This window comes from Manihot esculenta, chromosome 8 (genome assembly GCF_001659605.2).
Source record: "Manihot esculenta cultivar AM560-2 chromosome 8, M.esculenta_v8, whole genome shotgun sequence".
NCBI lineage: Eukaryota > Viridiplantae > Streptophyta > Magnoliopsida > Malpighiales > Euphorbiaceae > Manihot > Manihot esculenta.
The window spans coordinates 31,565,965-31,634,981 of NC_035168.2; the positions used below are offsets into that span (position 1 = coordinate 31,565,965).

At 33.0% G+C, this 69,017-nt stretch overlaps 4 protein-coding genes across 7 annotated transcripts in view; 1 reads left to right on the forward strand and 3 right to left on the reverse strand.

Moving 5' to 3' along the window:
• LOC110620027 (omega-3 fatty acid desaturase, chloroplastic) overlaps positions 1-2,147 on the reverse strand; it is a 2,543-nt gene extending 396 nt beyond the window's left edge. Inside the window, exons 1-8 of the mRNA XM_021763580.2 lie at positions 1,540-2,147; positions 1,342-1,431; positions 1,188-1,254; positions 989-1,081; positions 727-912; positions 522-602; positions 202-339; positions 1-117 (exon numbers count right to left, since the gene is read on the reverse strand). The exon at positions 1-117 is cut by the window's left edge and continues 396 nt beyond it. Coding sequence (XP_021619272.1) covers positions 1-117; positions 202-339; positions 522-602; positions 727-912; positions 989-1,081; positions 1,188-1,254; positions 1,342-1,431; positions 1,540-2,066 — 1,299 coding nt within the window. The 5' untranslated portion in view covers positions 2,067-2,147. The remainder of the gene's footprint in view (positions 118-201; positions 340-521; positions 603-726; positions 913-988; positions 1,082-1,187; positions 1,255-1,341; positions 1,432-1,539) is intronic.
• A 7,301-nt stretch (positions 2,148-9,448) lies between these two features.
• LOC110621044 lies at positions 9,449-25,189 on the reverse strand. 4 transcript variants are annotated; one of them, XM_021765069.2, is made up of 24 exons: positions 24,959-25,186; positions 24,663-24,793; positions 24,475-24,559; positions 24,323-24,376; positions 23,934-24,025; positions 23,717-23,820; positions 21,470-21,545; positions 19,830-20,289; positions 13,606-13,944; positions 13,323-13,529; positions 13,130-13,228; positions 12,971-13,043; positions 12,447-12,574; positions 12,031-12,319; positions 11,685-11,929; positions 11,481-11,605; positions 11,216-11,330; positions 11,087-11,142; positions 10,913-11,006; positions 10,640-10,829; positions 10,494-10,565; positions 10,317-10,417; positions 10,063-10,125; positions 9,449-9,842 (listed from the first exon to the last, which is right to left on the reverse strand). In XM_021765069.2, the coding sequence occupies exons 1-24, from the start codon at positions 25,010-25,012 to the stop codon at positions 9,735-9,737; spliced, it is 3,360 nt and encodes a 1,119-aa protein (XP_021620761.1). In that variant the 5' UTR covers positions 25,013-25,186; the 3' UTR covers positions 9,449-9,734. The 4 variants fall into 4 exon arrangements, 3 of the variants coding, with proteins under 3 accessions (XP_021620761.1, XP_043814993.1, XP_021620762.1); XM_043959058.1 differs by having other exon boundaries at positions 21,470-21,539; positions 23,957-24,025; positions 24,663-24,809; XM_021765070.2 differs by having other exon boundaries at positions 23,957-24,025; positions 24,663-24,809.
• A 22,913-nt stretch (positions 25,190-48,102) lies between these two features.
• Positions 48,103-54,259, forward strand: LOC110621130 (acyl-coenzyme A oxidase 4, peroxisomal). The gene is made up of 13 exons (XM_021765219.2): positions 48,103-48,337; positions 49,217-49,321; positions 49,548-49,654; positions 49,825-49,902; positions 49,986-50,109; positions 50,233-50,306; positions 50,402-50,461; positions 50,582-50,691; positions 51,762-51,921; positions 53,032-53,108; positions 53,198-53,369; positions 53,452-53,544; positions 53,907-54,259. Exons 1-13 carry the CDS (start codon positions 48,310-48,312, stop codon positions 54,036-54,038), a joined length of 1,320 nt encoding a protein of 439 aa, XP_021620911.1. The 5' UTR covers positions 48,103-48,309; the 3' UTR covers positions 54,039-54,259.
• An 891-nt stretch (positions 54,260-55,150) lies between these two features.
• On the reverse strand, positions 55,151-57,751 carry LOC110620585 (protein RESPONSE TO ABA AND SALT 1). The gene is made up of 2 exons (XM_021764382.2): positions 56,844-57,751; positions 55,151-55,307 (listed from the first exon to the last, which is right to left on the reverse strand). Exon 1 carries the CDS (start codon positions 57,598-57,600, stop codon positions 56,872-56,874), a length of 729 nt encoding a protein of 242 aa, XP_021620074.1. The 5' UTR covers positions 57,601-57,751; the 3' UTR covers positions 55,151-55,307; positions 56,844-56,871.
• Positions 57,752-69,017: the final 11,266 nt, after the last annotated feature.

The following is a 69,017-nucleotide window of genomic DNA, read 5'->3' on the forward strand; positions in this document are numbered from 1 at the left end:
AACATAGTGATCTTTCTTCAAGCTTCTTATCAAACTTCCGATTAGGTGAAAAGGTATCGGCCCTGATTTCTCTGGCTCCCGGTAGTATTTGCCGAGCACCGGCTTAGCTGCCTCAGTCTAGATTCAAGGTTAAAGATATAGTGATTAGGAATGAAACACCACAAACAGAAACAAGAATTGGAAATAGAGAATAATCCTCACGGCTTCAATTAAGTGATAATGAGGGATTTGAGGAAAGAGGTGGTGAATGACATGGGTTCCAATATCATGATGGATGTTGTTGATCCATCCATAGTCGCGATCGAGTGTCGTAAGCCCTCCCCTCAGGTAGCTCCATTCCTGTCCAGTTTGAAGGAAAATCACTAAACAAGACAAAGTCTCCATTGATAACTCTTTTTTCTGTGTGTTGACGTATATGTATTCTTTTACAAAATATCCAACACGACTACACATTTCATTAGTAACGTAAACTTTCTTTTCAAATCTTTGAATTGAAAGGTAAACAATTAAGATGTGCTTACGTTTCCTCGATACCAAGGAAGTTTCTCTTCATGACCATGGTGATGCAAGTAAGTTACAAAATCCAGCCACATAACAAATATCTGATATCAGAGCAAGATCAAGTTAAAAACTTTCTTTGATTAGACAAACAGAGCAAGTTCATATTCAACTTCCATGATATAGTATATAGAAATATACATTCCAAGAGAAAAAATGGAAATTTACCCAATAAGGGATGCCGTAGAGCTTAAGCAGTTGAATAGGGCCCATTATGAAAGATAAACCCACAAGCAAAGAAGCCATGGCCGACCAACATATAGTGGAAGTGATCACATCCTTTCTCTCATTTGGCACAAACAAATCGCTGTCTGGATGAAAGTGAGAACCAGTTTTTCCAGGGCTTCTACTCCACTAAGAAATTGAAGAATTTATCAGCATATTCTTTCAGCTCTAAATAAATGTGCTTAACCAGATTTCAAATACTTACAAGATAGAAAGGGTAAGCGAGCATTGGGAAAGGTACAGTGAAACGCAGTATTTTTGTAAGGTTATCCAAACTCCTATAGATTTTCTCAGGAAGCTGCAAGACAAAATGGAACTAATAAGCTCAAGGGCCTCTAAAAACAATCAATACGCAAGAGAAAAGATCAGAGAATCCGTAAATGGATTAAATATAAAACACCAACCGGGTGCCATGATTCATCATTTTCAACATGCCCATGGTTTTGATGGTGAGTCCTATGGCTAATTCTCCTGTATATGAACAATCATATGAATTAAAACTTATTGAATATGATTATGATATAAAATATATTGAAACAGAAATGTAACATATTTTACCATCCATGATAAGGTACAAGAATTGAAGAATGAAGAAGATGCCCAACCACACTGTTTAGCTTGGGATTGTTTGAAAAGCTCCCATGCCCACTGCAGAATCAAATCCAAACACCAAAGAACAACTTCTTATTTCCAAGGAAAAAAAAGAACTAGCCAAACAGATAGACAAATGTGCAAAGAAAGGAAAAGTGTGATTACCAATCATGGCCAAGAACAAACAGAGCCCAAAACATGGTTCCCTGAGCAGCCCAGTATAAAGGCCAAACAATCCAATTGTTAAGGTAAGCTGCGGCTGCAGCCAAACCAAACACCACAGCAACATCTCTCACTACATAGCTCATTGACTTCACTGGATCCTTAACCCAACAATGCTTTGGTATTGAAGCCCTAACATCAGCCAATTTGAACGATGGAGGCGCTCCAGGATCAAATTCAACTTCTTCTTCTCCTTCAATCCCAAAAACGCCATCTGTTCTCCCTTCTTCTCCTTCTATCGATTGAAATCTACATGGAACACTGACTTTAATCCCCCAACTTCTCTCTCTAAAACATCCACCAGAAAATTTGACGACGGGTAGTCTCAGATCTGCAGAAGAAGAAATCTTGCCGGTGTGCAAAAATCTGAGCTTTAACGAGCTGGTGCGAGAAACAGCACCAGCTGTGGGTCTAGGAAATAATAAAGGGAGAGGCTTTAAGCCACATTCTGATAGGAACCAGGTCGCCATTGAAGACACAGATGAAGCAGAGGACCAATCTCTGCGGCTCTCTTTCTCAGCTGTGCCTGCAGCTATAAAGAGGGAAAAGTAACAGACGGAGTAGGTCAATGTATCGTGTTAATCTCAACGTCAATGGTGGGACCACGTGTTCGTGGATTATAAAAGTAACAGTCATGTGTAATAAACGTGATGCTGTTTTAGTGTAACTAATTATTTCCAAATTTGTATTTATGTCAGAAAACAATATAGTTTGTATTAAAATTTATTAAAAATAATGATTGTGATTGTGATATTGTCCTAAGAAAAATAATAATATTGTGATTATAGGTAGACTTTTTTTTTTGTTTCTTCTTTTTGTCGGATTCTAGGTAAGCTAAAATGAATGCATATTGTGTTTTCTTGGCATGCAATTTTTTATTTGCCTCCGGCTGCGGTGGAGAATGGTGGCGGCGAGAGATTGTCGGTTTGTATTCAGGCAGCACCCGCAAAATAGTGGCATGGGCGGCTTGCTGTGGGCTTTGCTTCTGGATTGGATCCTCGGCTGCGTTATTAGATTGTGAAGTTTGAGATTTTTTACTAGGCTTTAGTCAATTTTTCCTACGTGTATCTTTGTTCCATTGAATTTTTAAATATAGAATAGCATGATTAGAAAAAAGAATGCACATTATACTTATGTATATTGTTTAATAATGTTTTAATTAAAATTTTTTTATGTGCAAAAATGTAAAAATACATTAAAAAACTATAATAATTAATAAAATTAAATAGAAAACAATTAGATAAAATCATGAAAAATATTATAAAAAATAATTAATATTAAAAATTTTATTCACTATCATAATTGAAATAGTAAAATATTGAACGATAAAATTAATAAAAAAATTAATTAATAAATTTTTTTAAATGTAATAATTTGTTAAAATTTATTGATTAACTGATAAATTTTTTAATATTATAAACTAAATAATAATTTTTTTCAAAATTTAATATAAATTAATATAATTATCACAAAATATCATTTATTAGTATTTCCTTTTTATAAAGAGAAAACTTCAAAAAATACATATTTTTTTCGGTCGTTTCTTTTAAAAACTATATTTATATTTGTAAGATTTTTTATTTATAAATTTAATCTTGTTATTTATTTATGAAATTTTATACAAAGGTACTAGCATAGCATATAATTTTCCATAAAAGAGATTTTTAAGCTCCATGCCAAATGTTAATGCTAATACCAGGGCCGGTAGAAATAACTTTCGTTTCCTTTAGCATTAAGATATAGGAAGCACAAATGAGTTTGAATTTTCTATTTATTTATTTTAAAATAAAAGTATTATTTTTTTTTATTACGTAGAAATATAAACAGATAAATACTAAAAAAATCACATTATTTTAGACTTAAATTGAACTTATTAATATTATAAATATTGAATTAAAATTTATTTAAAACTATATAAAGTTGTCATAAATCATATTATTATTATCTAAATAATATTTAAATTTTTTATATTATTTTAATTAATAATGTATGTAAAAATATACTTTTCTTTATAATTTTATTTTTAAAATATTTAAATTCTAATTGTTAAACAAATATTTAGAAAAATATAAATATTATTATAAAATATATTTTTATATCAAATTAATTATTTATTAACATTTCAAATAATCCATTTCAAAAAAAAAACATTTCAAATAATGAATGCACAATTTATAAAATTTAATTCAATTTAAACTTATTACCGATATTTAGGGGTGAGCATTCGGTCAGTTCAGTTCAAAATCAAAGCGAACTGAATAAACCGAAAATTAAAATTTTGGTATTTATATAAATTAAACCGAATCGATTTTGGTCTGAAACTGAATCAAACAGAACTGATCTGATTCAATTTGATTCAGTTCAGTTTGATCGATTTGAAATTTTAATAAATTTTTTATTTTTTACCCTTTATTTTTAGTATTTTAAAATTTAATTGAAATATTTTAATTTTAGTATGATCTAATCTCTCTATATTATTGAAAATAATATATTATTATCACTAATCGGTTCGGTTTGATTTTTTTTATCAAAATTGAACCGAACCGAAATAACTAAAATTTTTGAAATTAAAAATCAAACCGAACCAAAATATATAAAAAAACAAACTAAATTTTCAAATTAATTCAGTTCGATTGATTTTTTCGATTTGAACCGAATAATGTTCACTCCTGCGAACATCAATTATCAATGGTTCTAGTAGAGAGAGAAGAGAGAAGAGAGAAGAGAGAAAGGAAAGAAGAGAAATCTAGACAGTCCAAGTGATCATTCACTGATATTAGGGTTTGGGATTTTTGAATCTTCATTTTTTTGCTTCTGTTGGTACAAGTTTCCCGTCCAGTTGGCTTCAGCTTTCCCCTGCTTAAAGGTTGCTTGACAAAACCGCTCTCACTTGTGTTTTTCCTCTTGTTAGTGTGGAGAGTTTTTTTTCTCTTTGTGTTATTTTGTTGTTTTATAGGTTTTGGTGGTTTTTAATAAAGAGTTCTAGTTGGCCCTGCTCTAGGAATTTGCTCGGCTCGACTGCTTAAAGGAGCTCTTCGACTATTTAATATAGACATCTCGGGACAGCACCGCTACGTCTAGTGACTATCTCTCCCGTATGAGTTTTGCCACATCTTCTTCCAGACCACATCCTCTTCCAGACTGTTGTTCCGTACATTTGCTTCTCTTGTCACTAAAGGTTTTTAGTTGCATGTTTGTTTTCTATTTTCTGTTTAGCATTGGCCATAGGTGCTATTGGGTTAATTTTGTTATTGGTGGTTGTTTTTGTTACAGCTCTGATTATGGCGCTTTTTTTCAACGGTGCTCATCTTGTTTTTTGTTTATATTTTTTTATACTTTTTTTATTATATGCTTGTGTTTGAATTCTGTTAGGATCGCTATCGGTTGTTTTTGAAATTGTTCTTATCGATCGTTTGTTACATTGTATGGCAATTTTGATAGTAGTTGCTGTTGAGATTATTCTTATCGATATTTTGATGTACTGTGTAGTAATTTTAATGGTGATTATTCAGTGATGACCGTTTGTTCTCATCGTTTGGGTGTCTGTTTAATTGATTTGATCTATTTAAAAAAAAATCTCAAACATGATTTAAATTTAAATTTAATTATATACTACTAAATTTGTGCTAATAAAATGAAATATTCAAAAATACCCGAACGAGGGAGGATCCTCAATTAGAAGTTATCGTGATGCTTATCTTGTCTGCTTGAATTAGCAGTTAATCTGACTGCTTTAGCAAAATTTATCTGTCTCTTGCTATATAAAACAATCACGTGTGGCAGCTTTTATTGACAGTATTCAAATATATATATATATATATATATATATATATATATATATATATATTTATAAGTGGGTAATTGCCAATTTTAAAAAATTTCTTATTTTTTAAATTTTATAATTTAACATCAAAGTTTGTCCATTTTCTTTAAAAAATTATTAATCGAATTAATTTTTTTAAATATGGGTAGAATCAATGATATTATTAGGAGTTAATAAAAATACAATATACTTTTTAATTTATAAACTTATAATTTGGAATTTAATATATCTTATACAATTATATCTATTAAAAAATATTTCTAATATAAAAATGTGAATAATTTAGTTATATAATATAATTGAATATTAATAATTTATTAAATATATTAAAAATTATATTTTTTATAAGATTAATAATTAAAATATTATATTAATTTCTCTAAAAAAATTTATAAGAGATATATATTTACACTTACATATTTAATTTATTTGTAAGTACATTTTAAGTAAATATGAGAGGTTTTAGATTTCACTCTTTTAATCTCCGATTCTCATTTTAAAAAAAATATATTTTTTTTTAATTTTATTAATTTTATATTATAAATTTTTTATAAAAATTATTTTATCCACAGAAATAAATTTACCTCTAGTTTTATATTTATTAAAAAAATATAATTAATATACTTAAAAGTTATAAATATTGTTTGATTTTTTATAATATATTATTATCTTATATTAATATACTAAAATTAAACTATTAAAATTATTGAATTATTTTCAAAATAATGAATTTTATTTTTAATACATATTAAAAATCAGTATATTGCCATTTCAAAAAAAAAAATCAGTGTATTAATAAATTAATAAATAAATTATATTTTCAGAAAAAAAACTTTATATTTATAAAATATAGGAGCATCAAAATTTGCCCCTTCAAGTGAAATTTTGGCTTCCCCATTGTTTATAATGAATTATTAATGTAATTATTATATTAATTTTATTTTTAACAATTTTTTTTACTATTTTCTACTCAGTAATTCCTTTTTAAGCAAATAATAATATTTTTCAAACTCTGAATTTTGGTTTTTTAAAAGAATTTTAAAATTTAGTTAACAAGCCCTTTAATTTTTTTTATTTATGTAAGTTTCATCGATTCATGTTTTTTATATTATAATAACATGTAAATTAAGTATTATAACTCTATTTTATTTTACTGAAATTTATTTTATTTTCTTAATATATGATGGATTATTTCTTGCATTTTTTTTATATATTATTGCTTTAAATTAGATAAAGAAGATAAGATATTTAAAAAATACATACTATTTATTTGAAATTTGAAAATTTAATTCATTAAAATTTTATATAAACACCATTAATAAAGAATATTACATGATATTTTTTAAAAAACATTATTATTAAATCAAAATAAATCCAGCTAAACATATTTTATTAATAGTAAATACTTATATAAATCCTATCCACCATGATTTAAAATATTTTTAAATATAAAAATTCACTTTAATATTTTTTTTAATTTTCGTCAATAAGTCTCAGTTTTATTATTTATTTTTTAAAGTAAAATCGAAGGATGAGTTAGTTAGCTTCCTTATCAAAGGGAATCTTCTCCTCAAGCTGTGCCAAAATGTTTCAAATCACAACTACTACGTGGCCCTTTGTAAATCCAATTGGGTACACTGATTATTAATTTATAATTTATATTCTTTTTAAAATTAATAAAACTGACAATTTAATATCTACTTTTAAAAAAATAATTTAATTTTTAATATTTCATTCCCATAACAAAATAATCACTTTATTAAATTTATCATTAAATCATAATAATTTAATTTTTTACACTTCACTTTTTTATAATAATTTAATTTTTTTAATTTTAATAATTTAATAAGTATATTGATGAATTGAATCAATACAATAAATTAATCAGTTCAAACAAATTCAATTTAAACTAATAAATTTAGTTAAATGATAATATTAAATTAATTTAGATATTTTATTTAATTTTTAAATTTTTTTATGACTAACTAACGAATACCATTATAATTTATAAGTAATTATATATTATAATTCTAATTTTTGTATTTTTATTTTTTAATTTTTGTATGGATTTGAATATAATATCAATTAAATTTTTTAATTTTTATTATTATTAAAAATACAATATTTTATAGTTTTAATATTGAAAATAAATTTAATTAAGACCATATATTTTTTTTAAGGTCAAATAAGTTCAATTTAAAATTTTGGATAAAGATAAATAAGTCTTAATATAGTATAATTTTTTTTTAATTTAAAAAATCAGAAATTTAATATTTTAGTTATTATAAAAATTTTTAAAAATATATAGGTATAATAAATAATTTTAAAATTATAAAATAAATTTTATTATATAAAAATATTTTAATTATTAAAAAATAATATTTTATTAGTAAAAAATAATATTATATTAAATAAAAACTTATTTGACCATTAAATAACGGAACTAAATTTTAAATTTAACATATTTAACCCTTAGAAAAATATAAGAGTTTAATTGAATTTATATCTTTCATCATTTTAATTCATTAAATTGAAATATTAAGTTTTACTATTTTCATCTCATAATTTTTATCAATATTTTTTTATTTAGTTATTCCAAAATTATTGTCCACTTTTTATTTTTAAACTATACTAATATATAAATTAATTATTATAACCCATTTAATTTTATATTATTTTCAAAAAACTTCTCAAAATATTTTTTAATATTTAATAAAATTTAATATATTTAAAATGATATAATTAAAAAATTAATAAAAAAATTATATTTTTAATATATATAAAAATATAAAATAAATAAAAATTATAAAACAAAAAGAATAATACTTTAATTTTCATTTTCTTACTTATTTTGTGAAACATTTGTTCGCTCTATTATTTTATAAAATATTCTTTCACTCCATTCAAACACAATGTTAATGTGAATGAATGAATATTAAATAAAAATTCTAACAAAAAATATATAAAAATAATTTAGTTATTTTTAAGGTAAATGAGCTATGAGAACTTTAATTCCTCTAACTTAAAAGGGGTATGTAGTTTTCTTCTAATGTGTATAAAAAATAGTTGTAATTTTACCATTAAATTTATTTTTTTTTATCGCAATGTATATTTTATTTATGTTAATGTAATTACAAATTTGAATGAATAAAATTCACTATCATTTTTTTTAAATTTCGCTTGTAGAATTTTTTTTTCCCATTTTTTTAAGCACTGTAATTTGTAATCAATGTAATTCAGAAATGCTTAATTTTTAAGAATGAAAATATTTATTGATAAAAGATTGGTTTTGCAATTTTTATTTACCCATTCTAAGAGTTAAAATTTATTTCATTCTCTTTTTTTTTTTTTTTTTTTTTTGTCAAAGTAAATGTTCCAACTGGTATCAAAATTTTACTCAACAAAATTACTGCTTGATTTACATGGAATTTTGAAATAATTTTTTGCACCATTAGCCATTACCCCCTTTTTAATTTTTGTCTGTACAAAAGTCAATGTTTAATTAAAAATGAGAAACAATATACATATACACACACAAACACATATAATATAAAATTATTTATTTCCCTTGCAAACTATAGATATGTCTTAACTTTGACAAAAAGTCAAATTTACTCCAAAAGTATAACTGAGTTAAAAATAATAAATTTTATCTTTCTATCTAAATTTATCTAAAAATAATTTTAATAAAATCAAAAAAACTGAAAAGAGTGCAATTCTAAAACAAACAAGGGTCGATGTTATTTGACATTTTAATAAATTTAAACTAAAAAATAAAAATTTAATATTTTTAATCTTGTTGGTAAATTTGAAATTTTTCTCACAAGGTTGATATAAATTAAAGTTCCAGTGCTCATAATGAAATTCAGTAATAAGTTAAAGCTGATTTACGGTATCCTGAATACTATTTTTCCGTTTCTTCCAGCTGTTAATCTCTGTTGTCTTCTGCTAGACTGACTGCTCTCAAAATGCTTATAAAAACATATTAACAATAAACAGCACTTTTAGTAACAAACTACCCAATATTCAGAAAATGGAAACAGTCCTCAATTTTATGACTACTTTTGGGATATTTGGTTTGTGACACATAGGCTGGGTTACCACCTTCAGTAATCATTCCATTGAACCCAAAAGAAAAAAAAAAGGTGAGGTGGCATGATTTGCTTTACATAATAGATGATGAAACTCACTCTTAAAGCACGAGCTCTTGATTGTCAGCTACGTGGTCAACTGCTGATGTGTGCACAAGACATCCCGTGTTCTAATACCTGGGATCAACTCTCACATCCCTGAACAAATCTTGTAATAAAGGTTCTCATACTTGCCACCATTTTCGATTTTCCATTGCCTTAACAAGCTCATTTGCCAATGATGCGAAGTCTTCAGCTCCATTTTGCAGCTCTGCAGTGCGCCTGCTGATTCTCTGGTAAGGCAATATAATAGTTTTGGTTAGTTTTTTTTGGATACAGATGATAAAATTCAAGTGAAAAATCACAGTTATGCCACTACTATAATTATCATCTTTCCTCTCATCATTTTCGCTCAACAAAAAGTTATGCAGTAGGTTAGTTTCCAAGACACAGCGATATACACCATACAAAAAGCTAAAATAAGAAGCTCCACTCTGATTCTTAACATCATACCTCCAGTTTTTCTTGTCTTTCAACAAGCTTGTTTCTTGCATGTGCAGCAACTGATGACGCATCCTAAAAGCAATTACCACATTAGATAAAGTACTCCATTGAAATAAATGTCACCTTGAGGAAAAGAAGTCGACTATTAAATAAATGTTGTCTACAGGATTAGAGTTATGAGATCCCATGGGCAGAAGTGAATTAATGAGGCCAAATAAACACCACCACCCCTCCCCCCCCTCCAAAAAAAAAAAAAAAATTACCCCAGCTTTTCTATATTGAGCCATAATTTCTTCAGGCGTCCTAAGTCTGGGTTTTATGTCATCGGCCTTGCCCAATAATTGTTCCCTTTCAGTACCCTTCTCTGGAGTGGAAAAATCATGTTGTTAGATAATTAATGAGTAAAAAAACACGTTAAAATACTGGAAAATAAAAATTACCTTTCTTTATATTTTTCACTTCCTGCGATGAAGTTCCTATGGGCAGAGGTGATTCATCTATCTCAATATCATCTGCACTTTAGAAAAGCAATCAGAGAAAGAGTATGCAACACAAGAGAATACAGTGAATATAGATGCGGAGAAACCTATATTAAGCTCTACAGCTTCCTGACTATCAGTAACAGCTGGAGATGAATCTGAGAAGGGTGGCTTTGAGAAAATGTTCTCTAGGTGACTAAAATTGGATTGAGGAGTTGGAGTAGCATCCGTGGTCTGCTCTGCTTTTCCTGATTTAAAGCCTTTGACAATACCAGCTAGAATCCCAGGCTTAATACCCTGTAGCAGCATGTATAAGCTATATATATAAAAAAAAAAGAATAACAATATATAAATATGCTCAAAATTTTGTTCATTTGCACCTGCTTCTTCTTCTGATTTGAAGAGAAACTGATGGCAGCATCTGCAGCAGCAGCAAGGACCTTATCATGAAGACAAGGAAGAGAGTCTGGAATCCTAGAAAAAGGATCGTTCTTTTAAACTTTTGAACGTGTGCTAGTTTTGTCATATTATTGGCTCTAGATAGATTAAGGTACCTAAAACCATTTTCACCAGACAATAGCGAGACGAAGGCCAACTCACACCCATTTGCCTACAGAAACCTCAACATTAGAAATGAACCAGTTAATGAATCATCAAGAGTACCTAACAAGTAACAAGGATACCAATGTAATCTGCCCATTGTCAGAACCCATCTTCTTCTCCATGCTTGCTTTGTAGTTCCACCTAAGGATTGACATTAAGGAGCTTTCTTTCACCAATTCAAGATCTGGAAAAGATCTGCCCAGGTACAAGGATCACCAATATCAATGAACTGACCTTAGTATGTTAGTTGGGAGCGCTATCAAAAATATAGGTTATTGAGAAGGTAAGTTATGCTCTATATTCAAGATTCTTGTATTAATTATTTTAGCATTGCAAGCGCGTCACCTGATTTCAATTGCTCCAGTCTGAAACAGCAAGATCAGTCCACAAACCTTCTCATCTTTCCTCAAAGTTGAAGTCCAACAGCAAGGCTTTGAATGTTTCACTTTAAAAATGGACTTATTGCTTCCCTAAAAATAATTTAGCTATCATTTAACAGGGAACAGATTGCGAAGATGTTGGAAGTATAAACAAGGGCATAAGAACTACCTGAATTACACTCTTTGTATTGTACAAGCGCATTGAATCCTCATAACAAACCAATATATGTGAATCCATTAATCTTTCCCCAGAGACTGCAATACCTGAAAGGGAATCACGTTTGCTGCAGTGTAAATTAGCTCCCAATGGAGCAGTTTCATCCACAGGCTGATCCTTGTTAATAGCCACATCCTGGTTAGCCTCCTCTAGGTCCTTTCCGTTGGTTGAGGTAGAGACTGAAGTATTATTTTCCTCTGTGATATAAGTAAAATAAAGTTCTCAATTGTCTAACAAGTGAAACAAAAGTTTAGGAAAGGAAATATCTTACTGCTTCCTATTTGAAAGCTACACTTGCCTATAACATACATGGAAATTGCAATTGATCTCTTTTTTGGGCGCCATGGATGAGAATTCATCATGCTACCACTACCACCATCAATGATATTAAGCAATGCATCCTTGGTTAAGACAAACATGACTTCCTCCGCATGATTTGCTACAATATTAGTTTCCTTGGGACTTTTTACAAGGCTCTCGATACTACCACAATTTTTCCAGGTCACTGAAATGACAGGAGAACTGGAGCTCGATACACAGTCTGTGAAGAAGAGAACTGATAATGAACTCATGTCAAGGACTGCCACCTGAGATAGAAACATCAAATTTAAGATCCTCGGAGCAATGAAAGCCAAAATCACATGAAAATAAACCAAATTAGCAGAAAAGGTAATTTGAAAGAAAGCACAAAAAGAAGAAGATGATGATACTCACCTTACCACATTCAAAACCTACAGCAAGTTTGGCTCCAGAATTTGCATATTGTAGCGCACAAATTGGGGAATTAAGAAGAGAAAAAACAGCCTTACAATGAGGCCCTTCCTTATGAGGCAAATCAAGAACTGAGACAATAAATATGCTAGGGTGAGAAAGTAAAGGATTTAAATGAAACTTTTTAAAGAGTGGAAGCAATAAAGTAAACCTCTCATATTCTCAACAGTCTAAACTCTCTTGAGTTGAATTATAAATTTTCACATCAAGTTTGATAATTAACACTTGCAGCTTTTTAGGTTCCAAGGTCCAGCCAATGCCAAGCTTTTGTGTAAAAAGAAATTACCATTCGTCTTGAAAAGAACAGGCACCCTATTCAATCGTCCAGCATGGAAAGCACATAACTTACACCAAAACCACAACTTAAACCCCTCGAATTTGTGCCCTCATGATATAAAAGATAATAAATAGCAAGAAAACCAGATGGTTTGCTCATAGACTGGAGAGAGAGCTCATTTTCAACTTACCTTCATGTTTAGCCTCTGTCACTAAGTGAAAACCTCTCTCATTTGAGCTGCCATTGAGGTTATAAATTTGGACCTAATCAATAATTTAGCACGAGGTTGGATGGGAAAGAAAAGGGAAGAAAGAGAAAGAATAAGGATCACTGGATAAACATTTCTGACCAGTCCATGTTCATTGCCAACTGCCAAATTTGAGGTGAGGGAACAGAAGTCCACGTTTGATATTGGGGCATTAAAGCTAGCAACTTGTAGACCATCCACCTGCCAATCACACAAGGTCACAACTCGCATAAAATAAGCACTACAAATAGCATAGCTTTTGTAGACTTCTGTAAAGGAACTCCAACTGCCTAACCTTTCCTTCTAGAATGCAAATAAGTGACAGAAAAGGATAAGAGGCATTCCAAATCCGAACAGATCCATCTTGATAACCTGCTATGTAAACTCTCTCAACGCCTCTTTGTTCTGTTGAAGACAAATGCACAGGTACCCCTCCAGTCAAGGGCCACTTTGTATCACTGGCCTGGGCAGGTGTGGTGCCTCGTGTTTTAACTGAGGCCATCTGAGCAATTGTATAAGAAACAATTTAACAATTTAAAACAATAGATTAAGATTGAAATTTTAGGTGTTAGCTAGACCTCAGATAGGACTTTTGAAGAGTTTCCACCAATGGGCAATGCAGTGAGTTTTGCCATAGTCATGGGTGGATCAACCATAGGTACCACTGCAGGAAACTCCAAAGCACAGGCAGATTTTTCCTTCTCTTGCTGGGATAGCAAGACAGACAAGCTAGCATCATCATAAAGATATAGTTGTCCAGGATTTGTCAAAACAAAAACTGCAGCTTTGTGATTTCCCCTAGTTGACCCAGCACTTGGTAACAAAATCATGTCAGCAAAGGAGCCTGCAAGTGTGAGGTCCATGCGACCTTTACATTTTACTGTCCCCATCCCAGATGACCATTCTAGATTCAAAACCTGTGGCACCAAGATCACATATTAGAGCAACTTGTATAGTTGACAATCCAAATAAATAAATGAACACAAATTCAATAACAAAGAACCTACCACAGCAAAGCAAACATCACTATGACTTTCTTAACAAAATATGATAGCACCAACAAAAAATTCAAAATAAAAGATGTCCCAGTTATAGTTGTGGAACAAACCATCGATATAAATATACTCCAACTCTATTTCTGTCCATGCTCAGTTTTATCATCTATACAAATTCTCTGTAATTCTCTGTAAAACTAACACTAAGATAAGACAACTACTATAACATAACCTACTACCACTAGAACACAAATACAATGCCAAAAATTAGGCAACAAATACTATGAGACTCATGATGTTACAAAGGCAGCAATAGAAAAGGGCCCAAAACCATTTATGGTTTATTCTAGAAGGCTCAAAGGGAATAACAGAATTGATGATTTAGCAGGGGGCATGTGAGAAAGGCTAGTAGCAGGGAGAGGTATTAATTATAAATAAGAGAGTATAGAATAAGAAAGGCATGTTTTGATTTCCTTGTATGTGGTAACTCCTCGTGAGTGGCTAGTTATACTTTGCAGATTCGTTCCTTGGCTATTTAGCCATTTATATCAGTAAAGAAACACCCATTCATCTCTCTCGGGTTATATTTGTCTATATATTGATCCTTACTCTACCAAAGTAGTCCGACCTACCTGCGTTAGTCCATGCCCAAGACCAGAATGGAGTCGCGTGTCGATCAGGTGGAGAGGAACACGACAGCGCTGGAAGATGCCTTTGAATCATTTCGGCTAGAACAAGTTGCTTGGCGTTCCAAACAAGACCTGTTTCACCAAACTGGGATCTCTCTTGACTTCCTTCATCCAAGGTAAGTCTGTCGCTCTGGATGATTCCACCGCTATCCAAACACCCACTATTGATACATCTCCTTCCCCTTTTCTTCCCCAACCATCAACATCACCTTCTACTACTTCCCTTACTGAGAAAATTGGGATGCTGTTGTTCGACGGGATAGACCCGGTGGGTTGAATTGTTCGTGCTGAGTAATATTTTTAAATAAATAACACAGTTGCTCACCTCAAAGTGTCATTTGCAATGGTTGCCATGGATGGAGCTCCGCTCCATTGGCTTCCTCGGCTGCGGCAACGCAAATCTGATTTCTCATGGCCACAACTCACCTCTGAATTGCTTCTTTGTTATCGGGGGATGCTATGGATAATCCTTTTGAATATTTGGCTGCAGTGCGCCAAACAGGATCTGTTGCTGTGTACATCAACGAATTTGTGATGAAAGTTGCTCAAGTACCCTTCACTCTGATGCTCACTCTTTGGGTTATTTTTTGAATGGATTACAGGCTGAAATTTGTGCTAGACTGCATTCCCATGAAACGCAATTGAAGTCTTATCCTTCATTGTTGATTATTATGTTTTTCCACTTAGTAGAGTTGATTTGATATTGGGCATATCATGGCTTCAGAAATTGGGAGATGTTCAGGTTAATTGGCAGCATATGACGATATCGTTTCTTTTCTGCTCAAGCAATACACAAGACAACTGCAGTATCTTATGCTGCCCTGCTTTAGCATATTACTTCTCTCTAGTTCCAAAAATTACACTACCACATGCTCCTGCTGATACTCACATTGATATCACCACTCTCCTGTCTGGTTTCAACAAGTTTTTTCAAAGCCTACTACTCTGCCTCTCCAACGCCATTCAGACCATTCCTCTAAAAGCAGGAACGGATTTCATTATCGTTAAACCTTATTAGTATGGGCACACCAAAAAAGATGAAATTGAGAAGTTGGTTGTTGACATGCTTTCTGCAGGGGCCATCCAGCCCAATTGCAGTCCATTTTCTAGTCCTATATTATTGATCAGAAAAAAGGACAGCAGTTGGCGATTTTGTGTCGACTACTGCCAATTGAACAAGGCCACTATACCGAATAAGTATCTCATTCTGGTGATACAGGAGATGCTTGATGAGCTATATGGAGCTCAATATTTTTCAAAATTGGATTTGAAGTCAGGATATCACCAGATTCGGGTAGCTTTGGAGGATGTTCATAAGACAACTTTCCAAATCCATTCGAGTCATTATGAATTCCTTGTAATGCCCTTCGGTCTTACGAATGCTCCAGCCACTTTTCAATCAGTTATGAATGATCTGTTTCGCCCATATCTTTGCCGCTTTGTGCTGGGTTTTTTTTTATGATATTCTGGTTTATAGTCCCAGTAGGAATTTTCATTTGGAGCACCTTCAGATAGTTTTACAGCTTCTTGCCTCTCATCAATTTTTTGCCAATTAGAAGAAATGTAGTTTGGATAAGACTTCAATTAAGTATCTGGGTCATATAATTTCTGCCCACGGCATTGCCATGGATCCCTCCAAAATTTTGAGTGTCTTGCGGTGGGCACAGCCAAAAACTACCACTAGCGTAGTTGGTTTTTCAGGCTTAATAGGTTATTACCATCATTTTATTCGCAATTATGGGCAGACTGCTCGACCCTTTATAGCCTTGTTACATAAAAACTCTATCTTCCTCTGAAATTCTGATGCTCAGCATGCTTTTGATTGGTTGAAGTCAGCCATTACCTCTTCACCAGTATTGCAGGTGCCTAATTACACAAAGCAATTTGTCTTGGAATGTGATGCCTTCGGATCCGGTATTGGCGCCGTACTAATGCAAAAGGCACGTCCAATTGCATTTTTCAGCAAAGCCCTTTCTTCCCACACATTGGCCACTTCAACCTATGAACAAAAGCTTATGGCGTTAGTACTGGCAGTGAATCATTGGCGTCCTTACTTAATGGGATAAGTTTTTGTGGTCAGAACAGATCAACGGAGCCTTTTTTACTTATTGGAACAACCTATTACAACTCCGGCTCAACAACAATGGCTCCCTAAGTTTTTTGGGTACCATTTCACTATTGAATACAAGCTTGGAAATTGTAATCACGCAGCTGATGCCCTTTCTCGAAAGGACTTGGTTGGATTGGGACTCACTGGCAGATGTGAGATATCCAAGCATTCCTCCAACAGATCATCTCTGACTTGGGTAGAGACCCTTCCCTTCGTCCTCGTTAGAGACCCTTCCCTTCATCCTCATTATACTTTCATAAATCAACGCCTATATTTCAAAGGTCGTTTGGTACTTCCTACTACCTCATTGTGGATTCCCAAATTTTAAAATTTCATTCTACATTATTGGAAGGTAATTCGGATGCCTATCACACCTATAGGCAAATAGCTGCCTCTTTTTATTGGCGAGGGATGATGAAAATGGTAACTCAATTTGTGACCGCTCGTTTGCTTTGTCAACGAGTTAAGTATGACACTCAATCTCCTACTGGTCTTCTATAGCCGCTGCGTATTCCACAAAATATCTAGAAGCATATTGCTCTTGACTTCATCACTGGCTTGCCTCATTCCACTGGTACTGATTGCATCCTGGTTATTATTGATAGACTGTCAAAATATGGCCATTTCATTCCTCTGAAACACCCGTTCACAGCCAAAAGCATAGCTGAAATTTTTACAAAGGAGATTATCCGCTAGCATGGTATTCCTTGAATCATGGTAAGTGATAGAGATCCCATCTTTCTTAGCTCCTTTTGGACTGAAATTTTTCGCTTACGGAAAACTCAGCTTTGTTTTAGTTCTACATACCATCCACAAATGGATGGACAAACAAAGGTTCTTAACAGGACCATTGAAACATATTTGCTTGTCCAGTGAACAACTGAAGAGTGTTGTGGGCAAGACACCTTTTGAGATTGTGTATGGTCGTTCCCCTCTCTCACTCACTCAGTTTCTCCCTGGTGAAACACAATTTTGATTTAGTTGCTCATTCCTTAGCTGATCGAGATGAAATATTGGGGCAATTGAAGTTTAACTTACATAAGGCCCAACAACGAATGAAAAACACAACAGACAAGAAACGTCGAGATCTGGAATTTCATGTGGGTGACCGTGTTTTCCTCAAGCTTCATCCTCATCAACAATAATCTGTTTCTGCAAGAGTTAATCAGAAATTAGTCGTCCGGTTCTATGGTCCTTTTCAAATATTAGCCAAGGTAGGAGCTATTGCATACAAGTTAGCATTGTCGGCCTCTTCTCGAATTCACCCGATTTTCCATGTGTCCCAACTGAAACGTCTCATTGAAAATCATACTCCTATTTCCACCTTACCTGCAGACTTGGTTACTGATGAGTTACCAATGATTGAATCGGCGGCTATTTTGAATATATGTATCATTAATAAACAAGGACTTCCAGTCCAACAACTCTTAGTTCATTGGAGGGGCCAATTGGTTGAGAATGCTATTTGGATTGACGCAGCTGATTTCAAGGGCCAATTTCCTTTATTTAGGCTTGTGGATAAGGCTTTTTCTTCAGGGGATGTGATGTTACAAAGGCAGCAACAGAAAAGGGCCCAAAACCATTTATAGTTTATTCTAGAAGGCTCAAAGGGAATAACAAAATTAATGACTCAGCAGGGGGCACGTGAGAGAAGCTAGTAGTCGGGAGAGGTATCGATTATAAATAAGAAAGTATAGAATGAGAAAGGCATGTTTTGATTTCCTTGTATATGGTGACTCAAGTGGCTGGTTATACTTTGCCGTAACCAGATTCATTCCTTGGCTATTTGGCCATTGATATCAGTAAAAAAACACCCATTCATTTCTCTCGAGTTATGTTTGTCGATAAATTGTTCCTTACTCTACCACATGATTTGTTCCACAACACGTCACCATGACCCCACGTGTAAGACTATAACACCAACTTCATGAACACATTATAACTTGCAAGAATGGCACTTCATGCATCTTCAACAAGCTATAGACTAGCCAATTCTACAGCCACATGTGCAAACGTGATCTTTCACTCATTCAAGTTATTTCCACTATATAAGCTATTGAACGAATGAAACTCCAATTTTAGGAATGGAATTCTATATAAATCTTATTGTGAACATAGTACCAAAATCATTTGTAAAAATAAAGTATTTTTGCCTCTTTTTTTTGTCTACAAATTTTGCTGGTTCATAGGGTTTCTACTCCAACACACATCCTATCATTACTATAATAAAATTTGTAAAAGAAAAGTAGCTACTAGGTTTTGTTGGCTTCTTGTGGGCAAAGAAAAACAATTGGATTATCTAGTTGGAGTACTATGGAAGTTTGAGGAGCCATAGACCAACCTCCAGGGGTTATGGGTTATTTGCTTAGCTACCAGATATTACAGTTTCCATAATCCAATTGGACAGCCCTTAAATTTGAAAATTAAGGTTGTTACATGATCAGTAAAGCTAGACTTTTCAGAAGCTACTGGAGGGGGGGGGGGGGCGAGACTTTTCTCAACTGTATTTTCTTACTTTTAATTCATTTATTTGTCCATATTTTACTGATTTTGTTGAAAGCATATTCGATGGCCTAGCACATGTATATTTGTTTCCATGATGCCAAGATAGATGAATATAGACATAACTTGCTAACTTGGAAAAAGTAAACCCCACTTGAGACCTAAGAACCATGAAAAATGGTGGTGTATTGCAAAATTTTACTTTTCCATGAAGATGCTTAAAATGCTTTTACACCATGTGTGGAAAATTGAGGGGAAAGAAAGCAAGTTGAGGAAAACAAAAATTGATTGACATTTTCTCTTGTTTGGAAAGGGGGAGAAAATAAAACGAAAAAGAAAAATTTTACCTTTACTAAGTCATGCATCTTGCTCTTTTAAGAATATCAAAATCTTATTCATATGAGAAAAAGGAGAGGAGAAGGCAAGAGGGAGATCCAATATATAGATATAGCTATGTGCCAACAGAAACAGTTAAATTGCCAGAAAGCTGTGAAATAATAACTCACAGTAAGAACTTCTTCAGATCCTATTTCATCACCACCATAGATAAAGAGTTGCCCATCACAATCATTGCTGGACCTATTGCTAGCAGACCAGTGTAAGACTATAACAGGTAGTCTCCTCTCAGAAGATGATAACTGCAGCTTAACAACACTGCTGCCTGATGGTTCATTTTGTTGACCTCCAACAGAAGAACCAGTTGATGTTTTCCAAAACAATATATCTCCATCCACATATCCAACTGCAAGAATGGACCCATTTGAAGATGCCCAGCAAAGGGCACTTATTTCTTTCCCTTGTAAGTGATTATAAGATGCATTCTCTTGAAGGTTAGTATCTGCTCCCCTTTGAGAATCAACACTTCCATCCTTCAACTGGAGATCCTTACCACCTCCAACAAAAAGGATCCGAGCTTCATAAAAATCCCATAGAATTATCAATCCATTCACATATGCAATCAGCACTCTGCAAAAGAATTATGGTTTAAAATTACAAGTAGTGAGCAAAACAGAATCCCAATGATTATACTATGATAGCATAATCTGATGAAGATATAATCTCGTTGTTTAGTAATTAACCAATTAACAACCGTGCAATAGAACATACTGAACAAAATTAAAGGATAGATCTATTTTGGAACAGGGAAAGGGATATCTAGTGATCTGTATGCATAAGATCATTGCCATACTGCTCCGTAGAGGTGTTCAGCTTTGGTACTTTGATATGCCAGCAAGACCAGAACAGCCTTTAATGGGGTAGATTTCAGATTGTTGAAATGTCACTTAATTCATCACGACAGGATTTTAATTTTTGTCACTCATATGACAGCAAGGTTCTTCATGAAAGAGACACAAGAGCTGCTACTATAAATACAGGAGAAAGATGACAAGATAAAAAAGGAGATGTACAATAATTATGTTGTGTTTCATTCATTTGAAGCACTGCAATACCATTATGTTGTGTTTGATTCATGGATATGAATCCATGATTTGGAATTATTGGATGAAATAACTTGTCTGGGAAGTTTAAAGAAGTAGGAATTTTTGGATCCCAATCAAATCCAAGAAAAATATAAAGAACTAAAAAAAAATAAGAATTTGAAATAACAATAGCAAGTTAATTATTTGAAATCCATATTCAACCTAACAAAAAAAAATGGATATTCAACTCTGTTTTAAAATTAAAACATGAAATTATTTTTATTAGCCAACAAAGTACTTTAATTTCACATATTAAATTTCAATTGACGTTTGAAATTCAAATTTCAAATCCACATCAATGAATCCAAACACAAACTTAGATTTTTTTTTTCCACAAAAACTAAATTCCCAACAGTATTCATTGGTTATCACTTTTCCAGAATGTTTTCATTTTTGTTTTCTATTATGGAATGAGTTACTTTGTGCATCATATTTGGATCATGAAGAAATAATAAAACAAAAAATTACAGAATCACAATAAGCAGTATGCAAATTGAAAATGAATTTCATTACTATTAGTAATAAAGTCCTTCACAACTAATGCACCAACAGACCAAAAAAAATCCTCAAAAGTAGTTAAGTGAATTGATGATTAAGTCACAATTGTAATCCAACTTCTGAAAGCAAAATTATAAACATGAGATTAATAAGATATAAAGTCTTACCTATTCCCAGAAGAGCAAGGTTGAGGAAGAACTCCAACAATTGGTTGGTGATCAACTGATGGAAAACCAGCTGCTTCTGGGAAATAGCATAATATAGTAGCATCAATGTAAGGTTGTAGCAAATTAAATTGGACAACATGAAGCTCAATTGATCTCATCACAATGTGAAAAAAGAAAATTCTGAGAACTAGTTTTCTTAAAACAACTTCCTTCAAATTGGCTCCAAAAGAACCATAAAGAAAGTTGTACAAATTGTCTAGACGTATCATCTTCCAAGTTCTAACATGCAGTGATGTAATACAAGCAGATAGGCTGGAATATTTCACATGTTTTAATGATAAAATCACTAGTGATGCCAATCTTTAGCATATAACTAACAAATGTAGATCATGGACATTTGTTAAATGTGTTAAATTTGAACCAGACCTACGAGGGGAGGAGTGTCTAAGGCATGGTTTCAAATCGCGATCGCGGCTGCATTCGCGGTCCCAGTCACGAGTAATGAAACCAGACATGTATAACAGTCATAATGTATGGGCACACAAATTTTTTTGAAAAATTTGCAAAGTTTGTGAAATTAGCAAATATTTAAAGATATAATCAAAAGTAGGTTATACAACTTAATAATAAGTACAAATATATCTAATAAACACAAATTCTATAAGTTTTAAACATCATACATTACATAATAACTAACCTCAATTACTATTAGAATGAGTTTTTAGTATTTACATTATGCAAAATAATTTAAAATATTTGAAAAAATTACATTTTAATTTAAAGCCCTATTCTTTTTTATACTTACTACCTATTTTTTATAGATTTTTAATCTTGTAAATTTTATATTTATATATTATACTTAATACTTAGTTATCATTTATTATAACTTGTAAGAGCATAAAACTCACTTAATAATTAATATTAATAATATTAGGTTATAATTCTGAACTTCTAAAGTTCTACATTTCTAATATAGTATTCTAACTTCTAATTATTTTTAATTATGTATTTACTAAAAAATTATTCAAAAATATCTAAAAACTTGTGAAAAATATAATAAAAACTTATGTTCTGAATTTCTAATATAAGTTATCAAACATTCTAACTTCTAATTATTTTTATTTATGCATTCACTAAAAAATGATTAAAAATATCTAAAATTTATTATTTTCTAATTATTTTTATTTATGCATTCACTAAAAAATGATTAAAAATATCTAAAATTTATTGAAAAATAATAAAAACTAACTTTTTGCTCAATAGCACTTCAAAACCACTTAGCATCTTGGATGATTTGAGCTCTTCAATACAAGAATTTCTAGAAAAATTGATTAATAGCACTTGAGGAGTCCTAAAGTTGATAGAAACTTGAGAGAAATAAAAAAAAAAGTGTAAATTTTAGCTTGGGAGGAAAATGGAAGGCTTCATATGTGAAGAAAAAAGTGTTTTCTACTTTCAATAATTCATACACTACACTGCAAGTGGTCTCTTGCAACAATTCTAAAGATTTCTACCCATCAAATGAAGGTAACGGCCTTTACAGCCGTTAAGTCACGGCCAATAACGGCCTTGACCATTACGTAATGGCTGTTACCAACACAAATTTTAATCGCCATAAAATAACGCCCTTAATGGTAACGGTTTTTCGGAAAACCTTGAAATAATGGCCGTTACGTTAAAACTATAGTCTAAAACCCTTATAAGAGGCACATTACCTTTATCCCAACTCTATCTCAAACCGATGTGGAATTCAACACAATCTCTTACATTCAGACTACACTGGAGCATGAAATATTTACGGGAGACACAACATCGGAGGAGGCTCTGATACCATGTTATATTTGATCCAAACCTAACCCATCTCAAAAGCTAGCTCAAAGGGAGGAGTGCCTAAGACCCTTATAAGGCGCACGTGCACGTTACCCCCTAATCGATATGGGATTCATTTTTGTATCAAATAGAAATAATAAGCCTTGTGCATGATAAATTAGTGCACCCAGCAAAACAGAAGAAGGTTGGGAAGGCAACTAGAAAAGACATGATAACATAATTTATGGATCCATTATAATCCTTCTAACAAATTAATGGAGGTTTCATTTGATTTAATATTCTGAAGATAAAAATGAATTATATGAGAAAAGCCATATAGATTTGGGAAAACGTAGACTAATAGCATAAAGTGAAGAAGAACATCAAGAGAAATGGGAAGAATCAGCAACCTAAAGCAAGAAGAAAGTAGTCAATTACCCTTTAAATGGTCTGAAACTATGTGATATGGCAACCGCAAAAGTTTAGAATCTTCAACAACATACTTCACCACGGACATCAAACCATATTCATCTCCAATAAGCCTGTGTCCAATAAAAATGCAGGACAGTATTTATCAAGCAATTACTTCCATTTCCAGGCAATCAGTAGCAAATTAAAAGCATGTGTGATGCTTTATATTTAGTCAATGCTATACATGAGGTAGGAGCCGTTGATTACAGAGAATGCAGTTATATTGGAATCCCATCGTAAACAGCATGCTAGGCATCTGCTCTCCAGATTCCAGACCTACAAAAACGAATTTGCAGTTAACCATACATATCAACTTTGACACAAATTATTTCACACTTGAAGTGAACACCCCATTTGTCCCAACATCAATAAGTCAATAAACAACGAAGAGCAAAAAAGTTAAGAGCTCAAGAAAGAATCAACTAGTAAGTGCATAGAATAGGTGATTAATTAGAAACCTAATAAGAAAACAAAATGCAGAAGCGAATTTCTCACAAAATAAGCAATACCCCCCCAAAAAAAAGAGAAGTTTAAGAGGAAACAGAAACTGCAGAGCTTGTGAATTAGAAATACCTCAATATCATTCTCATTTGTAATGCCGATAAGAAAACCCCGGTTTTCCAGAAACTGCAACAAGATACTAAGCATGAATATAAAATTTGACGTTGAAAAAACAAACAGAAATATTTCCCAATAGGAGACAAAATAAGGAGGAGAAGGACAACCTCTATGCTCTTATAAGGCAATTGCTTAGCGGAAATGAGAAGACCTTCGATTCCATCTCCACCAATAACTTTAATTCTACCATCCCTGCAATAAGACGCCGAAGAGGATGAGAATTAAATGAATGAAAGAATCCCAAGCGTATTCTAAAAGTTTGATCAGTAAAGAAAGAGACGACAATTTAACTCACAGTGTGGCAACGGCCAACAAGCGCTGAATGGAGTCAAAAGCAAGAAGCGAAGCCGTAGATGGGATACCATAGTGGACAGCGATTTGCAAATCCAAGTCCGTCGATTTCAAGTTGCCACGTTGCAAATCAAGCTAATCAAAGCAAGTACTACAAGATTTAAAAACAAAACAAAAGAGAAGTCTTTCCTTTGGACTTTACCAAATAATGATGAGAAATATTGCGCAAATTTCTTGAATTCGGAGAACTGAACCCTAATCCAAGCAAAAATCAAATGAAAGAGATGATTATACGCATACCTGATGATGGTGGTGGTGCACCGCCTTCTGTATCAGTCGCTTTGCGACAATCATGGCCAATCGGAGACGACAAGCGAAATGCGAAGTTAATATATATAAATAGAGAGGGTTTGATTGTTTCTTGGGGGTAGTGATTATACCGATGCTACCTTGCTTGACCCGCTCTGCTTCACCAGTCAATGGAACATCAAGCAAGCATTTTAAGCTGCTGTTGGGAGGGCTCAAATCCTCTGCGTTGTTGTGTTGCTGAATCTCTGGTTAAATTTGAAAATTAAAAAGGGAAAATTACTTTGTAGTCCCTGAGGTTTAACGTAATTAACACTTCTGTTCCTCTAATTTTGCGATCCAACACTTAAGTCCCTCACTTTCTTTTCTGTCCAACTTCGTAGTCCTTCCGTCCAAAATTGCCGTTTGGTTTGGGACACGTGAATTGACAAAATTAACCCTCTTCTTCTTCTTCTTCTTCTTCTTCTTCTTCTTCTTCTTCTTCTTCTTCTTCTTCTTCTTCTTCTTCTTCTTCTTCTTCTTCTTCTTCTTTCTTCTTCTTCTTCTTCTTTCTTCTTCTTTTTTCTTCTTCTTCTTCTTTTTCTTCCCCTTTCTGCAACTTCTTCTTCTTCTTCTTCTTCTTTCTTCTTCTTCTTCTTCTTCTTCTTCTTCTTCTTCTTCATCTTCTTCTTCTTCCTACTCTTTTTGCAGCAGCTTCTTCTTCTTCTTCTTCTTCTTCTTCTTACCCTTTCTGCAATGTCTTCTTCTTCTTCTTTCTTCTTCTCCTTCTTCTTCTTTCTTCTTCTCTTTCTTCTTCTTCTTCTTCTTCTTCTGGAATTTCACATTGAAAGAAGGGTATTTTTGGAAAAAATTATCACATCTCACCTTTGACTCTTTGACCAAACGGTTTAAATGGACGGAAGGACTACGAATTTGGACGGAAGAGAAAGTGAGGGACTTAAGTGTTGGGTCGCCAAAATAGAGGGACAGAAGTGTTAATTACGTTAAACCTCAGGGACTAAAAAGTAAATTTCCCAATTAAAAACTATCCAATAAAGTTTGATAGGGTGTGTGACTTTTCCACTAATTTTTAACTGACTTAAAATATATTTTTAATTTTTAAATCAATTTAGAAAAAGAAAAAAAGAAAAGTAAATAATTATTTGATTAAATTACTTAAATAATAACTTTTAACTAATTTAATAATTATTTTTGACCGAGCAAGCCATGCAAAAAAATTTTTGAGAGTAAGTCATCTATTCTAAAGTTTTTAGAGGCTACCTTATCTTTTGAATAAGGAAAAACGTTGCTTGAATGTATAATTTTTCTCTTTTGATTCCTACAGAGGGTAGTCCTCTCTTTCATCGGTACGATTATTTTGTGAGAATCATTGTATTCGTATTTATATTGTTTATAGATTTTAATATTATAATAAAAGGTTTTTTTATTTTGTACATTATTTTTAAGTCGTTTAAAGATTTTGATTCTTTTCAATATGAAGGTTTTTTACGTGTTTAATAAATATGGTTGTAAGCGAATCCTTGATTTGATTTCTAAATGAGCTGAAATCGAATTTAATTTTTGGGTTTATTTACTAAACAAGTCAAATTTAAATTCAATAATATTCGACTTGTTAAAATTCGCGAGCTGACTCATTAAGAGACTCGCGAGGTTCGTAAGCAGACTCGTTAAGAGACCCATGAGCAGGCTCGTGAACAGACTCGTTAAGATACTCATCGAGTAGACTCCTTAAGGGACTTGGTTCGATTCGATTATACCCCTCAATTACATATTTTTTTAGCCACTTAATATATTTAGCATATATATGTTAATTTATATATATATTTTTTAAAGCAAAACTACTGATTGTATTAATAAAATTTTATCAAACAAAGAGGGATATCATTCCAAACATAGAGACGATTATACCTGATAGATTCTCTAGTCAAAGTATGAGCAGTTAGAGTAGCATTACGACGAACACATCTAATAGAAATATCAGTTCTAGAGTCTAACAAAGATTTACAATCATTCAAAATCAAACCCCTGCATAAGATAATTTGGCAAAAATGCTTCTCAAGTGTCTGTCTAAACCCTTGCATAAGATAATTTGGCAAATATACTCCTTTTTCTTTCTTATCTCTCGAGCATAAATCATTAAAATTTTCCGAACAAAACCACGGAAGAGAGTTTCTACGAGATAAACTCGAATAAGGTTTCAAGACTGATGTCGTCGTTGCGATTCCGGAAACTCATAATAACTAGTAAACCTCCATTGAATATTACCTTTCGAAACAACCGAATCAATAAAATTTAAAGAAAACCCAACCACAGAAACAGACCCATGACTCTTCCACATTAACGAAAGGTCTCCTCCCAATCCTTGTCTATTGACTGAGAAGCAACCATCAAAATATAAAAAACTAAGAAAAAATTTCATACAAGAATTAAGAGTTTTTATTTCCATCAAAAATAAAATGTCCGGTTTGTAACTAGAATCAAATCCTTCAATATAATAACTGTATGAGGATTGCCGCCATAAATCTGTTAAAGATGTCTGCATATTCTGAAAATTTATTAGATTGTATGTGAGAAACATCTCCACCATACAGAAATCATAAGTGATTATTGGAATATCTCTTGAGCTCTTAATAGGGACAACATCTTCTTCTTTATCGATAGTCAATTGACGCAGATATCGAGTCACAAAGTGACCATAGAGAGAAACTTGTTAATTTATATATCTCTATCTCTTAATTATGTAACTATATTATCATTTTATATATTTATTTTTCATTATATATCTTTCTATGTAGACACTCTTTTTAAACTATTAAGTCTCTTAATAAACTATTATTATTATTATTATTATTATTATTATTATTATTATTATTATTATTATTATTATTATTATTATTATTATTATTATTATTATTATTATTATTATATGTTTATATATGTATTTATATGATTATTTTTCTATTTAATATTATTCGCTTAATTTTATAAATTAAAATTTTTATATAATTTAAAAATAAATCAATATAATTCTATTTATAAAATTTAAGTATAATATATATATATATAATTATATAACTTAAATTGATTATATTTATATTAATATATTTATTTTATATAATATTTTATATTTATATTATATGTACAATATTTTATATTTATATTATATGTATAATATTTTTTATATAATATAAAATAATTTAATATAAATCATATATTTAAATAAAAATAAATAATGATATATAAATAATTAAATGATAACATATAAATAATCCACGATAATATATTAATAAATTTTATATAAAAATATCTATTGATATTAATAATAAAATTATATATATTTAATTAAATTATGTAATTTAAATCTACTTGTATAGCCTGTTTATATATTTTAATTAAGTTTTCATATAATATAAATATTTAAATAAATAATTATTAAATTTAGTATTATATAGTTGATTTTATATTAAATATATTTTATATAATTAATTAAAAATTTTATAATTAGTATTTGAATAATAAATAATATTTGATGTTATAAATAAATAAATAAATATTTAAATATTAAAACTTAAATAATAAAAAATTTAAATATTAAAGTTTAAATAATAAAAAAATAAAACAAATTTAATCATTTTGCTGTTGATGGAAATTTAACTCAAAACCTTAGAAAAACCACTTTTCATTAATGCATTTTCATTAAATCACTATACCTTATTTTACATATAAAATATTGAAGGTTATTAAATTAACATTTTATTCCACATCGAAAATTTATAAAGATAGAAAAATGAAACTCCTCTATAAATAAAAATTTTATTTTCTATTATATTTTAAATTAAAATTTTGATTATAATAAATTTTAATTAAATTATATTTAATTTTATTAAAGTTTTTTTAACCTTTTAATTTAAAAGTTTAATATTTAAAAATTTAAATTAATTGAGTTTTATTAACGAGTTTTTTAATCGAGTTTTTGAGTTTAAACTTGAATTAGACTTATTATTAATTTAAATGAGTTTTTCACGAGTCGAGCTCGATTATAGTATTTAATTTTTCAGTCGAGGTCAAGTCGAGCTCGAATTCGAGTTTTAGGTTTAAAAATTTTTTAATAAATGAGCTTGAACTTTACAAAGTTGCTCAGCTCCATTCAGTTACACACTACAAGAATTTTAAAAAATACCAACGGAAATTTCCGTTAGTAAACATTGATATTTCGATTGTTCACTAACGAATCTGTGACGGATTCATTCCATTGGGAAAAACCTCGTTGGTAAATTATTCACTAACGGAATTTGTATCTGTTAGTGTCACTAACAGATCACCAACGGATTTGTCCGTTGGTATCACTAACGGATTCTATGTCCATTAGTATGTGAATCGCTTTCTTTACATATGCTTCACTAACGGAATGCAATTCCGTTAGTAATACTAACGGAATTTGCATTAGTAATCCGTTAGTGAATACAAAATGGCGTTGTTTTCCTTTGCGACGGACATGGATCCGTTAGTGACACCAACGGAAATTCCGTTGATAATCCGTTGGTAAATCATAAAATTACAAAATCATCCATATATTTTCAAACATTATCAAAATACGCCCTGCACCTGTACCTGTACCCTGTATATTCATATACATCCATCATCATCATCCTGGACATTATTAAACTATATACGTAAAAAATCAAATTAATCATTAAAATATATTTAAAACTTAAAGATTTTGTACAACAATTATAATTTGAAATAAAAATTATCAACTGGTCATAACATAATATACATACTAAACTAAACTAGCAAGCCCATCATCTGCATCATCATCACTGTCTGTATGATGATCACTAATGACAGGGGCATCATCAAGCCACTGCTGTGGAGACGAAGCTGGAGGTGCCCTATGAGCAGATGTCTGAGTGGATGTCCCAATACTCTGTTGTGCCATCATCCTATGCATAAACGCTTGCAACTCCTCCACCACTATGGTAATTCGACCATTCTCTGTCTCTAGCCGATCAATTTTATTCTGCATCATGTTTATTGCTTCAATTGTAGGAGGATCCATTGGGGGTGTAGACGTGTATGATGCGGAACAATGAGATGGCTCATGAAAATATGCAGAAGCTTGGGACCTTAATCCATAAACTCGACTCTTTTTCTGCCCGCCAACCGCTTCGTAGTAAAGCTGGGCCTCATTTATGGGTGTCGGCTCATTGCTTCCCTCATGTTGCTGTGTTGCTGCCTCTTTTAGTTGTACGTATTTATTATGTATTATAAATTTCAAATAACGTATTAGTAAAACAATTTACGTACATCAAAATTATTTATAACTATATTTATTATCAACTTACATAAATAGCTTTTGACCTAGCGTCAACAATCTCCTCTGTCCCCTTTCTCTTATGTGTGGCCTCGAAAAGCTCATGAGAATGTGGTTCTCTTCCTAGTCTTTCTCTCTGTTACCAATTATAAGAAGGATAACAATTAGCATCGCAAAAAAATATTTATAAGAAAATAAATATTAAAGGGATTACTAATACCATCCTCTATTGGTGGGTATACTATGAAACTGGTCCGCAAGCGTGCCTGGAAATGCCAGATCCTGACCCTCCAGCCTCACTGCGCCTATTGGCAGAAAACTTGTCACACTTCTCTTTATATTCAGAAGTGTTCCAAGTTTCCTGCCAATTCCTCAAAACAGAATCTGATGTAGCCAGATTCTTCGTCTTCCCTTTCCTGATTTTTCACATTAAGCCCCTGTATCTCTCAGCAGCCTTTCTCTGCCATGCAATTTTGACCAAGCTGTCAATTGCTTGGTCCCATAGGAAGTATTTCTGTAGAAATATTAAAGTATATGAGTAGTTAGTAATTACACATTTCATATTATAGCTCAAAATGCTTAAAGAATTATGCTTCACCTTGAATTCTTGCCAATAAAACTCCTTAGTGTCATTTGGCACTGTCTTCCAATAGTGCCCTTCCGCGACCAATCTTTCTTTTATTATCAGAGTAATCCTGCGACTGCACATCTCCGACGGATGTAAACTACATGAACAATAGTGAGTTAGTATAGGGAAACATTGAAATTAATCGTAATTAAGAAATAATTAACTATTACTTGTTATTAATGAGTGAAATGGTCTATCGGAATGACTGTGTGCCGCCTACAGCAGTGGTCGAATCCACAGATGCTGGAGCAGATGTTGGAGCAGATAATGGAGTAGATGCTGAAGCAGATCCTGTCCCTCTAGCTGATGTAGTAGCAGAAGAGGATGCAGCTTGAGCTGACTGTGAATGTGATACCGAAGGTCGTGGAGCTGGAGTGGGACGGTGAGGAGCTATAGTGTGACGGTGAGGAGGTGGAAGGGGACGGGGAGGCAATGCATCGGTACATGGTGGAACTGGTGGACATGATCGATCCCTATGACATGGCTGTACACTGGATGCAAGTGGTACCCATATCTGAAGCTCCATATCCCCAAGTCCCGTCGATGTCCGTGGTAACTGTGGCTCATGCTCTTGTATGTCATCTGCAGTCGCCTCCTATTGACTTGTATGAGCAGGAAGTCGAACTAGTCCTCTGGGCTTCTTAACCCTTCGACATCCCCTCATCTGTGAACGAAAAAAAAATAGTCAATGCAAAAAATAATATAAAATTCATAAACATTAAATTAAAAACGTACAAACATAGTAAATTACTTACTGAGAAATAATGGAAATATACAACTCCAAACTGATTTAAAATATAAATTAATTCATTCTGATTCATACGAATCGAACTCATTATCACCATCTACATCTGCATCAGAATCAGGGTCACTAAGAAACTCATCTTCATTTGTCGAAACATCATCATGAATCTCAGTCATTCCTCCACTAGGATCATTCAGGCAGTGTTGTTCAGTGACATCATCCAGATTTACTTCTGCGTAATCAATATCATCTTCTTGAAAAGGTTCATATGTCTTTGAAGACGTTTCAGATACTTCAACAACGGGTCTACCTTTAACTTTCATCACAGCCCACCAATTATTTTTGTCACGACGCTTGCTCGGGTATAAAGCATAAACGATCTGTGTTGCCTGAGAGGCTAATACAAATGGCTCGTACTTAGTGAATCTTCGCTTATTGTTAACATCGACTATTCTATCCTGTCTATGCACCTTGGTACCCGTATTTGGTGTTGGATCAAACCAGTCACATTTGAAAAGTACAGTCCACTTAATTGGTAACCCTGGATACTCCAACCGCAACACCTCAACCAACTGTCCATAGTAGTCACTTTCTTCAGAACTGTAATTACTTCCTTTTATACATACACCAAAATTCATTGAGTTAGTACTTGAATTTCCATTGATAGTGTTCAATTTACATCCATTAACACAATACCCATCAAAAGTGGTGACACTTCTGAGTGGTCCATTTGACAGATTTTGTATAAACTGATTATCTACATTATTCTGCACTTCATGGGCATACTTGTAAAACCATTGGCCAAACTCTCTCTCTAGTTTTTCATCAACAGCTGCATCTGTAATATTTGGTTGTGCCGATTTTACTCGCTCTACATATATGCTATACATACAAATTAACAAGTAATGTTTAAAAATAATGTACAATATAAGAGGAATTATACTATTAATATAACTAACAATACTTAATATATGTTTTCACCTCTGGACAATTTAAGAGAATATATTTGAGCAGCTCGGATTTCATCTTTAGTCATATATCTCAATTTTCCCTTTCTGATAGTTCTACCTGTACATTTGAATATGCTTAATTTACCCGGTACATCGTCATCGGAGATAAATTCATGCAAGTTGCGTGGAACCTTTCGATGTCTGGTCATTACATGTGCTTCAAAATAATGAGCAGAAAATGCACCTGCTTCTTCTACCAAGTAAGCATTGCATATTGAACCTTTGACCCTTGCTTTATTTTTGATATTGTTCTTTAACTTTCTCAGATATCTAGTGTGTGGAAATAGAAATTAGAAATGTATACTAAGTAAATCATCATGCTGAGCAGTATACGTAAAGAATTAGTAAGTATACCTCTCAAATGGGTACATCCATCGATATTGTACTGGTCCTGCAATTAATGCCTCATATGCAAGGTGTACTGGTAAATGTTCCATTGAATCAAACAGACTTGGAGGAAATACTCATTCAAGCTTACAAAGGATCACAGGAATCTGTTCATTTAACCGTTTCATGTCCCAATTAGTTACTGTAGTTGAAGTAAGTTCTCTAAAGGAATTGCTAAGCTCTGTTATTGGTTGCCAAACATTATTCGGTAACAATTATCTGAGAGCTATAGGAATAATTCATTGCATGAAAACATGACAGTCGTGGCTTTTCATACCAAATAGTCTAAGCTTCCGACTATCAACACATCTCCCTAGATTGGAAATATATCCGTCAGGGAATTTTAGTGTTTTAAGCCAATCACACAGTACCATCTTTGATTATTTGTCCAAACAATAACTTGCTTTTGGATATTTTCCGCTGATTGGATCTTTCTTCAATTCTGGTCTCCTGCATATTTCATTTAAATATTCCCGTGATTTTATATTGTCTTTCGTCTTCCCCTCCACATTCATCACTGTATTAAAAATATTTTCAAATACATTCTTTTCAATGTGCATTACATCAAGATTGTGGTGAATCATGTTTGATGACCAATATGGCAAATCCTATAATATGCTCCACTTACGCCAACCGGTTGTCTTTGAAAGCCGACCATTTATTTCATGACTGTTAATGTCTATTATCCGCATCAACTCAATTTCCTCAAGTTCTTTTAACAAGTATTCCCCAGTTCTAATTGGCGGCAGTGACTTGGAGACAGTTTGGTTTTTAATAAAAGATATCTTGTTTCGACGAAAAGGGTGGTCGTCAGGCAAAAACTTCCGATGATTGTCAAACCATGTTTGTTTACCCTCCTTTTTTAATGTAAATACATCTGTGTTTTCCATACAGTAGGGACATGCAGTGTGTCCTGCTGTGCTCCACCCTGAGAGCATTGAATAAGCAGGAAAGTCACTAATAGTCCAAATTAAAGCAGCACGCATACTAAAATTGTTCTGCTGGAAAGCATCATAAGTATTCACACCAATTTTCCAAAGTTCTTTCAATTCCTTCACTAATGGTTGCATGTAGACATCAAGCTTCTCTTTTGGATTCTTGGGACCAGGTATGATAATTGTCAGGAACATGTACTCATCTTTCATACACATACCTGGTGGCAAATTGTATGGAGTTAATATTACTGACCATGAAGAATACTATTGTCCAGATTGATCGAATGGTTGAAATCCATCAGTGCAAAGGCTGAATCTGACATTTCGGGCCTCCATTGCAAAGGTTGGATGAGTTTGGTTGAAATGCTTCCAAGCAGGAGCATCTGAACAATGACGCATCACCCCATCCTCATTTGCATGGTCATTGTGCCAAGTCATATACTTAGTTATAACACGATGCATAAAGTCTTTCCAAACGTGGTGTAATGGGGAAGTAATACATCTTTTTGTATGGTATTAGAGTCTTCTCTTTTCCCACGGTGTGCTTGAGTCGTTTGAACCTTGCATGGTCACAAATTTTGCATTTGATAAGTTCTGTATCATTTTCCCAATAAATCATACAACTATTAACACAACAGTGTATCTTTTGTACAGGAAGCCCCAATCATTGCACTAGTCTCTTTGTTGAGTAAAAGTTGTCCGTCATGACATTGTCACTCGGTAACATCTCCTTCATAAGTTCACAAATCTGATCAAAACACCGTTCTGAGAAATGATGTTCTGCCTTTAGATTTAGTAAACGTGAAATAACCGATAACTGAGAGTGAGTTTCACATCCAGACCATAGTTCTTGGTTAGCTGCATTTAACATATCATACAGTTTCTGTGCAGCGGAGTTTGGCATCTCATATGTATCATTATTTATTACATGACAGCTTGTTGCATTAATGACCATGTCCTCCAACCGATTGAAATTTGGGTGATTAACACTATCAGAACCATAAGACATGTCTAATAGTGCATCACCGGATCCGTCATGCACTTCAGTTTCACCGTGCAAATACCAAACAAGGTAATTTTGCACAAAACCATGCTTCATTAAATGATATTTGACTGTATTTTTGTAATACCCGGCTAGACTTCGGCATCGAAATTCCTACCGTCCGGTGGAATCTCGGATGTCGAAAACCTCTAGAAGGGTAAAACCATGTTTTCATAAAATGTTTTAATGTATTTTATGGTTTTAAGCAAGAAAGAAATTAAGTTTTGAATGAAAATGGTCTTGAGAGGAAGACTCAGGTTCGGCCGTTGAACCTCAAGTTCGGCCGCCGAACATGCATGCACTTCGGGAGTGCTTTAGGCCCCCGAAGGCATAAGTGAGGGAAGTCCAGGTTCGGCCGCCGAACCTTATGTTCGGCCGCCGAACATGGCATGCATGCGGAGGCACGTTAGGCCCCCGAAAGTGGCCTGGCCAGCCACCTATAAAAGGGTCCCCTTGCCCGAATGGGCGAGCTTTTCTCCCCATTTTCGGCCAAGGTGAGTTCTCCGCCGTCCCTCACCGATTTTGAGTCTCTTCCTTCAAATCTTTCATGATTTTCATGAGTTTTCACTTTGTTTTAAAGATTTTTTAGCATTAAAGCAAGTTTTGAGGCTTGGAAGACTCAGGAGCTCTTTTCCTTGGTTCTCCAAGTTTAGGTCGTCTCTCTCTCGATCTTCAAGAGGTAAGAGTCGATCTTGAGCTTATAGTATGTTTTAAACAAGTTTTAAGTTGATCTATGGGGTAGAAATGCATGTTTAGATTAGTTGAGCTTTGTTAGGTTTTATGTGATTATATGGACAATGTGTGTTGGATATGCATATTTGATGTGTTTGAGTTGGGGTTTATTACAGCCGAAAGGCTTGCCTCACAGGCTGTCCTATGTATTGATGCAAGTGTCTATGCATGATTTGAGAGAGTTGGTTGCTTGTATGGAGGGTTTGAGAGGAAAGTGTGCATTGAAGAGTTGAGTTTCTGCCCTTTTGGGAGAAACCAGGTTCAGCACCTGTCTGTGAGGCAAGCCTTTCGGCTGCCAAAGCCTGCCCCCGAAAATGGACTTTCGTCTCTGGAGGGCACTTTTGGCCGCCGAAGGTGCTGCCGAACCTGCATGACTTTCGGCTCTGGAGGGACTTTCGGCCGCCGAACCTGCCGCCGAAAGTGCCCTGTTCAGCCCTCCTTTGCATGATTTATGTGATTGTTTTAAGGTGTTTTAGGGGGGGTTTTTGGGGAGTATTTTAGAGTGATGTTTATGTATGTTAGGTCCCTCATTTGAGTCCACCTGTGTAGGTTCGGACCCGAGGAACCGAGGACCCCAGCAGTGAGTTCAGCTGCTTCTGAGTCTGTTAGAGCTTCAGCCAGAGGTGAGTGGAATACCTTATTTTGTTTCAAAGTAAATAAATAAATTCTGAGCATGATACACGCATCATGAATGCCATGAGATATACTAGGGTGCTTGCATTAGGATTCACGAATATGTTGCATTGCATATTATGTTGTTGATGTGGATGAATGTTGAATGATCCATTAGCCCTCACACGTTATGACATGATGTTAGGACATGGAAGTCCAGGCGTGCCTGCACTATGCCCCTGGCACTATGTAAGAGAAAGACCAGGTGAGCCTGCACTACGCCCCCGGCACTATTGGATATGTATGTTATGCTATGGAAGTCCAGGCGTGCCTGCACTACGCCCCTGGCATGATTAGACTGTATGGAGGGTTAAATGGTGACAAGTTCATCCTTGATGTGATTTGTTTGTGCTGTGATGCATTCCATGTTATCATATGTTTTAAATACTATGTTTTATTATTCTGCTCACTGGGCTTTATAGCTCACCCCTCTCCCTTAACCCCCAGGTTTGCAGGTACAGGGTAGACCAGGAGGTCAGCAGGAGTAGAGTTGTGTATTATGTAATAACTAGATGTGGACATGGATATGATGTAATGTAAAAGTATGATATAGAAATGTTATGTAATGATGCTTATGAAAGTTTAGAGTTGTGCTTGACCATAGTATTATGTTAATCCCTTTCTAGTACATGATCTTAATGTCTAATGATGATTATTATAAACCAAACTTAATTTATGTTATGTCACCCCATTGGAGCATTGATGAGGACTCCAAGGTGGGGTTAATGTTTATGTTCATGAATAGTGCCTGCACAGGTTGAGTTTGGTGATTGAATGGAAAGAAAAGTTCAAGATTTTTATGTATGTTGTTGATCATGTATGGGATTAAACAGGTTCACAGGATGAATGTGTGGCTTGCTACAGGTCCCGGCGGCCTTAAGCCGATCTGGATCCTAGCGCCGGTAGCGGTCCGATTTTCGGGTCGTTACAATTTTCATCTTGAAAGCTACGGTTCTGACACTTAAATCGATTGCAAAGACAGCGAATCTGATCGCCATTTAAATAATATGGGCAGTTCTTAGCCTTCTCTATAAATTCATTGATCCCCTCTAAATATCTGGGATTAAGTAAACCATCTCTGAGACGGGCATACATCCAACCTCTTTCAGTAGTCATATTAACTACAATAACGATGCTGATATGAAAACATAAAACTTATAAACCCTATCTTCGAATGGAGCCTGAAAAGCAACAATTAAATTATGCATTATATCTAAAATATGTAGTAATTATATCAATTTTCCTTAAGAGGATAATTGATGCAAAAAATGCAATAATAATACAAAAATCTGAATTACATGATAATTAATTACTAATATCTTGATAATCACACGTTTAATTAATTATTATGTACGCAATTTATTAGGTGTGCCAAATTATTTTAGAGAAGTGCACCAATGCACCTGCTAGTGCACTTGGCAAGTGCACCAGCAGGTGCACTGGATATGGCAAGACTGGAGAATATGACAAGAAATAAAAAATTTCACAAAAATCAAAAGTTGGGAGATGAGGAATGTTCTGGCCCTAACCCAACCAAAAGTTGCACAGATTATGGCAAGACTGGAGAACATGGCAAGAAAACAAAAATTTCACAAAAATCAAAAGTTGGGAGATGAGGAACGTTCTGGCCCTAACCCAACCAAAAGTTGCACAGATTATGGCAAGATTGGAGAACATGGCAAGAAATCACAAATTTCACAAAAATCAAAGGTTGGGAGATGAGGAACGTTCTGGCCCCAACCCAACCAAAAGTTGCACAAATTATGGCAAGACTGGAGAACATGGCAAGAAATCACAAATTTCACAAAAATTAAAAGTTGGGAGATGAGGAACGTTTTGGCCCCAACCCAACCAAAAGTTGCACAGATTATGGGAAGACTGGAAAACATGGCAAGAAATCACAAATTTCACAAAAATCAAAAGTTGGGAGATGAGGAACATTCTGGCCCCAACCCAACAAAAAGTTGCACAGATTATGGCAAGACTGGAGAACATGGCAAGAAATCACAAATTTCACAAAAATAAAAAATTTCACAAATATCAAACATTTCACAAAAATTTCACAAGACTGGAGTACATGATTAAGGCAGAACATGAATCAGGTAAAACATGAATAAAAAATCAAGCAGAACATGAATCAAGAAGAAAATAGCGCACCTGTGGACATTGTCTGTCGAGAATGGCAAGACTGGAGAGAGAGAAGGGCTCACTCGTGGACCGTGATGCCGAAAAGGGCGCAACTGTCGACGGTGGATGACGGTGGATGACGGCAGACGGTGGATGGAGGCGGCGGTGAAAGACCCAAAGGTTCGACGCAAATTTGGATTTCAGAGAGATTTTGATTTTCCAAGAAAACGTTCTAGGGATTTCAGATAGGATATTCTGTATTTCGGTTTATAATTCACTAACGGATAATTGGTCCGTTAGTGAAAAAAATATTAGATAAAAATATAATAAAATCACCTACGGATTTTTAACGAAAATTATGTTCGTTAGTATTTCACTAACAGACCTGTGACGGATGGTTACGAGCATATTCTTCACTAACGGAAATACTAACGGTTATGTACATCCGTTAGTGGATAATATGTTTTCCATGTTCCGTTAGAGATATCCGTTAGTATCATTAACGGACTTCAATCCGTTAGTGAAATCCGTTAGTGATTAATTGAATTCTTGTAGTGACACCCCTATTGACAAAGGTAACTCAGAATGAAATTTTCACTACATCCAAGATTCTTAACACCCATTACAGTTGTAGCTTCTGTTGGCTTCATTTTATTTTTCTTCCCATTAGGAGATGCTAGGTAAATCTTTCAGAAATGACTTATTTTTCCTCTATAACTAGTGGAGATTGTAGTGGTTATCTCTCAATGATAATGTCCATAGTTCCAAAATTCTGTTATTTTTTGGATGGGTCATGGGTTGGGTTATGGTTATTTCCATTAGTTTGATTTTATTTGATTAATGTACTTAGATACATTGAGTTGATTTACTCTAAACTTGTATATGTTGGTCTTCCATGACCTACACAAACCTTGTTACCTTGTTTATGCACTCGATGCATGTTAAAAAGAAAAGATTTTTAACTAATTTAAATATTTGATTGAGAGTATTAAAAAATAATTTAATTTAATAATAATTTAATTTAATAAAATAAAAAAATTAATAATAAAGTATTATACTTGTTAAAATAAGGATTTTTTTTAAAAAAAAGATAGCATTGTTTTTTAATTTAGTTAAGTAATAGTTTTAAATTAAATAAATATTTTGGATAAAAAAATAAATATTAAGACAAATATAGTTATTAAAGATTGAAACAAACAAAACGCCAAACTAATTAGAATATCTAACTCATACTCTATCATGCAATAATCAATGCCAGTAAAATTGGAAGGCATCAGAAGAACATGGACTTTCGCATGCCTGAACATGGACTTTCGCTTGCCTGTGATTTGGTCAACCAAAAAAAAAAAATGGCCAACAACCAATATTACTTACTATTCATTATATTATCCAGTTTAGGATTATCACACTCAAATAACACATGATATTTCAGAACTAAAGCTATATCCAATTTCAAGTCATGAAAAATCACCAATGCTCAGTCTTAATAATGAAGCACTACTGCTCATATGAACAACAAAGCGACTAGCTCACTCGCTCTTACCATTATGAACTAAACCCTGTCGAAAAGCAAATCTATAAAAGTGATCAAAAAGTCATGTATTTTGAGGTGTTTGTTTTAACTTATAAGCTGGTTTATTATAAGCTATAAAATAATATGACATGTTTGTTTATATCAACTTTTGAACTTATAAGTAAAAAAAAAAATGAACGAACTAGTTTTTTGTTTTGGTGCTTGTAAATACTCAACTTATGTTGCTTTCGTTTAATTTTAAAAGTTCAACATATAGTCCATACCCTGTTTATCGTATACGTCACATCATCCTAATTTATTGTATGTGCATTTATGATCTTGTGCATATTTGAAGGAGACAACCGGTGTGTAGAAGGCAGACATATTACTTTGATTTCATCAGATTGTGCCCAATCTATTCGATTTTTATCAAGGTGAGTTCTCTTCAATTATTAAGGCTAATCAAACCAAGAACACACGTCTCATCAGAGAACATCTTATACTTTTTATGTTATCACTTACCTATCATTCTTAATAATTTTAATAATAAATGTACTTATAAAATACTTATTACTAAACATGTCAATTATCTATCAGTTATTTAATTATAAACATTTTAAATAAACACATTATTATTTAAAATTTTAAATAGTTTATAAGCATTTGGTACTCAGAGAATTTCCCACCCAATCAAACAAGTGAATCGGCTGATGCTCCTACATGGTTCTGTTCTAAACTTGAAAGATGATCTCTTGTCCCAAACCTGTCATCGTATCCAAAGAGCTTTTATAAACAAATTCATTGTGCCGTCAACATAGCAACAGGTGAAAATAGCCTATTCGATGTAAATTCTCACTTATCTTATGTAACTTTTTAGCTTATAAGTCAAAGTAAGCACTAATTTCATTATGATTTTTCACTTGTAAGTAGGATTGACCAACTTATAAACTAAAATAAATATTTTCAAGTTGAGCCTATACATGTTTCAATTAATTTTATTATCAAATTAATATAAATTTTTATTCTCTCCATCCTTAAAAATATAAGTTTATAATTATTTTTATAAGGATTAATAAACAAAATTAATATAGTTAAAATAATAAAAAATCTATCTTTTTTAAATATATCCTATAGCTATATTACTCCAAAATTAAATTATTTTGAAAATAATAAAATTTTTAATGTTTAATGCAAGTTAAATAGGTATATTAGGGACTAAATAAATAAATTAACATCTTAATGAGGAAAGTAGTTTGTGATTTGAGATTGATGAAAAAGGGAAATAAATTTATATTTATGGGATTGATAGAGTTTTTTTTTTTAATCTGGTTTAGTTTAATTTTATAAAAAAATTATTTTAAATAATGAAACTTATAATTTAAAAAATTTCTCATTTGATTTGGAGAAAGAAAAACAAGAAAATCAATTAATCAAAATCTATTTATAATGTCTTTGATAGTATTTAACATATAGTAAAATGGTGCAGATCAGACAACAAGTCGGATGACTACTTTAATAGACTAGATCGGATGATTTTCCAAGTTAAACACCATTCCAATAGACTAGGTTGGACAACTTTATAGGTCGGACATCACAAGTTGGATACCACTCCAATAGATTAGGTCGGATAACTACTCAAGTGATCAAATAAACGACTATTCTAGAAGATCAAATCGGACGGACATTCCAGAAGATTGTTTTCCATCTCTGTGCCAGTTATACAAAAATAATAGAAGAATCTTTTATCTCTCCTAACTCACATGTTTTCTGTTGTAACAATAGCTGTATATTATGACGTGTACCTTTCCAGAATAGTCAATAGAACTGTATATAAACATATTCTTCTCAAATAAAAATTGAGCGAGTATTGCCTCAACCTCAATATCTCTTTTCTAACCCTGCTCTTTCTTTTCTATCCTTGTCACTCAAATGGTGGAGGAATTACCTAGAGAAACAACCTCAGAAACCGTGAATCAAAATAAAAACAAAAAAGAGAATGAGAGTGATTTCCTCATGCTTTAAAATTTAGATAATCTAGGGATGCAACTGTTTAGTGCTCCTCTTATTGGAAATAATTATCTGTCATGGAGCAAATCTATGATTTTTATTCTAAGGGCCAAGGATAAACTTGATTTTATTGATGGTACTTTCGAAATGCCACCTGATAGGTCTCCAAACTTAAAGAAATTGAGGAAGGTGGATAGCATGGTCAACACCTGGATATCAAGCTCACTATCAAAGGAACTGATTGATACATTTATATATGCACCATCTTCTCAAATGCTTTGGGAAGAAATTAAGGAAAGATTCGAACAGAGCAATGGAACTCTCCTCCATCAGATCAAATACGAGATAAGTTCTCTCACTCAAGCTAATACCTCTGTCATGATTTATTTTACTAAAATGAAAATATTGTGGGATGAATTAACATGTTAAAGCCTTTATCCGTATGTGAATGTGGTGTATCAAAACAGTTAGATAAAATTTGTGATAAAGATAAGTTGATTCAATTCTTAATGGGCTTAAATGACAGCTATGATCATGTTAGAAATCAGATCTTGCCTTTGGATCCCCTTCCATCTATTAACAAAGCTTATTCAATGATGGTTAGAGTGAAAAAACAGAGAGAAATACACAACGAACTCCATCTTTTGACAGTATAAAAGCTAATGATTACAGAGATTAAGGGATGCGATTCTTACACAACTATTATTAAGTTCAAAATATCATATTACACTCGCCTTTCTCTTTAATTTACTGACTTGAGTGTCGGAGTGGTTGCCGTAGGCGCCAACCACCTCACTTTCTCTTTCTTGCAGATTGGCCAATCGCAGCACAACTCCGTTTCAACCACATCATTTGGTTTTATTGCCGAAAAATTTATTAAATTCTCTCTGTTCAATTGGAGTAGAAACTGATCTATTATTCCCATTCTCTAAAAAAGAAATATTTCTTTCCTTTTCTATTCTCTAAAATGGCTGACAATTCACGGGCTGCTACTAAGGTTGCTATCAGCAAGGGTATAATTATTTCCTTCACTCCTGGTAGTGGGCAAAACACTTCATCAATAGTCAATGAAACTGATTTGAACAGTTTAAATAATGAGCAAATTCTTCAATACATAAAAAGGCTGCAGATCACTCTCGAGCACTATAAGGTTCGGGAGGAGGCCTTATTTATGGCTCCCAGGGGAAGGGAAGACGCCTCCATTGATACCCCAAAAACTCAAATAGAAGTAATCCAAGTGCGGTTCAAAGGGAAGGCCAAGCTACAGGATGAAGAGTCGTCAGACGAGACTCCAAAGCAGGTCGACTGAAAGCTGATACGGGCCATGCAAAGGTACCAAAAGGAGCAGGAGGGGGATTATGGACTGGACGATGCCTCGCTCCTGTCAGAAGAGATTTTATCAGAGACTTTTTCTGCCAAGTTCAAACTCTCAAATTTGGACAAAGATGATGGAACAACAGATCCTAGGATTCACTTGACAATCTTTAGAATAAATAATGCAACTAAAAAATGTCAACGACTTTATGTTGTGCCGAGTGTTCCCATCAACACTCACAGGTTTGGCTTAGAAATGGTAACAACATTTAAGCCTAGGTTCAATTTAGAACTTTACACAATTTGCTATGTTATTTAAATCCAGGTTTGTTACTTGCATACTCCTAAAAAGCTCTCCACTGACTTGCAGAAGATCCAGCTAAGGAGAGTGCGAGTATTTAAGGAACTTTATCTCACGTTTCAATATAGAAGCAATACAGGTGAAAGAATTAAATCATGAGATAGCATGTGAAATATTAAAAAAAGAAATATGTAACATTAAGTTTAGGGATTTCCTAATCAAGAACCCAGCCGCTATGTACCAGTAGCTAATGGATAAGCCCAAAAGTACATTAGGATGGATGATGAAGTCTAAGCATTAAGGAAGGACAAAAGGACGAGCCAAAAACAAAAGTAAAAGGCAGAGAGGCAAGGATATGTAGAGACAAGAAGAAGGCCATAAGGTAGGTATCCGTCAGGCTACAATCCGGGTGTTAGTTCCACTAAACAAGGCATTTTATGCTAGGCCACAAAGCAGATTCCATCAGGCCATAATCCGGATATTAGTCCCACTAAATAAGGCATTTTATGCATGAGCAAAAAATGGGTATTTGCAGGCCAAAATCCGAGTGTTAGTCTCGCTAAATAAGCCATCTTATATCAGGTCACAAGGTGAGTATCCGCCAAGTCACACAACTGGGTATCAGTCCCGCTTCACAAAAAGCTTCTAAGGCATTTTATGCTCAGGCCACAATGCGGGTATCCACCAAGCCACATGATCGAGTATTAATCCCACTTCACAAAAAGTTTCTAAGGCATTTTATGCCAGGCCACAAGGCGAGTCTGGTAGGCCACATGACCAGGTGTTAGTCTTGCTTCATAAAAAACTTTTAAGAAATTTTATGTCCAGTCCACAAGGCAAGTATATCCGCCAGGCCACGTGACCGGGTGTTAGTCTCGCTTCAGCAAAAGTTTCTAAGGCATTTTATGTCAAGCCATAAGGAGGGCATCCACCAGACCACATGACCAGGTGTTAGTCCCACTTCACAAAAAGCTTCTAAGGTATTTTTCAGGCCACTACAGGGGTATTCGCTAGGCTATGCAACCTGGTGTTAGTCCCGTTTCACAAAGTCTTTAAGGCATTTCATACTCAGGCGAGCCACCATCGCGCAGGCCATCTGATCGGATGATTAATCCCAAAAGATAAAGGCAAGTTTTCTGCCGAAAAGTGTCACAAGACGAGCAACCGCTAGGTGAGCCTTTGGGTGTTAGTCCAAAAAAACTAAAGCAAATTTTTACCGAAAAGCATCACAAGACAGGTATTCGCCAGGCCACGTGACTGGATGTCAATCTCATGTTATAAAATTTTCCTTAAGGCATGTCATGCCTAGACTATAAGGCGGATATCTGCTAGACTACATGTCCGAATATTGATCCTGTTCTGTAAATTTTTCAAGTCATTTATTTTATGGTTCGGTATTAACCCCTTAACAATCTTTTAAGGAGACTATTTAAGTATTATTGACCATAATTGGACAAGAGTTATAATCGAGCACTGAGCACATAAACACTTAGCGAAAATAATAACATAAAGTATAGAAGAAAAGATTCCTCATTAAAAATAAAAATTACAAAATAGGGCAATTGTTATTTATAGGCAGGAGCTAGCAAAGCGACGCGAGTAGGGGTGTAAATGAACCAAACCGTTCGTGAGCTATTCGAGGTTCGATTCAATAAAAGCTCGACCAAGCTCGACTCGATTTCTAAATGAGCCAAGCTCGAGCTTAATTTTTATGCTCGTTTGGTAAACGAGCCAAGCTTGAGCTCCATAGTATTCGGCTCATTAAGGCTCGTTTCTGAGTTCATGAGCAGGCTCGCGAATAGGCTCGTGAACGGTCTCGTTAAGCAAACGGAAATTACTATCATAAGAGAAATAAACTCAAACCCTGCATATACTTTAATGAGCCAAATCTAAATTTTTTAAAATTCAGCTCTATATAGTTTAGTTACACTCTTAAACTTGCATATATTTGGATCATTAAGATTTAAAAACTCATCTTTATAAGTTTACATACTAATTTGTAGATATACTTATTTAACTAAAATTATTTTAGTTTTAAACTTATTAGTTTTAAACTAAAACTCATTATACATGTAAATAAATTAAATTACTCGTAAACTATTCGAGACTCAGCTCGATAAAAGCTCGACTCAGCTCGATAAAAGCTCGACTCAGCTCGATAAAAGCTCGACTCAGCTCGATAAAAGCTCGACTCATCTAAGCTCGTTTGCTAAACGAGCCAAGCTTGAGCTTCTTAATACTCGGCTCGAGTTCGATATGAGTAAAGCTCGAATTCGGCTCGAGCTCGAAAAAATTTTAACGAACCAAGCTTGAGCTCTTCAAAGCTCGGCTCGGCTCGGTTCGTTTACACCCCTAGACGCGAGCAAGGAAAGCCAATCGAAATAGGTCATGTGCAGCAGATCTTGAAGACAACTGTCACCTTCAAATCTAAAGAATCGAAGACCAGCATGGGACTTCTGATATAACACAATAATTGCCCAGTGTAGGCTATGTGTTGACATTCGAAGACAAAGACACAAGGTAAGGGTCTGATCAGAGGATATTCAATCCTACAGAGGGAAAAAAAGACCCGGATACTTCAGGTCTCAGCTTTTCATCAATACTCACCCTTTCAACTATGAGACAAGACTCCACGGGAAGTTACCGTTAGAGAACATAATCTAGTAGATCCTCATTACACCTATAAATGTGGAATCCCTTTTCACTAGCGGACACCAGTTGAATTTTCAGGAGATGCGATAATTAATTCAATCTTCTGACAGTATAAAAGATAATGATCACAGAGATCAAGGGACACAATTTTTACACAATTACTATTCAGCTCAAAATATTATATTACACTTACTCTTCTCTTTAATTTACTAACTTGAGCATCGGAGTGACTGTCGTAGACGCTAGGGGCGAGCATTCGGTCGGTTCGATTTTAAATCGAACCGAATAAATCAAAAACCAAAATTTTGGTATTTATGAAAATCAAATTGAACTGATTTTGATCAGAAATTAAATTAAATCAAACCAATTTGATTCGATTCAATTCGGTTTGATTGGTTTAGATTTTTAATAATTTTTTTATTTTTTACACTTTATTTTTAGTATTTTAAAATTTAATTAGAATATTTTAACTTTGATATAATCTAATCTCTTTATATTATTGAGAATAATATACTATTATCACTAATCGGTTCGATTCGATTTTTTTGATTTTTTTTATCAAAACTGAACTAAAGTAAAATAATTAAAATTTTTAAAATTAAAAACCGAATCGAATCGAAATGAATAAAAAATCGAATTGAATTTTTAGCTGCATACTGCTCACCCCTATTAGACACTAACCACTTTACTTTCTCTTTTTTGCAGTTTGACCAAGTACGGTACGATTCTATTTCAGCCATATCAAATCTTTAAATTTTATTATTACCAATGATTTAACCTTTTTATTTTTAATATAAGATTATTTAATCCATCAATTTTACTCCCAGTTATACATTTTAAATCGTTCCATTCATCATTTCATTAATTTAAAAATAAAATTATCATTTAATTTTTAAACTATAATTATTTATAATTACGTTTCTCAATTTAATTTAATTACAATTTCATCAATTATATTCGTTTATTCTCTATCTTTTTCTCTATTTATCTCTTTTACAGGAGAGAGAAAAAAATAAATAAATTAAATTAATAGATAAAACTAGCAATATTTATAAAATTGAGAGATACAACAATCAATAATTATAATATATAGAGAGATTATAGATCATTTAATTATAAAACTAATAAAAATATGAATTGACAGATTTAATATGCGTGACAGAAGTGAAATTAGAAGACTAAATAATTTAACCTATAAAAATCACAATTGATGATCAAATTCAATCATTAAACTTTAGCTTAATTCAGAAAAAATATTATAATTATCTATAAATCGAGATTTGAGTTTTCATTTTGATTAAAAAAAAACATTTTATTTAGATGGAGGGAAATGGGGAGAAAAAAAAAAGAAAAGAAATTTATTTTTTTAAAATTCTTTTATTTGGATATTAAATCGAGAGGAATGAAATGAAATGGAGTAAAAAGAGGGGAATTGGTATTTTTTAACTCTTCATTTTTTACCCAAAATATTTCTCAACAAATTGATGGGAATCGGAGAAAAAGGAAGACAAGTGAAATGTTAATTGATTTAAAATATTTAAATACTCTAATTCTTTTAAAGTTTTTCTTTTTTAATTTATAAATATATAATACTTATTTAGCATAAAAATGAAATTACATTTCTCTCCTATTTTAAAAATTTATTTCTCTTCAATATTTACTCTTTTAGCTTCTCTTCGTTTACCCTTTATAACTATGTATCCAAAGGGAAGGTAAATGATAATTTTCTCTATTATAGAAAGCGGGAAGTTCTGGTAGTTTTTGCTAAGCCAAACATAAATTTGCGTGCCATATACTCAATTTCACCAAAAACTGTCCCATTTCCCATCACATCACAGTCACATCACTCAGCCTGCACAAATCCAATCGCCTTATAACTACTTCCTCATTTCTCCCCCTTTTTAAAACTCCAGAATCTATCCCTACCACGTCTCTGTGTTCTCCCTTCCTCTTAACATCCTCAATCATGACTGTGGACGCTTCTAAAAATCGAGGTTTCTTTCGATTTCATTGCATTCTTATAATCATTTCCATGTCTGGAGTTAGATCCTGCTTTTGTTTCTTGTTCAGTTGTTTCATAATATCAGAAGTGAAATGAGTTATTTGATTACTTTATAATCGGGCTATTAGTTTTGTCAGTTGAAATTATGGATTGTGGATTCCTCTTCTTAGGATCGTGGATGAATTCAGAAGCCCTTGATTGTTTCTTTTCTTTGTTCCTTTTAGAGTTGACCTCCTTGTTCTTGTGTTCGTATCTGATTTTGAGTTTCGTTTATACATCAATTTGAAGTTGTCAGTTGTGTAGGTAGATACTAAGTACATGCTATGAATTGGGTGGAAAATTATATGTATCTGTGTTAATAAAATAAGGTTCTTGCACTGTTGATTTTTGTAGTAGATTTTACTTTGGGGACAAGGACCTTAGGATTAGGACAAAGCCCGTAAACTTTTAAGGATTAATAAAGGAAGCTAAAAAATATGGGGGCCGTACAACAAAGGAGGGTATATGAGTTCTCTTTTAAAGTTACAAGAAGCAGTCCCTTGTGTCTTTGTGAAGAATACAAACGAGAGGTTTCAATATAATTTCAATTATATGTCATCGGTTAGCATGAATAAACATCAAAGTGGAGAAGCTATGGATCTTTCAAGTCACCTTTTGCCCAGTTCAAATTTGTTGTCCTGGGGAATTTTGGGTGTCCACATTCTGTTAGTATTACAGCAGGCTTAATCAAGTTTCCCTTTCTTCCCATTACTTTATGTCCGTGGTGCTATTAATGTGATATTGGAAATGTTATTTACTTCATGGTTGGATCTCTCACTTGGTTATAAGTATGATTTTCTTCTTATTAGTCAAGTAATTCACTGTTGGACAGATGATCATGATGAAAGTGTGAAGAGTTCTTATTTTAATTTACCACCGCTGGATGTTTCCATTGCATTTCCTCAAGCAACTCCAGCATCCATATTTCCTCCCTGCGGTAAGAACTCATACATAGTGTAATTTTCCAGCTTTTGGTAGGTTGCTACAAACAGTTCATGCATCTATGATGTTTTAGTGGGGATGAGAGAAATGAACTTTTTTTTTTTAATCTTACTTTAGAAGTTAAAACAGTTGCCATTCTGTATTCCTTTTGACATCTAATGATATGAATCCTCATGCTATTTTGCTCACTTATCGTTGTGCCTTGTCTTAAAAAATTTCAGCTTCCGATTATTATCACTTTGATGACTTATTGACTCCTGAGGAGCAGGCTATCAGAATGAAAGTAAGACAGTGTATGGAGAAGGAAGTAGCACCTATAATGGCAGAGGTCTCTTTCTGATGATACTCCCAGCTATTATTTGCAATGAACTTTTGAATGCTTTTGTGCATATGAGAGCTACATGTTGCATTTTTATTTCAGTTTGGATTACACTGTATGTTTTACATGGATATGTTTAGAAATAAGCAATAAATCTGTAATTTCTTATTTTTTCGTAGTACTGGGAGAAGGCAAAATTTCCCTTTCATATTATTCCCAAGCTTGGTGCCCTGCATATTGCTGGTGGCACAATCAAGGTGACTTTTATTTTCTTTAAGTTCTATTTCTTTCCTGAGTTGGTAATTGGTGAGTTGTAAAATTAAGTAGTTCTAAATCGCAGGGTTATGGATGTCCCGGTTTATCTCTCACTGCAAGTGCTGTTGCTACGGCAGAAGTTGCTAGAGTTGATGCAAGTTGTTCTACCTTCATTTTGGTGCACTCATCTCTGGCGATGATTACCATAGGTGGAATAAACCTAATTCGTATTGTTAACATCATAATTTTTTTTTCTTAATAAACAATGTTCCTCATAAATAAAGAGTAAATCACCACCTGGTCTAAATGTTGTCTTGACCGTCAAAAAACAGCACTTTGTGGTTCAGAGGTACAGAAACAGAAATATTTGCCTTCTTTGGCTCAGTTAAGCACCGTAGCTTGTTGGGTGAGTGGATCCCTTTTTATTTTGGCTAGTGTATTACCTGGTATTTGTTTTTGCTTATATTCAAATTACATTGATGATTTTCCCATCTTCTCAAGGCTTTGACTGAGCCTGACTATGGAAGTGACGCAAGTTCTCTGAAAACTACAGCAACAAAGGTTCAAGCTCTTGAGCTCTTTAATGCCTTTTCCCATTAGATTTCCTTTTCTTTTTCCTTTCTCCACCATACTTCTGAATTTCATGCTATGTGTTGTTGCTTTTTCTTTTGTGACCCTCAGGTGGAAGGAGGTTGGATACTTGAGGGGCAAAAGCGATGGATAGGAAACAGCACCTTTGCAGATGTTTTAGTCATATTTGCCCGGAATACTTCAACAAATCAGATCAATGGGTACGTCGGATAGCATTCCAATGCAACATATCATACCAATGCAAGAGACTGCAATTGTTGATTATCATGGGAAGCATTTGTCAATATTATGACTGCATCTGATTTTTTATGGATACTATCAATCCAATGTGCTTAAAAATTTGCAGGGAAACTAAGTTCTCGTGGACATGCATGCATAAAACCCATATTAATGTACATATTTCTGAAAGCTTCTAAATGAGCACTCATACGCTACCTGATTGTATATTTTAATGTGCTTGTTGCATAACTAGGTATCTGTACAAATATGCTATAAATTAGATTGTCCTTGTCAACAAAATTCTGTCTTCTTCCTTTGTATAAATTGCTATGCATGAGAACTCTATGATGTATTTGTTTAAGTTTAATAGAAAGATGTCATAGTTAAAATACCCAGGTCCTTAGGTAGCCACTATGCTAGTAAAGCATGGGAGCACAACAACTAAGCTTTGATCCCAAACTAGTGGGAGTTGGCTATGTGGATCATTTGCCACCATTCAGCTTTGTTAAACACCAATGTCTGCATTAATATTCAGGACCTATATTTAATTATTGGATTTGGAGGTCCATTATTCTGAAACAGGACATACGTGACAATTACACACGAAAATAGACTGTTAGTCCCCATTGGATTAAACCTTTTTTTACATGTACCATGTAAATAAACCAGGATAACTGGACAAATGACTCTATGCGGCAATTTGTTGAATGGGAGCATCAGTGCTTGTTTGAACCCAGCTTGAGCCAACAACTGGAAATTTTTGCTCAACTTGAACATGATAACTTAAATAGGAAAAGTGAACAGTCTCAAGTTATAGTGGCTCCCAAATGCGTACTAGTATTACTATTATATTTCACCTCTCAGTTTGTAGTGGTAAGGCCATCAAGTTGCTTTTTGCACCCTATCTTGGTTAGGTCATTCTTAATGCAACTCTACTTGTAGGTCACAATGTCATATTTTCTTGTCCTTGTTTTGCTTCTCTTTGCAGATTCACAACATCATTGTTAGCTGTTTTCTTGCATATGTAAATATCTTATGCTTGTGATTTCAGATACATAGTAAAGAAGGATGCACTGGGATTGACAGCCACAAAAATAGAAAATAAAATTGGCTTACGGATTGTGCAGAATGGCGATATTCAGTTAAGAAAAGTGTTTGTCCCTGATGAAGACAGGTTACCTGGGGTCAATTCCTTTCAAGATACAAATAAGGTTAGGCTGATGAGAGTTTTCACTGCAAATGATTGTACTCTTCACTGTTCATGCTCTTGCATTTTTTTAGGTTAGCATCAGCTATTTAATCAGCAGTTTCTCATCTTCAATCATAAACACTGAAGGCTTCCTTTATATGGATCATACTAAAATTGTGGGTCTTAGAATTGCTTGAACCCCTGTCGTCTGCTTTGAAGGCAAGGGAATTCAGCTGAATTGTTAACCAAGATTGATTTTTGTGGCAAGAATGATGCACTAAGGCTGTTTCAGCTTTTACTGCAACAGCTTTACTTAGCACCAATTCCAGACTGGAATCAAACTCTAGGAGTCATCATGCATGTCCATGACACATGATTCAATAATAGCAGGTCAACTAGAGAAATCAAAATCCAATGATATAAGCAGCTGGATGGGACAAATTAAGAACACCCCATTGCTTGTGAGAATTTTAATTTCTTTCACCTACATTATCTGGCTGTAAGTAAACAGCATGGTTAGAAACTGCCTTGTCTTAACATTGTTTATCTGCACTCTGACTGCACTGATGGCTCCTGAAGATGTTTCTAGCTTGAAGCTGCCTCAGTCGGTCAGTCCTTGCTGACTTTTACTTGTCTGTTATATTGTTCTTTGTGGATATTATAACACATCCACATTGTTCTAGACAGGCTTGAATGTTTAGTGAGGTCAACTAGATGCTGATGACTGAACATGGTACCCAATTTTGTTAAAACTTAAGGGCAGGCTCGAATTGCTAGTATTCAAAACAATGTCACGCTATAAATAAAACATCTAACCCTAACTAAACTTCTTCTCCTTTTCCGTGTGAAAAAATGGTGCTCTTTTATGTGCGCGTGTATCTGGGAGCATGTGCACATATTTGTTTGCTTTTTCTTTTTTACTTTTAGCATGCTAGACGGTAAATACTTTGACTGGCTCACCTATGATATTGGTTTGGTGTCCATTTGCAGAAACATTTAATTCAAATCTTGCATGTCTATATATCTCATAGTTGAGTTCTCGACTATTGTTCATGCCGATGTGTTGTACCTCCCTCGTATTCGTGTCTTCAGATTTTGGTGCCACTTATCTGATTATTTTATTTAAGACTAGGTTCTTGCGGTTTCACGTGTAATGGTTGCTTGGCAACCTATTGGCATATCAATGGGGGTCTATGACATTTGTCACAGGTACAATTTTATCATCTGTTACTCTACTTCATAGCATATAACTTTTACTCGAGTCTGAATAATCTCCTTTAATTTTAATTGATTCGAAGGTATCTAAAAGAGAGGAAACAGTTTGGAGCACCATTGGCTGCTTTCCAAATCAACCAACAGAAACTAGTTCACATGCTTGGTAATGTTCAAGCAATGTTGCTAGTTGGTTGGCGCCTTTGCAAGTTGTATGAAAAGGGTAAAATGACTCCAGGTCGTGCCAGTATGGCAAAGGTATGATGGAATATACTTCAAACTGCAATAACTTTGGTGATCATTTTTCTTGCTCTGGTCATCTCACAGTTCGTCTTTACAGGCATGGATTACTCTAAGAGCAAGGGAAACAGTTGCTATTGGGCGGGAGTTACTTGGAGGCAATGGCATTTTGGCTGATTTTCTAGTTGCTAAGGTTTTCACTCAACTCTTTCCTGATCTATTACTCGTTGTGTAGACATACAAAACACTAGTGAGCAAATGCCAAACCTAATAATATTTGTCTGAGTTCAAATCCTAACTTCACCTTGGAATTAAAATAAAAAATTGTTTTGTTTCAATTTCAGTTCGGTGGCTATAGGTAAATATCCAATGTGCGACTGGCTGCTACTTTGTCATTAGTTCGAACTCGCTGTAGTTTGTTTTTTTACATTATGAATATTTGCTATCAATCAGGAATACTTGACTATGCAATGACTATTCCAAACCAGAGGGTTGAAATTATAATATTAGCTATTCGTTATCAATAATTCTCTTGTTTTGTTGGTTGTGTTGCAGGCATTCTGTGATTTGGAACCCATCTACACATATGAAGGAACCTACGACATAAACAGCTTGGTAACAGGTAGGGAAGTCACTGGATTACCCAGTTTTAAGCCAGCGGCAGTGAGCCAACGAAGCCGCCTTTAACTCATTGCAAATTATCTTCCTCAGCCTGCATGGCAAGTTTTGTGTTGCACACAGCACATTTTCTTGTCGTTCAAGGATCTTAATAATCTGTAGAAATGAACATTGTAGAATAAAATCCTGTATAGACCATGGCATATGTATTAAGAAGTTCGTGACTGGCAAGTTGGGGTCGATTCCCGTTTTACGGTTTGAAGGGAATAAAATCGGACTGTATTCTCCAAGTCTGATTTTTGCTTTAATCAAATTCAAATGTTGACTTTGTTTTTAAGAAACTATTTTTTAAAAACCATGGCACCCATAAATATTATTTTAGTACTTTAAAATTCAATTAATTTTGCTGCTCTCTACTGATAATTATCTTCTTCTTTTTTCACAATAATTACGAGCAGATCCAAGGCTCTAAACTAGAGTCCTTTTCTTTGCTCTGTGAGACTTGAATAAATTGGGAAAAACTTGCCCATGCATATTTTTCTTAGCAACAGGAGGGGCTTCTTACGAAAGCACTCCAACGGCTCGCTTGAACTTGAAGAGGAAAGCAACTACTACTCCATCAAAGGACAAACAAGCATAAGGCCCCTACAGCACTATCTACCCTTAAGACTGACTAACATCTTGCAACTTATACAAACAGCACGTTTGAGTTTAAGGATTTAGGTATGCAAGTGCAATTGGCTGTTAGTTTTAAATAGCAACAGATTGATTCAATTTGATTTCAAGATCCAAGCAAAATTCAGAAGACAAAAAACAAGAACAAAATGCAAATTTTCATTTTCCACAGCAACAAGCTATATTCAAATCTTCAGTGACCATTTGAACACAGTAGAACTAACAAATTAAAGATAACCGCACTAAAAGAAACTATAGTATTAAAGCTCAACAGAAGAATTAATAGAGGGTTATTATACCGTAGGCCTAAAGCAGAGCAGTGGAGGAGTGGAGTTGCGCCAGAGTATGGAAGGCAGATTGGGAACTTGGGGGGGGGGGGGGGGGGGGGGTAAGGGGAAGACTCGGTGCAGGGGGCAGGATTTGATTTTTATATCCTCGTTATGGTTATTTATTATAGAAGCATGCGATAACAGCGTAAAGAGCTGAATATAAAGTACAGGACTTTCTAATGACCATATTTTATAGAAATAACAATAAGATCATATAGATTGCCAAAAAAAACTAAATTAGAAATTTTTTAATTACAAATTATTTCTGCTCAACCATAATATATCTTCATGTGTCATTCCATGCGCACATTCATCATCGAGGACTCAATGGAAGCTGCATGAAAAATAAGCTTTCAGTGGATTTGACCCTACCCTTTGAAATTTAATTTTTAATAAATAATTTATATCGCTTTAAATATAAAAATTTATACCTACTAAAATAATTTATTTCATAATAAGAATGATACTTCTTAACTTCTAACGTAAAAATTGATTCATTTGGATTGTTTCATACATCAAATCGCAACAACTGGAGTTCATGGCCATCATAAAAAGAAAAGAACACAAATTGAGATGCCAAATCGACTAACCTTGATAATTCTCGTGTTTAAAAGTGTGTGTGTGTATATATATATATATATATAATATTTTGGGAGTGTCCAGCTTACTTTTTACCTTATAATCATTTGAAACTCGTAAGTATTTGAAGATTTCAAGTAATTATAAATTTAATTAATCATTTGAAACTCAATACATATTTGAAAATTTCAAGTGATTATAAATTTAATTAAAATGTTATTAATCAAGCAACTGATATGTTTAATAATACATAGTTTATAAACATAATTATTAAAATTATTTAAAAAATATTAAATAAAATAATATTAAATAAGAACAATATGTTAACTTGTTTAGTTAAATCAAGTTATAAATTTAATCCTTATAAGAACTAAAATGAAAATCTCATCACCTCATCTCAAAAACTTAAAAAATTCAATAGAACTAATAGTTAAATTAAATAAAGAAATAACAGAATCATTGAATTCCTCCAGTTCTTTTAATCAATTAATTTAATTTTATATTAATTAAATTAAAATTTATCGTTAATGCCGATTCACAAGACGACCGCAAAAATTTAAGGTTTCACAAGAAAAGGCAGACTTTGCCTCTTCGCATGCGATGTATCGACGCATTCTAACTCATAGCAGTGTGTAAATGGAGCCACTCCTTTGTCTTCTATTACTAATGGAGGAAAAAATAACGGAAAAAGAAAAAAGAAAAAAAAAAAACTCTTCCATCTCCGTCGTATAAACATATACCATATGATCTTTTTTTTTCAAGTGTTAATATATAAGTTTTTTATGGTTAATATTTTTAATTAGATTAAATTTCTATTTACAAAAACAGATTACCGTTTTCAGTTTAATATTTAAATTTATTGAGAATAAACTAAAACTAACATATAAAAAATATAAGCATAATTTTAAAAAAGTGATTACTGTTTTATATGATTTGATGAATCAATTGAAATTAATAGTTAATAATCTCTAATTCAAAATCAAATTAGACACTTTTTCTTATATCAAGTAAATCGTTACTAAATTTCGTTACTCAAAACTATTGATTGATTGATTGATTAAAACATTTTTATATTTTAAATAAATATAAAGAAGTTTTGAAGAAAGAATTTTAAAATAAAAACGAAATATAAACCGTTAAATTACTAAAAGTAAATAGAAAGGCATTAAGTACTTAATAAGATTTAATTACGTTTTCATATATCTATTAAGATGGAAAAAAAAAAACCTAATATTAATTATAATATAATTAAAATACGAAAAATAGTTTACTGCTAACGAAGTTCAGTTACCGAAAAATTGAGGCGCGCTCTCCGGACTTCATTTTGATCTCCGACTCTGGCCATGCCTCTGCCCCAAATTCCGGATCCTGAGGTAAAGTTGAGTCACTGCCGTCAGGAATTTAACATTTTGTACTGGATTTAGTATCTCCACCAATTTGGACACCGTGTCAGTCCTCAATAAATCCGCCCTAGCCACCAGCGACTCCAAGGTCGAACCAAGCGTCTCGATCGCTGACTGATCCCCGGCTTCGTTGACATCATCCATCCGTCCTTTCCGCCTCGCCAAATCAAGCAACGGCGGTGACGCTATGCTCTCGTGAATTCTCGCCAATTCGTCATTCATCATTCTCTCACTCACTTTGGTTTCCTCAATTAACCTACTTATCCTTTGACTCTGTTCTCCAGATAAATCGTTGACCGACTCATTGATTACACGAAAAGCGAGTGCAGGCTTGAATCCCGCGATCCAAAGGAAGCTGCTCTCCAAAGGGGTGAACCAATAGGGAGAAAAGACGAGGAAGATATTCCGTTGAGCGATTCGAGATTTTTCTTCATAGTACTGTTCGTAATGGAATAGGACTCGATTGATCAGGTCTTTGAGATCCTCTTCTCGGGATTCGTGGCAATGTTGCTCAACGGAGATGAGTTCGTCGAGGAAGTGTTCCTGGCGCACAAGCCATCCTTCAAAAAATTGATAGAAGGAGTCAGCAGCTGCATCATTGGGATCACCACTTCCAGCTGTTCGTGTTCTTGATCCGTTTGGCATAAAAAGTTAGCAAAACAACAAAAAGCCAAGAAGAAACTGTAGAGAACAAGATCTGCTAAGCAGACGAGACAGAGTTGAGAAAGCTAATGATGCTCAGCGACTCCGCTGGAGCCCTGATTTTGCTAGACATATATATAGCAGCTGAAGAAATAATAGAGTGCCAAATATATATATATTTATGTTTTTTACTTTTTCTCACTTGGCGTGTAAACAAAACTTCGTTTTAATTAATCTATATATATTAATTTTAAGAAAATTACTATTAGGTCCCTGTCTTTTTAAAAATTTTATTAGTTCACCCTATTGCAAAATTTTTCAGTTAAAACAATTCCTATCTTTTGAAAGATCTAAAGACGAAACCATTAGTTAATTTATGCTAATTTCAGTTAAAAATTAAATAATATAAATATTTAAAATTATAAAATTAAAAAAATATTTAATTTAAAAGTCGAATATATTTTATAACTAATAAATATTCCAACAGTTAAATTAAATATTTAGTAAAATTTTAAAAAATAGAAAATATCTGATGATATAGCTGCATTTTGAATTGTTTTTTATTGGTATTTATTTTGATTTTATTTTTTATTTAAGTTATATTCTTTATTTATAATTTATTAATTATAATTTTTTAAAATTAAAATTTTTATATATAAAAATTATTATAAATAATAATTAAGCTAATTATAATATTTATTATTATATAATAAAAATTATCCATTGTATAAAAAATAAATTATTATATATATTACATAAAAATTATTATATATTTATAGTAATATTTTTATATTTATCTTATTAATAATTTAATAAATTAATATATACTTTTAAATATAATTTATTAAACACTTAAAAATAAGGGTTCTATCCCTCTTTTGAAAAAAATATATAATTTATTAAACACTTAAAAATATATAAATTAGTATCAGTTATTAATTTATATTTAACAGTTAAATTAATTTATAAATAATAATTAAACTAATTATAATATTTATTATTATATAACAAAAATTATACATTATATAAAAAATAATTATATTTTCAATTATTATATATATTACAAAAAAATTATTATATATTTATAGTAATATTTTTATATTTATCTTATTAATATAATAAATTAATATATACTTTTAAATATAATACAAAATTAGTATCGGTTATTAATTTATATTTCATGGTTAATCTAAATAAGCTTTAAATAATATATATAATTAAAATTATAAAGATTAAATAATATATATTTTTAAATAATTAATAATTTTTAAAAATTATATTTTATAAAATATATTGAGTGGTTTTAAAATATGATATGCTAATAAATTTTTTAAAAGATTTGGGGACTTTACAGTAATTTTCCTTAACTTTAAGATATTTCAAGGACGTAATTTTTTTTTTTTTTTAGATTTCTCTCTCCCCCGCGCGCCCGAGAACGCTTCGAGGTGAAGGCAGAGGGAATGAGAAGCACGAGAAGAGCAGCAGACAAAAAGGGATCTCAGATGGAGATTCCAGTATTACAACCAAGACGGTTATAGAGAAAACCGACTGAAAAAGTCTGAGACCCACAGTAACATGGAAGTCATCGGTGCACTTTGTCTTCAAGTTCGAGTTTCCAAGGCGGTGAGGCTTCTAATTCGTTGCTACTTGCTCTGTCAGTTTATTATTATCTCTTTCTCATTTTGTTCGAAATTATCTGCTATTTTAAATTATTAATTTATTTTTTATAATTTTGTTTTAACTTGCATTAAATTAATAATTAATTTTTTAGTTTTTCAAATTTATTTTAACACTTTCTTTTTTTTTTTTTTCCTTTAGAGATTAATAAAAAGGAAATTCTTAACATTAGAGTGAGTTAAAGTAATGCAATCAAATTAAATAGTATTTCATTTTTTACCAGCAAATATCTTATATGTTTAAGGTTTTAGTATATAAAGAAAATAATATAATCATCTAATATATTTCAATATAATAATTTATTTTTATTATTTTAATTTAATTTAAAAATATTAACAAAAATTTTAATTAAATAAAAATATTTTTATATTAGAAAATAAATTATTTTTACTTTTCATTCTAAAAAATAAATATTTTTAAAGTTTAAGAAAGTACTATTACATATAATACTTAATTTTTTAAACTATATTTAGACAATAAAAATATTTTTAATAATTTTTATAAAGAATTTAAAAAATATTTATCGTGAAATTATTTTTGAATCAAATTCCAGACCTCTCTTTTCTTTTTGTTTTTTTGAGCGCAGGAAATTCCAGATCTTTCTTACCTGGGAAGCAATCACGGGATTCAAAAATCCATTTTATTTTCGCTTATTATTCCTTTATAAATTAAAATTCATCGATAATGGCGAAAATAAAGGGACATAATTTTTACTCGTCATTTTTAATTTATTAAAAAAATAACGGTTTTATGCCATTAACTTATTTTTTAAAATTAATAAATTGAATTTTATTAATTATATTTAACAAATTTATATTAAAAAATGTTTGAAATTTAGGAAAAAAATTAAAATAAATAAATTTTTTGAAATTTTGATATGTAATTTAAATTTTTTTTAAAAATTTAATTAAAATATAATGTATTTATATATTAATCTAAAATCTTTTAGTGATTCAATATATAAATTAATTTATACATGAGAGAATTTTATATAAAGTAAGTATGTGAGGGGGATAGACTGCCATACGTGGCTGCTTTCCAGATTATGATGCCAAGTGGACAGTTGTGGCCTCCTTGGACCTGCACTAGAAGGCGAGGGCATTCAATTTCGACAATTGGCTGGGTCCTCGGAAACTGGTCCCGTGACGATGCCTGCATATCAAGTGGCTTGGTTCTCGGAAAATGGTGCCGGTGACGATTCGCGACCCAGTCGAAGTGCCAGTTGGGCTACGTGACAAATGCTAGTTATTATTTACAAACCAGCTCAATTCATTTCAAATTTATCAATTTAAATTTCTTTCAAAATTATTCAATTCATACGTTATATTTCATAAAATTAATTTTTAAAATACTTTATTAATAAAATCATTAATTACTTTAAATATTTATATTATTTAATTATTATAGTTTATTATCTATAAATTTTAAATATTTATATTATTTAATATTTTAAATTAAAATTAAAATAAATTGACCAATAATTTTTATAATTAATTTTATAAAATACTGGACTGTTTAATTGAATAGTTTTAAAAAATTTTTAAAATTTGAGAGATCTAATGGCAATTTTTTTAAATATTATTTATTTTATCAATTTTTATATTTCATATAAAATTTTTGCATAAAAATTTAAAAAAATTAATGAACTTACTTAAATTAATAATTAAAAAATAAATAAAATCAATTAAATTATTTTTTTAATTTAATTAAATTATTCTTTATTTCAATTATTCTAAATTATTTACTATTTATACCACATGACAATTATATAAAATAAATTATAAAAAATAAACTATAAATTGTAATCGTAAAATAGTGATAAATCATAAAATTTTGATAAACTAATATGCGATTTCACCTATTGAAAGGAAGATTTGAATATTATAATGCTTAGTTTTTCATGAAAACTCGCCATTTTTTAAGCAGGTTTCTTGAAAAGTTACTATTAATGGATACAATTTGATAAATTTTATTATATCTATAATCGAATAATCCTTTATCTATTAGTCGGTACTAATTGAATTATAAAAAGTTTGATAATCAATTATATTTTTTACGGGATAAAAATTAATATATATAGAGATGTATTTTTTTATACAATTATTTTTAAATTTTAAATAATTTATTATATTTATTTATTTTATCTGCTTATTGATTTTAACGTCAAAGTAATTATTATAGACAATATTTTTTATTATATTTTATTTTTTTTATAAATTAACTAATAATTATTTAGTTCTATTTCAACCACATTCGTTATTAATTAATTAATGGAGGAAAATGATTAATAGAAAAAAATAAGAGTGATAATATAGGTGTTTTAGAAAATAGTAAAAATAGTAATTATGTCTAATACAGATAAATACAGAATTAAACATTTTAATTAAAATTCTTTAATATTCTCAAAGTGAGTATTACTTTTGTATAAAAGAATATAATGTACAGAGTGAGTATTTCATTTATACATGCATTAGGATTGATTTTTTTTTTGTTAATTTATTTAATTAAAAAATATTAAAAATTATTTTGTACAAATTATTTTTACACGTGTTTGATATTATTATATTTACTGTATAAAAGTTTACTTTCAGCTTTTTATTATTAATTTTAAATAAGAATGATAATTGGAGAAATAGTTGTATCTGCAGTGGCGACTCTAGCTTATACTTCATCTTGGTCGGTTAGAGTTTTAGTTTTGGAGGTTAAGTCTGGTTGAGTGACTACTTGCGCCAACAGATGCTTGGATTATTAGGATTATTAGGTCTAAATTTTATTTTATTAAACTTTTAAATGCATTACATTTAAATTCAATAATTTTGTATAAATTATTTTCACATGTATTTGATACTATTATATTTACTATATATAAATTTGCTAGTATAATATAAGTTTGCTTTCAACTTTTTATCATTATCATTATTACTAAATAAAGATGACAATGAATGAATTAGAAGCTGCAGCGGCATTGGCTTTTTCTTTTTTCTATTCGGTTAGGGTTTTAGTTTTAGAGGTTGAGTCTGGTTGATGGGCTGCCTACGCGAGCAAATGAGCGTTGATTATTAGAAATGTCAGGTCTAGGTTGTTCTCTACGTATTGTTAGGCTGTTACCTACTGAACTTTTAAATATAATTATATTTAAATTCATTAATTTTTTTAAATTATTTTTACACTTATTTGATATTATTATATTTATTATATAAAAGTTTATTTTTAACTTTTTATCATTATTTCTAAATAAGGACGACAATAAGTGAAATAACTATGGCGGTGCTGGCGGTGATTTTACTTCATCTTGTTCGGTTAGAGTTTTAGTTTTCGAGTTAGGTTTGGTTAAGTGACTATTTGCGTCAACAGATATCTAAATTATTAGGGTTGTTAGGTCTGGATTATTCTATTTGTATTGTTAGCTTTATACTACTGAACTTTTAAATGCATTACATATAAATTCAATAATTTTATATAAATTATTAAAACATGTATTTGATATTATTATACTTACTATATATAAGTTTGCTAGTACAATATTAGTTTGCTTTCAACTTTTTAGCATTATTACTAAATAAAGATGACAATGAATGAAATAGAAGCGGCGGCGCCGCCATTGGCTTTTTCTTTTTCCTATTCGGTTAGGGTTTTAGTTTTAGAGGTTGAATATGGTTGATTGGCTGTCTACGCGAGCAAATGAGCCTTGATTATTAGAATTGTCAGGTCTAGGTTGTTCTCTATGTATGGTTGGGCTTTATACCATTGCCTACTGAACTTTTAAATATAATTATATTTAAATTCATTAATTTTTTCTAAATTATTTTTATACTTATTTGATATTATTATATTTATTATATAGAAGTTTACTTTTAACTTTTTAAAATTATTTCTAAATAAAGATGACAATAAGTGGAATAGCTATGGCGGTGGTGGCAATAATTTTACTTCATTTTGTTCGGTTAGAGTTTTAGTTTTCGAGTTAGATTTGGTTGAGTGACTATTTGCGCCAACAGATGTCTAGATTATTAGGGTTGTTAGGTCTGGATTATTCTGTTTGTATTGTTAGCTTTATACTATTACCTACTGAACTTTTAAATACATTACATTTAAATTCAATAATTTTGTATAAATTATTAAAACATGTATTTGATATTATTATACTTACTATATATAAGTTTGCTAGTACAATATTAGTTTGCTTTCAACTTTTTAGCATTAGAAAAATTACTTTTTAGTCCCTGAGGTTTAACGTAATTAACACTTCTGTCCCTCTATTTTGGCGACCCAACACTTAAGTCCCTCACTTTCTCTTCCGTTCAAATTCGTAGTCCTTCAATCCAAAATAGCCGTTTGGTCAAAGAGTCAAATGTGAGATATGAGAATTTTTTCCAAAAATGCCCTTGATGAAATCCCTCCATCATTCTTCTACTTCATATTTCTCTGTTTCTTTCCTCCATCCTTCTTCTCCCTCGTATATTCTCTGTTTCTTCACTCCATCTTTGTTCTCCCTCATATCTTTTCTATTTCTTCCCTGCATCCTTCTATCTTTTCTATTTCTTCCCTCCATCCTTCTTCTCCCTCGTATCTTCTCTGTTTCTTCCCTCCATCTTTGTTCTCCCTCATATCTTTTCTATTTCTTCCCTCCATCCTTCTTCTCCCTCATATCATCTATATTTCTTTTATCCTCTCCGCTCATCTCTCTTTCTTCTCCTTCCTCTCAATCCTCCCCTCTCTTTTTTTCTCTCCATTTCTTGAAATTCTCAGTGAGTTCTAGAAATCATTAAATAATTCTTGAAATTTCCATGGGAACTTTCCGGTGACCGTGGGTCTTCACTTCTAGTCTTCTCCCGTGGGGTTTTTCTCATCTTTACATAGCCCGTGACCTACCTCTCTCTCTCTCTCTCTCTCTCTCTCTATCTATCTATATATCTACCTATCTATCTATCTATCTAAAAAGAAACCCCCAGCCCATAAATTTCCTATATTGATTGATTTGATTGAAGTTATATAATCACAGTTACAAGCAATCGAAACTCATTTGGAAATTGGATCTGAATTCTTGAGGAAACCATTCACATTCTCGTTGTCATGGCATCCCCAAATCAACAAACCCCACAGTTTGATATGCACAAATTCTTCATGCCCACAACCACGGCAACAATCCAAAACCCTTCTCCCAGTCTTATGATTCCTCCGACCTCAATCTTCTTCGTATCCTCCTCTTACCGGTACCCACTCCATCTTCCGCTTCCAATTCCCTCAACAATTCCACCACGCCCCCTCATTTTCGTTGGCCAATGACAACCACCACCACCACCACCCTTCTCCTCCTGCTATCTCTAACATGCCACAGCGTTCTATGTCATATCCTACACCGTCTCTTCAACCTCAGCCCCAACAGCACCAGCAGCACCACCGAAACCCTTCTCCTCGCAAGAATAATGAGCATAGTGGGGCTGAAATAATGGGCAAAAAGAAATGGAGAGCATACGAAAGAGAAGAAAGTAATAGAAAAGGAATCGCGAAATGGAGAGAAGAAAATTAATTGCTTTCTCTTGCTAGAAGAGGCTTTATATACAAAGAGTTAACAGCTCACTTACTGAGCGGGAAAAAGGAAAAGAAAAGAACTGAGCTATTCTAACCAATAAGATAAATACATTTGGAGTATTACAAGTTAACTACCCTTTCTCTTTTCTCTGTAACACCCCCCCGCAAGCTGGAGAGTGAATGTCTATCACTCCTAGCTTGGATAACAAGCCCTGGAAGGGAACTATACCAAGCGCTTTGGTATGCAGATCAGCGAGCTGGTTAGAAGATTGGACAGGCAAAAGCTTGATAATACCTTGTTGAATTTTGTCCCTAACAACATGACAATCCATTTCTATATGTTTTGTACGCTCATGGAATGTTGGATTAGCTGCTATGTGAAGAGCGGATTGATTGTCACAATAGATTACTGCTGGTTGGCAAAGAGTAGTGACATGAAGATCTTGTAACAGATAAAGAATCCATTGAAGTTCACAGGTGGTAGCAGCAAGTGCCCTATACTCTGCCTCAGAAGAAGAACGAGAAACAACACTTTGTTTCTTAGATTTCCAGCTAATAGGGACTTTCCAAGAAAGACATTATAACCAGTGATAGATCTTCTAGTATCCTCACATCCTCCCCAATCTGAATCACTAAAAGCTGTAAGTTTGAGAGCAGAAGAAGAAGGAAAGAATAATCCCTGTCTAGGAGAAGCTTTAATATATCTCAATACCTGTAACGACCCAGAATTCGGACCGCTACCGGCGCTAGGATCTAGATCGGCTTAAGGCCGCCGGGACCCGTAGCAAGCCTAACATACAACCTGTAAACCTATTGAATCCCATATATCATCAACAATTACATAAAAATTTTGAACTTTCTCATTCATTTTCCAAACTTAACCTGTGCATGCACAACTCATAAACATAAACATCAACCCCACTTTGGAGTCCTCAACAATGCTCCAATGGGGTAACATAACATGTATTAAGTTTGGTTTACATAAACATCATTAAAATCATGTACTAAAAAGGAATTAACAACATACTAGGGTCAAGCACAATTTTATCCTCAATAACACCATTACATTACATAATTGTTTAATACTATTCAATACATTTCAATATTTATCATGTCCACCACTAGCTATTACATAACCATGACTTTACTCTAGCTGACCTCCTGGTCTATCCCGTACCTACAAACCTGGGGGATTAAGGGAGTGGGGTGAGCTACTAGAGCCCAGTGAGCAGAATAATAAAGCATTTAAAACATATGCTATAATGGAATGCATCACATCACAGACAAATCATATCAAGGATGAATTTGTCACCAATAGCCCTCTATACATTCCAATAGTGTCAGGAGCGTAGAATGGGCCTCACTGGTCTTTCTCTTACATAGCATAACATAACATAACATTCCATTAGTGCTAGGGGCGTAGAATGGGCCTCACTGGTCTTTCTCTTACATAGTGCCAGGAGCATAGAATGGGCATCACTGGTCTTCCGTACCGTACCATAACCATATCATATCATAGTGGGGGCTAAAGGATCATCCAACATTCATCCATATCAATCAACATAATATGCAATGCAACATATTCGTGAATTCTAATGCAAGCACCCTAATATATCTCATGGCATTCATGATGCGTGAATCATGCTAAAACTTTCATTATTTACTTTGAAACATAAAGAGTCATTTTACTCACCTTAGGCTAGCTCTGACAAGACACTGAAGCAGCTGACTCACTGCTGGGGTCCTCGGTTCCTCGGGTCCGAACCTACACAGGTGGACTCAAATGAGGGACCAAACATACATGAACATGACTCTAAAATACTCCCCAAAAACCCCCTAAAACACCTTTAAAAAAATCCTAGAAATCATGCAAAGGAAGGCTGAACAGGGCACTTTCGGTGGCAGGTTCGGCGGCCGAAAGTCCCTCCAGAGCCGAAAGTCATGCACCTTCGGCGGCACTTTCGGCGGCTGAAGGTTCCCTCCAGAGACGAAACTCATGCATGTTCGGCGGCACCTTCGGCGGCCGAAACTCCCTTCCAGAGCTGAAAGTCCACTTTCGGGGGCAGGGTTCGGCAGCCAAAGGCTTGCCTCCACAGGCAGGTTCGGCGGCCGAAAGTCCCTTCGGCTGCCGAACCTGAGTTCTTCCAAAGGGTAGAACTCAGCCTCCACAATGCACAAAAGCCTCCCAATCCATTCAATCATGTATTTACCTATTCTACAACATGCATACTCACATACATAAGCTCCTAGGGGTTTCAAACTATCCTAAACCCCAACTACAACACATCAAACATACATATACAACTCACATTGTGCATAAACACAACATAAACCCATAAACTCAATAATAACCTAAACATGCATTTCTACCCCATAAATTTTCATGAAACTTAACCAAAACATGAAAAGAAGTGAGGATCTACTCTTACCTCTTGAAGATCGAGAGGGAAGACGATCCAACTCGGAGATGGGGGAGATCTCGCTCCTTTGGTCTCCAAGTCACCAACTTCACTCTTTTTGCTCAAATATCTTCAAACCAAGATAAAACTCGTTAAAACTCGAAAGATTGGAGGAAAAACATCAAAAATGACAATGGGAGAGCATGGACTCACCGTTGGCCGAAAAGGGGGAGAAAGCTCGCCCGTTTCGGCCATGGAGCCCTTATATATGGGCTGGCCAGACCACCCTTCGGCAGCCTAAAGTGCCTCCAAAACTCATGCAAGTTCGGCGGCCGAACATGAGGTTCAGCGGTCGAACCTTTGCTACTTTCGGAAGCCTAACTTGCCCCCCTAAACTATCCAATATTCGGCGGCCGAACATGAGGTTCGGCGGCCGAACCTGGGAATGCCTCCATAGTCTTTTTCATTCAAAACTCAATTTCTTTCTTGCTTAAAACCATAAAATACATTAAAAAATTTTATGAAAACATGATTTTACCCTTCTAGAGGTTTTCGACATCCGAGATTCCACCGGACGGTAGGAATTCCGATACCGGAGTCTAGCCGGGTATTACAATACCCTTCGAAGAGCCTATTGATGATCAGTGGTTGGAGATGAAATGAGCTGACTTAACTGATGGGTAGCATAGCATAAATCTGGTCTAGTGGTAGTTAGATAGATCAGTTTGCCAATAAGTTTTCGATAAGAGGAAGCATCTGGCAATAGATCACCTTTGTCTTTGGATAATTTCAAAGCTGGATCCATAGGACTCTTAGCAGGTTTGCTTGCAAGAAATCCAGTTTCTGAAAGAAGTTCTAGTGCATATTTTCTTTGACAGAGGGATATGCCAGCCTTAGTCCTAGCAACTTCTAATCCCAAGAAGAATTTAAGAGTGCCCAAGTCTTTAATCTTGAAAGTAGAATCCAAAAAAGCTTTCATCGAGTCAATTTCAACTAAATCATTTCCAGCAAGAATTAAGTCATCAACATAGACCAGAATGGCTGTAAATGATTCTGAATTCCTTCTAACAAACAAAGAGTAATCAACTTTGGATTGGCAATAACCACAGGTAGTAAGGGCTTGAGACAATTTGAAGAACCACTGCCTGCTAGCCTGTTTAAGTCCATATAAAGATTTTTGTAACTTGCAAACTTTATTTGGACTATCAGCTTTAAAACCAGGTGGAAGAACCATGTAAACCTCTTCATTTAAATCTCCATGTAAGAAGGCATTGTTGACATCTAACTGCTGTAAATGCCATTGATGAATAGAAGCCAAAGCCAATAAGATCCTTACTGTGGTCATTTTAGCTACTGGACTAAAAGTGTCAAAATAGTCTATGCCCTCAGTTTGTGTGTAGCCTTTAGCTACTAATCTAGCCTTGTACCTTTCAATGCTGCCATCTGCCTTTTGTTTAATTTTGTACACCCATTTACAGCCAATGGGACTCTTATCTATAGGTAAATCTACCAACAACCATGTTTGATTTTGCTGCAAGGCAGAAATCTCAGTAGCCATAGCTTTTCTCCACTCCTCAGATTTAACAGCTTCTGTATAATTTTTGGGTTCAGTACTACTAGAAATGCTTAGAGTAAAGTGCAAGTGTGATGGTGACAAAGAATCATATGAAATGACAGAAGATAAAGGATAAAGGACACTAGGAGATTGGGACCTATTGAAGTTTGAAGATGTTAAATTCCAATGATAATCTTGTAAATAAGTAGGTGATTTCTTTATCCTTTGAGAGACTCTTGTGAGAGGAATTGAAGACT

Bases quoted from the DNA above. Each gene is read 5' to 3' on its own strand.
- LOC110621044 (XM_021765069.2), bottom strand. From the start codon at position 25,012: ATGATTGTCGCAAAGCGACTGATACAGAAGGCGGTGCACCACCACCAT. The intron at 13,229-13,322 runs GTTAGGCAGTTG...TGTGATTGGCAG, and splicing joins TTTGCATTCTAGAAGGAAAG to GTGGATGGTCTACAAGTTGC. The intron at 12,575-12,970 runs GTAAGTTGAAAA...TTATTGTCTCAG, and splicing joins GACAGAGGCTAAACATGAAG to TTCTTGATTTGCCTCATAAG.
- LOC110621130 (XM_021765219.2), top strand. From the start codon at position 48,310: ATGACTGTGGACGCTTCTAAAAATCGAG. The intron at 49,322-49,547 runs GTAAGAACTCAT...AAAAAATTTCAG, and splicing joins ATCCATATTTCCTCCCTGCG to CTTCCGATTATTATCACTTT. The intron at 49,655-49,824 runs GTCTCTTTCTGA...ATTTTTTCGTAG, and splicing joins TAGCACCTATAATGGCAGAG to TACTGGGAGAAGGCAAAATT.
- LOC110620585 (XM_021764382.2), bottom strand. From the start codon at position 57,600: ATGCCAAACGGATCAAGAACACGAACAGCTGGAAGTGGTGATCCCAAT.